We start from the raw sequence: 72,089 nt of genomic DNA, 5'->3' as shown, positions 1-72,089 counted from the left end.
ATATGGGACTGGCAGAGATGACCGGCAGAATTCGTGACCAGGGGAAAGAGACAGTGGAAGAAGATTGGAAGAAATTCAAGATATATCTTAAAAAGTATTGCAAAATTGAGGGGTGCTAGATGTCAGGGAATAAGAAATAGAGAATTGCAGCTGTAACTAATAAGTTAAAGAAAAAGGAATGTAATGAAAGTGAATTAAATAATTAATTATTGGATAATTGCTAAAAAAAAATGTTAAGAATTAAGAATGCAGTAAAAGGGAGGTATGGGGAAGTCGGAAACAAGGGGTATGAAAACAGGATTATGAAATTATACATGTTGTATATGTTTTTTGTTTGTGTATGTGAATGTGTTGTTTGTTTTTATTTCTGTTGGAAAACCAATAAAAATTATTTTTTTAAAAAATGCTCATATTGGTTTCTTAGATGCTTGGATGTACTACAGCCACATCCTGAATTGTGACATTTGCTTCTTGTTCAACAAAGCTAAATATTTGTTCCTTCCTCATGACTAAAAGTCTATGATATATACCTGCTTCTTCTCTACATCAATTTCCACAGGGAAAACCAGTGCTCTTCATCATTCCTCTTCTTATGAAAAGCCATTGTGCGTAAAATGCCACTATGTACCCTTCATAAGGACCCCACCTGGAAGTTAAGCTCATGTAAGAGATGTTTGCCATGGGATCAGAGTGTTTTCCTCACGGATTGCAGTGGTACAGGGGAAAGTATCCTGTTTTTTATTGCAAATTGTTGTATATGAACAAATTTGTGGGAATAGGTGCCAAAAGAAGCCATGAAAATGCCCTCAATGCAGCAACAATTTCATGCACATTGGTCCTTATTTGGACTAGTTGCACACTCTTGGACAGTTCTTTTATATTAGTTTCAATTTGTTGAAAACCATTTGCTAGCTGCTTTTGCAATACTTAAAAGTTACAAACTGGTCCTATGTTATGTTGCTGCCAGGAGCTGTGTGCAGCTTCTTCATGTGCCAAAGCAACAAACTACATAGGCTGGGCAAAAAGTCATATAAAGAACTTCCTGGATATGATGTGCATTCTTGCTTATTCTTTGCCAGTCTTTTCCTTCAATTCTGATTTCCTCTTTGGTCCTGACTTCGGGTGTCTCCCATGGTCCCAGGCTTCTCCTGGTTCAGTTCAGACTGCTACCCACAGCCAAGCCCTGACAATTGCAGTCCTATGTGTTTAGTAGCTCTGTGTAGTGGACTACTTGTACATACATTATAAATTATGAGATTCAAGTGTCTTCTTCCATGAAAGGACAAACACAAAAAATAGAAATAACTCACTGTGCTTGGCCCTTGGCCTCTTTATCCATTGTACATAAGTATGAAGAGTTTGGAGGGGTGGGAGGAGAAAACCTTCAGGATGCTGATTGGTAGACTGAGAATCAGTTCCTGGCCTGGGAGGACAAGGTGGTCACTAGAAGCTGACCAGATGCACAAAAAGTGATGTATTAGCTACTGATCGTAGATTGTAAAAACAAACAAACAAATCTCTAGTACATTTCTGGAGTCACTAATGATCCAATGGTATACTTCCTTACCTGAGAGTAAGTCCCATTGAATTCAGTGAGGTTTAGTTCCAAGCAGGCATGTATAGGTTGCACTATCAATCTTTCCCAATAAGCACCATTAGCATAGACTTGTGGAGCTTTCTCATTCCTTAGACTTTGATGCATCATATTATCTTGAGTTCCACATAGAGGTAAATTCCCTTCCCCTTTGCAGAATACCTGCATTGGTCTACCTGTGTTGTGCCACCTGGAAACAATGATCAGATTAATATGTATGCATAAATATTTGATTAATATACATGTGGATAAATGCTTTCAAAGCTGTTGTAAGAGGATGCACCATATGGAAACCAGAGATGTGAATAAGACTCTGCCATCACACTCCCAACCCACCCATGGTCAAATGGCAGAAAAATGCACAGAAGTACCGCATATTACTTTGTCCCCACAACACATCCCAGACCTCTGTTATGAAGATACACTTGAGTGAGTCGTTGGATGCTAGGCAAGCTATAGGGGTTGGTTTGTGCATCTCTGTTAGCAGTAATTCTGCCTATTATTTGTCAAGTTAACATCTACAGGCAAGATGGATTTCTCCTGTAAGTCAGACCTGCCCGCAAGGAGAGTAGTGCACAGCCATTTACATGAGTGTGGTAATTTGTGTGCCACACACCCTAGTAAACCTTGGAGAATGTCAATTTCCTTCACCAGTGCCAGCACATATAACCACATATAACTCTGGAGTATTTGAATGATACATCCCCCTCTAACATCTTCCTGTAAGTAATATTTTTCTTCTTCTTTCCTGTTTGAAGAAAGCAAGAAAACCTCTGTTTGGATGGATGATGAAAATGATACAATACGGTGATAAATATTGCTAGTTGTATCATTACTGTCATATTAATGTTACATGTAAGAAGGATTAAGTCAATAGAAGCAATTACTAGTACAACTTCAAACTTCATTTTACATGTTTTGTGTTTTTGGAGAGTGCTGCATGCATATCATTGATTCCTATCAGCTTTCTACTAAGCCATGGTAGCTGATGCGATCTAGTGATGCATGGATTTCCCCTGTGTCAGGAGCTGCTGACCACTGCCCCATCACTGCAGCTTCTCAATGAAATGTCAGCAGCGGCTGTCAGCTGTAGGGGGGGATATACCACAGGTTAATTCATAGCTGCCAACTTACAGATTTGAAAATAAGGGACCAGCAGCCTTGAAAATAAGGGACCAGCAGCCAAAATAAGGGACCTGCAGCCTCATCTGTTCCAGGCACTCCAGCCTGTCTTCCTGCAGTCTGGTCAAACTCATGCTGGTGGCTTCGAGAACACTGTCCAACCAACTTTGTAACCAGAAGTTCAACTGAATAGAATCTGAATCACATGCACCACAAGGCCTATGCAGCCTCAACTTAAGATGGCTCCCTGGCCTGGCTTTGCACTGCAAAGTTTGCAGCAGCACATGCAACAAAATGGCATCCAGCATTCAAAAACCTCAGCTTGCATTAACTAGCCACACACAAGGCATGCAAGCTCCACCCCCCAGTCGTTCTTAGACTTCTTATTGGGTGAGCAACACAGCCAAGCAACACAGTTGGAGCCTCCCTCCTCCCTGGCCGGCAGGGAGGGAGGGAGGGAGAGGAGCTGCTTCCTTTGAAATTTAAGGGACATTATTTAAGGGACATTTAAGGGACATCCATCAATAAGGGACAGCAGCGGGACATGGCGCTGGAATAAGGGGCTGTCCCTTCAAATAAGAGGACACTTGACAGCTATGTTAATTGCATCCTGAGCTCTATGGGGTGGAAGAGTGGGATATCAAATTCAAATAAATAATAATATAAATAATTCCTTCAGGTGTGGCTGCGAAAGAAAAAAACCACATTTCTTCACAATGCTACATAGGAAGAGAGGAGGAAGGGACTGAGAGGCCCTGAGAACTTCTCCCTCCCTGCTGATGTCAATGCAGCAATCATTGCAGTAGCATGCAATGAAACCAATTTTTCAGTGGGATGTCCCCTTCAAACCTTCATGCTCAAAGGAACTGGTGTACTAGGGGACAATGCAGGTGTGGTTTGTGTGTGTCCCTGCCTCTTTACAGAGGGCTTCAGATACTGCCATTACCAGTCCGTTCATTCCAGCATATTCTCTACTGTCCTATAAGAAGTCTTCTTCTTTTCCAACCTGGTGTGTGGCAATGGTTGAATATTAAAAAACAATGATCACACTAGGCTGGAGCATAGCTGTTGTGTTTTCATTCACGGCTTCTTCTTTGCAGCTTTTGCACTTGTTGTGGCTTCCTTCTTCAGCGTGTCCGAAGCTACCCAGGAGCATCCACTGCATTAAACATGGGGCAGAATTGATCCAAACATTAGCATGACCAGGCGGCAACAGCCCCAGCCCCCGGGGATCACAAGGAAGGAATAAAGACTCTGACAACGTTATATGGAAGTAAAATTAGGCCACAATTTTATTAAACTTCCAAATGTAGGAAGACCTTGGCTTAGGCCTTGGGTGTGTATCCCTCCCAGCCGGGGGGAACTGGGGCTCATCAGGGTAAATGGGATATGGGGGTGCTCTGCAGCCCAGCCCATATACCTGCACACAGGGTAGTTCACTGACGACCTTTCAGTGCATGGCCAGTGACACCCATATATATAACCCCTTTAAGTGGGGGACCCTGGAATTGTAACCACAGGGGGGTGAGTCACCACTTCACGTTCCCCCTCCCCATATAGGGAAGAAAAGACTAAATGATTCCACCCATAGCTGTTGTATTTTCATTCATAGTTTCTTTGCAGCTTTTGCACTTGTGGCTTCCTTCTTCAGTGTGTCCGAAGCTACCCAGGAGCATCCACTGCATTAAACACGAGGCAGAAACAATCCAGACATTTATAATAAGTTTTCTTCTCCTGCAGTGCCAGGCCTCCTGGGTGCCACTTTGCCATGCTTGCAGGGAAGGACTCACTGTGAGGGGTGGGAACCAACCTTTTCTTCTGAGTTCTTCCAGAAAGCACAGAAAGACAGAGGCTTGTAACGAATGCATCCCTAAGTAAGCTTCCTATCAGTGCAAGGATTCCCACTTGCCCAATCGGACTTCCTCCCTCCTGCCTTCACCCTCCCCAAATCTGCTCCAGAGGGTTGGGGGAACCCCCAGAACAGATTTGGGGGGGGGGAGAGAAGCAGGACGTCCTATTGAGCAAGTGAGCACTGATGAGATGCTTACTGAGCATTACACTGGATACAAAACAGGCCCAATTACAATGCCAGCCAAGGGTAATTCACTCATCACTAAGCTTCTACCACCATATAATCTTAAAGAAGCTACCATCTACTTTTGCATGTGCTCCGTTTTACACTGGAATAAATGGACAGTGAAGCAAACCTCTGAAGCCAGAAAGGGTCACAAATATATTTCCAATCCATCTGAGCTCCTAATAGCAGGCTAGGCTGGTTATCTCCTCCAAGGTCTGTAACTGGTATATTCACTTACACTGCTGTCAGACGAAGGCCTTACATGCATTCTGTCTGTGTTATGGGAGCCATGCCTCTCAAATCCAAGGCTAATGTCGGCTCTGACAACAGCTATGGATTTGTAATTGGCAGGGCACATCATCAACAGCAGCTTCCTGGGTGACCGTCTGCAGCAGACAAGTGGAGCAGGAAAACTAAATTGGCTATCAGACTCCATTGGGTACAGCTAAGCAGAACACCTGTGAGACTACCCCCTCCTCCCACCCGCTTACTGTTTCACCAACTCACACACAGTCTCCTGTTGTTCTAAGAGCCATCAGAGCATATAATAAGAGTTTCAACCAGTTGGAACCTCCTGCCTGCAGCTGGCAAACTGTTTCCCTCCTGATATTCTTTTATAGAGTCTCTGGCCTTGAGATATAGAGGGGGACTTAGAAATGGAATCTGTGGATTTGCATACAAAGCATATCTTGATATTTTATGAACATCTAAGAATAAGCAACATTTTTTGAAATAGCACACAAGTGGCATGTGTAATTACATGGACATTTTGATGGCGTGTCCATCACAATAATGGCCAAGGACACATGCTTGTTCAAGGACGATTTATAGAAACTGCACGGTGCTACCACAACAGAGATTCTGGGTCCAAAGGGTAGGTAATAACTTTTGGGCAGTTCCCAATCCCCCTTTGGGGAGGAAGTGGGGGCTGGAGACGGTGGTGGGACAACTGCAAGTGTTCTTGAATGGCATTGATTATCTGGATCCACTTCAATCTGGGTTTAAGCCTGGTTTCAGAACCGAATAAGCCTTTATCATCCAGATGGATGACCTGTACTGGGCGAGGAACAGGAGTGTGATCCTGCTACTTTTATTTGTTTTCCCTGCAGCTTTTGATATTCATATATCCTGTCCAGGCATAACGCGTAAACGCTACAATGGACAAAGACTGAGATCAGAATTCTTAGTACTTTCTGGGATACTAAATATACCCATATTTTTTACCTCCTTTCTTCCTGATTATTACATCTATCGCCACCACTAAATGTATTGCTTTGGTATTGCTCCAGTGAGGCCAGAGATGCAAAACAAACATCTCCTCTGATTTTTACACTCCCCAGATCTCTGTGAATTAGGTTAGACTGTGAGGTAGTCTGCTTGACCAAGACTCCCACAGTGGGCTCCCTTTCTGAGCAGGGATCTGGACCAAGGTCTCCACTGCTCATGTCTAGCCCTCTGCTACTCACAGTAACACAGTGGCTCTTCTCAAGGGTCTCCTTTTCTAGAAAACCTACATTGGAATTTTCCCTAATCTCTTCCTTCCCTCCCCTTTTGTTTTCCATGCCCCCTCTCTGTTAAGGAGATTGACAGTTGCTTTCTGAGCATTTTAAATTTGAGGAATTCACAACCGGAGCCTCAATATTTAATGAATTGCTTTGACCTTTCAGTGCCAGCAAAATGTCTCCAGATGTTGCTGCGTTCATTACCATCGCTGCTTTCTTGGGATATAAGCACGGAAGTCAGCAATATGTGACATATTAAATACATAATCTGTTGTGACGTGCATCTAGATAGGTTCGGTGGATGGGAGGATCTTAGGAGCATTGTGCACTTTATTCTTATTTAATTATTGAAATGCATTTTATCTATCTATCTATCTATCCATCCATCTATCTATCTACTGGTGGAAAGTGCCAAGTATTTGTCACACAAGGAAGAGGTCCCCCTGGTTAACCATAGGACTGCTTCAATGGCATTTTGCCATCCTTTCCCAGCAATCGTTTGTAACAAGACTTGGCATGGCTTCTTCTTCCATCTGCTGCTCCTTGCAGTTCATCAGAGACTGCTCCAGGATGATCTCTGATTTGAGTTGGAGGGAGAGGACTCAGGAAGGCCACAGTGAACTATAGCTCAGAAGTTAGGGCACATAAGGAGAAGAAATGCATATGGAATTGGATTCTAGAATGCTATAGCTCATGTGAAATTTTGGGAAAGGATCCACTGAATCTATGTCTTTTACCCACACAGCTCTATCATAGCATGGCAAGCAGCCTTTGCTATAAGAAGTTAGGCAAAACATTTCATACCATAATTTTGCACTCTCTATTTGTGTGATGATGTAGAAAATCCAAGCTGCACTCTGAAGTCTTGTTAGTGAAAGCTCGTTATTTTTACTCAACACCATGATTGTGTACAAAGAAGCATATATTCTGTAAACTGCAAGCAGCCATTATTGGGGGTTTCTGGTGTGCTGGATTGCTCAGAAGCTGCATGTATAATTCTCTCTCTCTCTCTCCAGTGTAGCATTCTCATTTGACAAAATGTGTGCATCTTCATTACACAAGTACAGGCCTGTGTGGTTGATAATAGGAAATGGCTGCATGGTGGCCACTGTCAGAGGCATGTCGGCGGGTTAGATGAAGCATCGTGTCTGTTCATTGTTCTTTGTTCCTGTGCATAAGTAAACTGCAGCCTCCAGAGCTGTCAATCCGGTAAATTTCATCAGCAAAATATGACACTTTCCCCCCTCCTTTAAGAATAAAGAAACCAATTATTTCTCGCTGTGTGGATCCCCTTTGCTGGAGCCAAATGAATGCTGTGTGAGCCTATGCTTGATTACAGAATTGCTTTTGTATTCCATTTAAGATTGCTTCATCTCTTATCAGGGAGGTAGGAAGGCTCTGAATTGTGTCACCTTCTCATCTTTGCCAATAATGTCATAATTTGATATGGAAACTATGCATAACATTATATCCTTATTTGATTTTTAAAACATGCTTCAGCAGTCAGCTGAACTCCCACTAATACATTTATCTGATTTCCTTCACTCCCGTTTTTTCTCTTCTGAAAGGGGAATATTTTGGAAAGAATATGCAGTCTTTGCACACACATGCACACAGACAGAAAGAGAGTTATGAGATATTCTATTTTCTCCATTTTAAAAGAGACTAAAGTTGTTGAATATTTTTGGAGATCTGGGGAAAAAAACCCAAAATAGGCTGTTAATATAACCTGGAATAGCACAAAGACAACGTTACACTATACTTTTCCTTTATTTTTTTCTATTCTAGAGCATGAAATATTCTACAGTGGTGCTCTGCATCTCATATCTCCTCCTAAGCTTCTTTCTCCCTGTTCCCATCAATGTGCTTCTGTACTCTTTCACATCTGTTCTCTCAAACCATTTGTTTATTATATTTATATCCTGCTTTTTCTCCAAGGAGTTCAAGGGGGTGCACATGGTTTCACCCCCCATTATTTAATCTCCACAATAGCCCTGTGAGGTAGATTAGGCTGAGATACTGTTGTTAGGATATAGTTCCGTTCCACCTTAAAAAAAGGGGAACAGGCTGTTGTGTGTCACATGCCTGTTTACTTCCTGCTTACTGGGAGTTTCCATTTTGTATATCGCTTTTGTTCCAGCTGTTTTCCTGGACACGGATGCAAGCAGTCATGTTTTTCCTTTGTTCTGATCAACGTTGAATAAAGCTGTAAATATGCTCTCCTGGCTGAATCTTCTGTTGTGGAAACTCTGCATAAAGGGTGTGCATGAGTCTTGGAATGTGTCTGAGGCTCATGTCACTAATTGACTGATGCTGTTCTACGGGAGACCGGGAGATCGTCTGGAGACGACGTGGAGGCTGCCTGATGCCTTCGTCTCCCTGGCAGTATCCCAACAACTGTGACTGGCCAAGGTCACCCAGTGAGCCTCACGGCTGAGTGGGAATTTTAACCCTGGTCTCCCAGGTCCTAGCCCATCCCTCTGACCACTATACCACACAGGCCTTTCTTTGCTGTTGTAACTTCAGGCATGTTCACAGGGCCTGAGCTGAGGGACAAGATGACGTCCTCCCCCTACACCACAAGCTGAAGCCGACTTCAACATTGGCGAAGGCGAGCCATTCCCCACTGCACTGGTTTAGAAGACTCAGGGGTAGGCATTGGGCAAAATAGAGAAATGGCTGCAACATATGCCCATGGAATCAGATGCTTTGTGCTGTAGGTGCACCTAGTGGTAGACTGTGTAATCCGCCTCCTGCTGCATCTCTGCTGCATACTGGGATGGACTGAGGAGGTGGCAGTGAGGCTGGGGTGCTTTAAAAGTGATGCCAAGTGTGCTGGATTGGCTCTGCTGACATGTTTGCATCATACCAGCCTTATCACCCCTCCTAGTCTCCATTCTAATATGTAACACAGATACAGCTGGAGGAAGAGCAGGGGCAGCCCCATCATGCTCTCTGCTAATGTATGTACTAAAGCTCAGCTTTCTCGTCATTTGTTCATTGTGACAAGCAGTTAAGCTAAAGAGAGAGAGAGAGAGAGAGAGAGTTGTGTGTAGTAGTTAGAAAGTGTTGGACTTGGGAGACCAGGATTTGAATCCTCACTCAGCCATGAAGCTCCTGGGTGACCTTGAGCCAGGCACTGTCTCTCAGTCTAACCTAAGCCAGCATGATCATGAGGATGAAATAGGCCATCCCATGTCCAGCACCTTGAACTCCTTGGAGGAAAGGTGAGATATAAGTGTAACAAGTAATATACTATACTGTATCCGTAAAGAAATCAACGCATAAAGTGTGAAAATGCAGTATTAAAATGTATTTAAACACCCTCAAACTTCCAAGCATGATAGGGCAAGTCAGGTCAACGTGGTCAGCTGCTCCATATATAGAACGCAGCCAGTGCAATAAGCTTTGGGTTATGACAAAGTGAAATAAATGCAGGAGGGTAGTTCAGACAAGATCAATACTCATCAGAAGAAATGAAGTAAACCCTGAAGGAGGGACCAAGTGGCTGCTGGGATAAGATCCTCTTGAAAGCCAAAGTGACACAAAATGACAAGAGAGGTGAAGCAAGCAGGTGACATAAGGAAGATTACAGAATAAACAAATGGCAATCGAACGGAGGGAGAGAGGAAAGAAAGCTGCTTTGGGGAGAAAAAGTCAGCAAGGAGAGCAGTGAATGAATGCATTAAAATCAATGTTAAAAATCAAAGTTATGAAGGTTAACTCTCAAACTACATATTCCGTTTCCTCTCCGAATGCCTGGCATAAATACCTCCATCTTAAAAGATTTTAGTCAATTCTAATTGTCCCCCTGTGTATTTTCCTTGCCTAGGTCCAGCTTTGCATTTATAATATACTGAAAGGATTTTTTTTCTCCCTCCTCCAAATAAATCCACAAGCATCCCTGAGGACTCTTTGAAAGACTTCGAAGAGGAGCTGCAGAAGTCAGAGAAAAGAATCTTGGGCTGTATTAGGAATGTGGCTTTTTAAGTCTTCCTTCCTTTGGACATTTGGATTTGTTCTGAAATCTCAGTGCATTCATCCTTGCATGTTGTAGAAATTTCCGAGCTATGTTTGGAGGGTGTGCTCAGTTCACAGCGAGAGCTGGTCACAGGTCATTTGGTCCTCACCACAGCACCTGCCAGACATCTGAGGGCTCCTGGGCTCATCTAATGAATATATATATAGCAGGGAGGTGGCATTCTGGCAGCAGAAACTCTCCCCTACCAAACACACCCCTTTCACTGCATGTCTGGAAAACACAGTGCTGTGCTGAAAATGTCTCCTATGTTTTCCCCAAACCTTCCAGCAATTAATGAGAAAAGAAACTACACCCTAAAATTATGAAAAAAACAGAAAAAAGAAAATTTCAATGCAATTCTCATGGGTGGGGTGTGAGGCTTTTGTTGTGCTTCTCTTAGGCTTATTTTAGGCTTAAAACACAGCTACTTTGTTCTTTTCTCTCAGTTCAGATTGAAACTGATTTGAGGGGAAACACATCAAAACACAGTGGCTCCTTAAGAAATGACAGTATAGCTGTGGTATAGATGTGGATTGTGGCAAGCGTTGTGCACACACTGCTTCCCAAATCAGCAGTTGGAGTATACAGAATACAAAGTAAACAGGAGTGGGTACACAGGGTTACTGTCAAGGGGGCCAAGGGGGTGTATATTATTTCATGCCACAAAAAAATATGTCAAGTGCTCTGTACTTTGCAGCTTTCCTGGGTGCCTTCATTTCCTGAAAGCCTCATAACTTCCTCTCCTGGGCTTGAAGTTGCTCACCTTCACTATATTGGATCCTCTGTTGTATCTGCTACTTTCCCACATAACAATCCTGTTGTGATCAGCCTAACACATCTATTTGTTAGACACTCCTCCCCGCCCCGGCAAACCCTGACGTTGATTGCTAAGCTCCACCAGAGGTGAACAGTGTAGGGTAGATGGTTACAAAAGCAGAATGGACTGTACTATTATGAATGCAATTATTGGATTCCACTAGCTGCAAACCACGTTGCAAATTCAGTTTTCAATCAGGTTGCCATATTATCTTTTAAATGCCATAATTGCCCTTTGTGTACTGAGAAAATAAATTGCCAGGTTTTATTACTCCACCGCTGCCTAAGCAGAAAGTTCAGGGATGAAGTTTGTTGGCTGCAGAGTCCGCAGCAGGCAAAGCTGATGACATCATCACAAATCAGAATGTCTACATGCGAAGAACAGGAAGTTTTGATAAAAACGGAGCAAAAACAAAACAACAGGAGGGAGGATGGCTACAATCCTAAACACATTTACCTGGGAGTAAGCCCCACTGAACATGTTGTTGTTGTTATTATTATTAGTATTATTATTTCTGAGCAAGTGCATATGATTCAGCTCTATGGAGAGCAGTGGGGGCATAGCGAACTATATTCCATAAGCCCTGGTTGTTCATCTTGGCCAGAGTGGAAAGTGAGGAGCAACCATGTTTTGTTTCCTTATTGCTTCTTCTCTCTCGCCGCCCCATAGGAAGGCATGAAGTACATGTAACAGTGAACCACATATCAGAACTGGCATATCAGTCTGGCGCTGTCTCTAGTGCATTTTTGGCACCTATTGAAAACCTTCCCTTTTTTTAACAAGACCATTAAGTGGAGATTTGGCTTTTATCCCAGTCTGGATTTAGATTGAATTTGAAATTGGTTTCAGCTATGAAATGGTTTTATTTATTTATTTTATATGAAGTTGTTTTAGTTTTTCTATACGATATGGTTTTACATGTGTCTTCATTGTTAAATTGGTTTGAGGGTTGTTGTTTTTTTTGGGGGGAAGTGATTCACAAATAGAAAGAAATATATGAATGACACAAAGCTCTTGAGTTGGCTGCATTTCAGACTCCCAGACCACACCATTTCCAGCCTCACCACTGACAACGGACTGCTGGTGGAAAGGAAAATCTGTGGAAAGCTCTGATGCCATCCAGGAAGACCCTCTAGCAGAGACCTCCCTCTCTGTGGGCTAACCTCCTTCTCCGCCAGCTGACTATGGCGTCCCCAGTGTCTTATGGTCTCTGGTCTCTGGTCTGCCTTCCCAGGGACCATAGGATTGCACCCTTGTTTTATTTCATTTCATAATGATTAGTAACCATTACAGAGGAGAGTATAAATCTATAGACTTAGAGTAAGAAAGGGGGGGAAAGGACTTATTTTCTTAATCCTATTTTGTGCTGCAAAATCAATTATTGATTAGCTGTAACATATTTTTTAAATAATGTTTTAAAACATATTTGCCCTATATTTAGCCATAGATGATAGGAGCAAGGAAGGCCACTCAAGAAACAGATGCATAATTACATTCCATGAATACAGGAAAACGGCAAGGAGCGCTTTGAGATTTAATTGACATTTAACAAGATAACTACAGCAAGTTAATTAGAAATTATCAGCTAAAAATAAGAATTAACTCCAAATAATCTTCTCTCTTGCTGCAATATTACTGTATGTCTTGTTATATGCCAGTGAAATGCCTAAATGATTTTTTCCATATCCTTTTTTTTTAAGAATTCATTTCCTTCAAACTAATTCCAGCATTATCAGTTCCTTATTTTGTTATAAAGTCACTGAGCTGATCTGCTTAGCAACAGATTAAGCCTTGTCTTCTTTCGTAAAATAAGATTTTCTTGCTTGTCCGTTGACATGCGAAGAATAAGAATCCTTGTAGAGCACATGTTGCATTCAGCATGGGGAGTCTTTCACCCTATTTCCTGAACTGCGATCGGGGGTGAGGTCAGGAGGGGATTTGAGGGCAGAAGCCCAGGGCCCCACTCAGCAGAATAAGCAGAAGGCTTTCTGACTTTTAAAGCATTGGTTCAGAACCTTTTCTGGCCAATGGGCCAGATCTTCATCAGGTGCCCACGTGTCAATCACCTGATGTCATAACAATGTCAGATGACAATGCACTTTAAAGCCCTTTAAACCTCTGGCTTATGGAGATTTAAGGAACAACAAAGGCCTGCTTTCAGATCACCCATACTGCTCTTTGAACCTCTGGTTTTCAGCTCTGGTTTTCAGTTGATGAGAGAGGAACTGGCATGCACAGCGAACACAGAATCAACCCCCAGTTGATGTCACACACATACCACTCTGGAGTGATGCCAGCTGACTGGCAGGTGGGTGTAGTTTCCACACAAAAATGGCATTGTGGGCCAGATAGGACTCCCTGGATTGTTCACCATCATTGTCACACTCAGTTTGCACAGACAGCCATAAAACAGATCAAGGGAGGTGTGGAATGGTTCTCAGGGTCCATGCCCCATCGATTCTAAATTAAGAGGGTGAGGGAAGCTCAAGGGCTCCTCAAATCCTAGAATATTGCCTAGTTCTCCTGTGCAACTTTGTTCCTGATGCCAGTTCTGTGACATTCTCAGCAAGCTTTATGACTTCGCAGAGCTGTAACCTGTGCCACTTTGTAAGTCTCGCAAATGACTTCTTGTAAAAGACAGCTCTCCCACTGCTCTGGAGTTCAATCCCACAGCCTGGATCGAAGCTTTGGGATGCTTTGATCATATTTCCTGTGGAAACCCTTTAAAAAGAAAATCAAGAAGGCATTTATTCAGGTTCCTATTTTTGCTTTTCGCTTTTTCTTGGTCAGTGGATTAGTCAAGATTGATTTTTCTACATGACTGAGGGAGGCGTAAGGTTAAAAGATAAAGGGATGGATTCCTTTTAAAATGTAATTTAGCATTTTCTGGTATTAGCCCTAATATCAACACAAAATCACTTCAATTTTCCCAAAGCACCTGGGACCCAGTTTGCAGCTGCTGAGATGTGGGAAACACTTTCCTCTGGAAAATCAAACAGATCTGTGGGTTGTGTGTTAATGTCTGTATGGAATAGTCACATTTCTGTTCTGTGGATTTGCAGCCTCCTAACTGGCTGAAGCAACAAATAAAAACATTTCTTCTTCATTGGCTTAAAAACCAATGGGGTCTTAGAATTCCTTCTTTGGAAATATGGAAAAACATCGTTGGGGCGGTGGTGTCACGTGAAACATCCAGTCCCCGCCCTGTCACTGCCTACCTCCCAGGGCATATCAGAAGAAACTTTGCATGCTTATCAATGTACATGTATATTATACAGTGCCTCCATTGCAAGGGAGCATGCTGGAGCACTTGGGTTCTGACATCATGTGGAGATGCTCTAAGCATTTATGTTGGAACACACAGCACCTTCTGATAAGCAACAAAAGTGCAGATAGTGACATGACCATCAGACAGATGCCTGGGAAGGACCCCCACATGCCCCCCCCATTCATGCATTCTTTGAATGAATGGGAAAGGAATCATGTGAATCCCCAATGAGCGGTCCTATTTGTGCTTTCTAGCCAAGCTGAATCTGCTTTGATAGGATCATTTCTGAAAAAGCTAGGGATGCAGGTGGCGCAGTGGTCTAAACCACTGAGCCTCTTGGGCTTGTCATTCAGAAGGTCGGTGGTTTGAATCCACGTGATGGGGTGAGCTCCCGTTGCTTGGTCCCAGCTCCTGCCAACCTAGCAGTTCAACAGCACATCAAAGTGCAATTAGATAAATAGGTACCGCTCCAGCGGGAAGGTAAACAGCGTTTCCGTGTGCTGCTCTGGTTCACCAGCAGCGGCTTAGTCATGCTGGCCACATGACCAGGAAGCTGTACGCCGGCTCCCTCAGCCAATAAAGCGAGATGAGCACCGCAACCCCAGAGTCGTCTGCGATTGGACTTAACAGTCAGGGGTCCTTTACCTTTACCCAAGCTGAATATGCTTTGATCGGATCATTTCTGAAACAGCAGTCAAAAGTGTCAAATGGGAAGAAAAAAGAGTTTGATTTGGCTCTCAGGAGCAATATTTCACATGACTGCTGGGAAGAGTAGCTTCACGAGCTTGCTTCTGGCCTCTACTTCTCATACAAACTGCAGAAAGTTAGACATTAGGATTGTTAACAACAGGAAATGTGATGCATTGACTAAAAGAATGCCCAGCCATACCACTGGCTGCAGTGAAACACCTTTGCTGAATTCAAGATTTCTTAGATTTGAAGTGATTTTTGTTGAATGACTTGCTCTATGTATTTACAGCAATACCATGTGCAAGGCAAGTTGCACCAGCCCATCTGGCTGTACTGCTTGCCAATTGCAATCCTAAAAGATGTGCCATAAGGCTGACTCATACGCATGGATGGGCTGTTTTAAATATGGTATATGCCACCAAGAGTTCAAAGGCTTATATACTATAAGAACAGAAGAACACAAGACAAGCATTCTGGATCAAGCCAATGGCTCATCGAGTCCAGCATCCAGGTCAACCAGATTCCTGTGAAAAACCTGCAAACTGGGCATGAGCACAACAGCACTCTGCCCACCTGCAATTCCCAGCAGCTGGTATTCAGAGGCATTATGTCTTTAAACAGCGGAAGGAGAACAACTAGCTGTCTAGAGCCAGCCGTGAGATTCTCAGTTTATTTTGAGCCTAATCAGCGTGGAATTTCTGGCAGGCCATTTAGGTTTGCAGCCCTCCAATCCGAACTACACTCAAGTGACCTCTAGTCAGGCAAACGTTGAAGCTTATCTTCTTGGGGGTATGGCAGCAAGTTCCACGCCGTGTCAGGTATCCCTCATTTCTCTCCAAGAGCACCAGTCAGCAGAACCCCTCTACCCTTTCCTACATAATGCATTCAAATAAAGTCAGCACAGTCAAGCTCGTTTGCATCTTGGCCCAAAGAGAATAGAAGCTTGTTAGAACTAAATGAAGGCTGTTCTCGTGCCAGTTTGTAGGAATAATGGAGGAGACCCACTGGGGACTTTGCTACTGTTCTGCCATCCTCCTAACGAAGAGGCTTTTTTTTGTCAGGTGGCACAGAAAAGTCACCCTCTTTAGAGCCAGCCATTTTGACTTAAACAGAATAGATTAATGGTCTTGTCCATATTCCGGCACATGAAAGGCAGAGAGAGAGCACAAATTATTAGAGTGTCATGATCTTGGCATTAATATCAATCCTAGAGTCTGGTTCCAATGTTTTAGTTATAACAGAAACCCCTAGCTGCATGCCTCATCATATTGCTGGTAAGAATAACAGGTATTTTTATGCAAACAGAACAAATCTGACACTATGTAATTGTATGAGGGGGGACAATGGAACAATAACATTAAGACAACTAATTGACTCAATATTACGCCGGTTTATCCTCACAATGAGGCTTTTCTTCTCCCCAGCATAATTGTGTAATGACATTTATGTGTAATAGACTTGTGACATTATAAATGACACTTATGTCAGGATTGTCAGGCTGTGACAGCTCTGCAGACAGCTCTGGCAAGAAATTAATCACTTCTGAAGCTTGAAAGTTGCTCATTTGTTGCTGCCAAATAAGATCTCACTAGTAAAATGGAAATGTCCCTGCTGCTCCTACCATTCTCCTCTCCCTCAGGAAAATGATTGGCCGTTCCCCTTGGGCAACGGGAGGTCCAGCCGCTGATGGGATTTCTTCATAATGGATGGCAGCATTCGGCATGGTCAGTGAGTCCGAAAGCCAAGGCTGCCCTCACTTGAAGTCCCCCCGCCTGAATGGAGTTGCCATTTCAATAGCTCATTTGCTTCCCCGGGAATGGAGTTAGGAAGTACAGTACACTGAGGTCCCTCATTGTCATAGAGTTAGCAAAGGGAAAGACTCGCTTTATGTTTCTACAAGAGCAAAAAATGGAGAGTGGTTTGCAAGCAACATTTACTGTGGCCAATGAAATCAAGAAAAGAACAGGGTGATTCTGAGGCTTTGAGGAGTAATTTGGAGAATTAAGAGATGTTTTTAAAGCTTTGATTCTTCAGTTTCTGAAAGTGCTTGTAGCAAACAATTCCCCATAACTCTCTGCCTCCCAAAAAATATTCTACGCATAAATAATGTAAATGATACAGTCAAAAATTTAATTGATGTTTGTGCAGATGTAAAATGTTACAAATTTAAGCCAGTTATCATAAAATGGAGACTGATGAGTAACAACCCAACACCATGCACTGTAACAGCAGAGCCAGAACTAACAATGTGCAGCTAACAAGTTTGGAAGGAGGCAAATAAACATGCAAAGTAACAATTCAGAAAGTCCCGACCTCACAAATCTGCCTGTATGCAGATGGCAGAGAAATGCTCTGAATATTTTGTACCAATGCAGAAATATCTATGGAAAGATGATTTTGGATATCCCTAGTTAGGACGCAGGTGGCGCTGTGGGTTAAAACACAGAGCCTAGGACTTGCCGATCAGAAGGTTGGCGGTTCGAATCCCAACGACGGGGTGAGCTCCCATTGCTCGGTCCCTGCTCCTGCCAACCTAGCAGTTCGAAAGCATGTCAAAGTGCAAGTAGATAAATAGGTACCACTCTGGTAGGAAGGTAAACGGCGTTTTTGTGGGCTGCTCTGGTTCGCCAGAAGCTGCTTAGTCATGCTGGCCACATGACCCGGAAGCTGTACACCGGCTCCCTCAGCCAATAAAGCGAGATGAGCGCCGTAACCCCAGAGTCGGTCAAGACTGGACCTAATGGACAGGGGTCCCTTTACCTTTACTTTAGTTAGCAGTGAAAGTCAAAACAATATGCTAAGGTAGCCAATATGGCTTGAATTTGCTAACTTCATCATGAGGTGTGCATAAAGACATCACATAAACATAGGAAAGGGCACAATTGAGGCTGTGGATGACTTACCTATGTAGTATTTATCTAAAAGGAACAACAGCTGCCCAGGAGGTGGAAAGCAACTGCACTGGCAAACCTATGAGCAGTATCATAGGTTTACACAATAAAGAAGTATATTAAATAAAACTTGCTGAGTTTTGTATTCTGAAACAAGGAATTACAAATGTTGGCATTGTCAATGAATGTCTTTGTGTTAGAAAATGAAAGCCTGCCTTAAAAAAATCCAACATTGTCTCCCTCTCCCTAGTATCCTGCAGGATCATTTACAAAAAATGTTCCCCGCATCACTTATTTATTAATGTAAGCATATATCCCACTCTATTCAAGAGGGTTAAGGTGGATAATATGTTTTTTAAACAACCTCTTTACTTGCTTATCCAATACCATTAAGCATCTGCCCACACTAAAAATTATTATGCCACTTCTGATTTATGTTCTCAGATGAAACCTCTGCCAAACCTTCATTAAAGAGGATTCCAGGAATGTAGAGCATAAGATTCCAAGAAAGATTTTCATAAGTGTCCTTGAAGTTCAAACTGTGGGAAATTACAGTCAAATATAACTATGCATGGGTGCTAGTTTTTTAGTGCATGAAGGGTTAAGACCAGAAATGTCTGTTCCTAGACTCAGCTAAGTCACTCGCCCATTACTTTCATGAGAGAAGAAGTGAAGCTGCTTCTCTTCCTGTCCCTTGCTCTCTTTTCCAGCCATGCAACTGACCAGGATGAACCTGTCTGAACTTGCTTCAAGTTCAAACCAAATGTTTGAAACTAGGGTTGCCATATTTCAAACAATGAAAATCCAGTTACAGATAGGTAGCCGTGTTGGTCTGCCATAGTCAAAACAAAACAAAATAAAAAAAATTTTTCTTTCCAGTAGCTCCTTAAAGACCAACTAAGTTAGTTCTTGGTATGAGCTTTCGTGTGCATGCACACTTCTTCAGATAATCCAGACAGAAAAGTTGTTGAGCTTTTTCGGATTTATGCAGGGAATTCCAGATGTATGGCAACCCTATTATTCCTGGAGAAATTAAAAAAAAAGAGGAGTTCCTAGTGTATCCCTCTCAGAAAATTGTGCAGGCTCCAAGTGAAAAGTTAGGCCTTTATTGAGATCCAAATGTGCATGGAGGCAGCCTCAAAAATGAGCCAAAGAAATGCTGTTTGCCTTCCCACTGCAGCGGTACCTATTTATCTACGTGCACTGTCATGCTTTCAAACAGCTAGGTTGGCAGAAGCTGGGACAGAGCAATGGGAGCTCACCCTGTTTTGGGGATTTGAACTGCTGACCTTCTGATTAGCAAGCCCAAGAGGCTCAGTGCTTTAGACCACAGCACCACCCACTCCCTACATAAACCATATACAGTGGCATCTCAGGTTAAGAACTTAATTCGTTCTGGAGGTCTGTACTTAACCTGAAACTGTTCTTAACCTGAAACACCACTTTAGCTAATGGGGCCTCCTGCTGCTGCTGCACCGCCACTGCATGATTTCTGTTCTCATCCTGAAGCAAAGTTCTTAACCCGAGGTACTATTTCTGGGTTAGCAGAGTCTGTAATCTGAAGCATATGTAACCCAAGGTACCACTGTATCCTAAAGACACCAGAGTCTCCGCTGTGCCTCATTTCCAAAAGGAAACACGGACCCTGGAACCCTGTGCATTGGGAGCCCACTCAGAGATGTGTAACAATATCAATGGGTTGATGCCACTTAATACTGTATTGGATGGTAGTTAACGTGTTCATTGTAGGAGTACAAAGTTGGAAAAGGCAAAGAGATTTTTCATGGAAACCTGTTGCTGAGGGATAGGAAAGGGGGATTGGAAATGAAATCCGACCTGCATCTATTTCCAACAGTGCTCCAAGAGCTGCTATGATGCACTCTTGGTGGACAAAATCCCCTGCTATTTTCAGGCTATAGGTTTCAGGAAGGCATTTACTCCTAATAGGAGTGAATAACAGGGGAGAAATAAGCAAGCTCTTGTTCCAGAATTTAGGTACATTCCCATAACCAAGGCATAAAACTCTAACTTGCTGCGTAATCCTGTCAAAGAAAAAGAAGGTGATTTCTATGCTTGTAGGTAGCCTGCTCTCCATGTCAACTTGTCATACCAGCTGCCTCTAGGCTTCTGCAGGACTCTGTGATACTGATGACAGCTGAGGAGACCCTGTCTCACACATTAGCATCATCTGTATCTCCTTTAAGTCACACTATGTCAATCCAGAGTGTCCTGCCACATTTCTCTGCACATGGAAGGAAGATCACGAATGAGAGGAAAGAACTCCGCAGACATATTCCAGGAAGAAGTAGCTTCCAGTAAAATAAATGAGAATGCCTTGCATTGAATCTATCTGTTTTATTGTATTGCGATTTATGCAGCACCTTTTCTGGAAAACAGGATTAATCCCAATATGTTCCCTGTGAGACGAGACAAATAGCCCAGGGGAAGGGATATACAGATCAGTCTTTTTCCATTACAATTTCATATGTGTTCATTCACAAGTCCATTGCACCCTCATTCTGCATTAATCTGTTTTTTTATTTTTTAAAAATGAACAAAATTCATGTTTAAATATCCATCTCATCACAAAATATGCATTGATATACTTTTTATGCCTGTGCGTTTTAATGTGTTTTGTGCATTTTTAATTTACTATATCCTGAAAAAAAAATCATTTTAATGAAGTTTTGTTTTGCCATGTTTGTTTTGAGCTGAGAACCGTATCACTAAATTTGGAGAAGTGAGAAATCCAGAGGATAATTAGTATGTTCCAATCCATATATTATTAATCCAAGAGGTGCAAATACACTCAACTTAAAAATATGCACCAAATGAAATCCTCCCCCATTTCTAGCCTGGGGTTTGCAGAAGCTGGCCATGTACTGTTGGTACTGATGCGTGGCCTATCTGACATCTGATGTATCAGGATACTGGCACAGCCAGAAACATTTTATCTGCTCTGTTGCTCTCCTGTTTTTATATTGATATCTTTACTGTGTGGTGCAATTCTGGAGTCCACAAAGTGATGCCCTGTAGGCAGGCAGCATGGCATCCTCTCTCACACACAAACCCATTAGAGTCCAACAAAGCTTCTTGGCCCTGACCATTAAAAAAAAAAAGTTGGGGAGCAGCTTTTCCTTTTTTGTTATTTGTATGCAAGGTGGGTGTTGCCTGCTCTTTGCCTGTGATTTGTTTCTGTGTGTAGATGTTTTGTCAGGGGTTTTTTTGGGAGGGTGGGGGTTTGCATACAATCCATACAATCTGACTAGTGCCAACCCCCCCCCCACTTTCTTTTTGTGTATGTGGTGTTCATGACAGTCTCTTTGTTCTCCATATGTGCTCCTGTGTCCAAGAAGATTGGGCCCCCCTGGTGTAATTAATGGTTTTGATTTTTGGAAGTCTCACCAGCTGCGAAGTGGCTCTTGGAATCATGTTGAACAAAGAAATTAAATTGTTTAAATGTAAAGAAGGCAAGGAGAGCTGGATATTTCACTGTCTAGCCAGCCTAAACCTGGCCTACTGAGACACCAAGGAAAATGACAAGAAAACAGAAGGAAAGGTCATGGGCAACCATTGAGTTCAGTGGGGCTTGCTCCCAGGTAAGTGGGTATAGGACCGCAGTGTAGCCTTAAAGTGTAACAGGTACACAGTTTATAAATAGGCTAACATTTTGGGAGGACAAACAGCCTAACTGCTAGCCCATGAACTCTTAGCCTCCTTGAAGTGAATGGATTTCACTTTTTTTTTTATTCTGCATCTACTGAAGCTGGTTCACTTTTAAAACATTTCTTTTTCTTAGAGTGAAGGTCAAGCAATGAAACATAGCGTAAAGGAGCCAATGAGGGACTTAGACCATGCTGCCATCTTCAATATTTGAAGTGATTGGGAGGCCTAACAAGATTCACCCTTCCAGAACTCCAACCTGTTGCAAATCACTGCAGTGAGAAAGGTGTGCACCATATGTTCATTCATATTCGGCATGTTTTAATTGCTTCTGCCACCTGGTGGATTAAAGCTGGCACTACAGTGTACAAAATTACACTAGGAAGAATACATACACACACACTAAAGGGGAACAGTGTCTTAAAAGGCCCCTTTTTTATTTAGTTCAGATTGATGATGATGATCGGTTGCCTTTCGGGTTTGTCCTTCTCAAATCAGCTTCTAACAAGTTTAAACACAATCTATAACAACATTACAAACAATAAAACGGCAAAAATATAATCTAAAATATAAAGCAACTAAAAATATCATTACAGTAGGAGATTAAAAACAATATCAGCAGTCTAAAGTGTAGACGCAGACAGCAAAAATGACAATAGAAAGCTAGCAGAAGAAAAGCATAATATAAATGACAAGCTTTTTGGAATTTTTAAAACAAGTATTTGAGGCATGTTTAAAAGTCATCTCTGTAGAGGCTGACATGCACTAGACATGGACACTCCTGGCAAGGTTGCACCTATTTGATGTATGTCATAGGACCCCCTTGCTTCAGATTTGACCCCATGGTAAAACATCCAGCAAGCAGATTGGTTGATACAGGATATCCCCAGTGCCTAGGCCAAAGTCCCTTACATCTGTAATCAAGAAAGTTGTGGCCTAATTTGAATCAAAGAACGTTGTCTTGTGTGATCTTTCAGTCTCATGTCAGAGTGGTGAATTCACAGCACCTGGGCAATGCAAATGATAAGCTGCTTCGAATTTAAAAAACACAAGTATTTGAGGAATGTTTAAAAATAATGTCTGTAAAGGTCGTACAGTTTCATAGTTAGAGGGCTGTCTTGCGAAGTAGACGTGGACAATTAACCTCTGCAGGTCAACTTCTTCAACCTTGTCTTCTTGGCGGACCGCTGATTCTCCCCTGTCCCACACTTTTGATTTAACATCTCTCCCTCCCCTTTCCTTTGGTCAGAATCACTAGTGGAGAACCTTTGGCCCTCCAGATGATGCTGAACTACAACTCCCATCATCCCCAGCAAGCATGACTGGTGACCAGCTCCTACATCTGAACAGTACAAACCTAGGTTTTCCAGATCATCAGTGAGCAGTGCAGAAGTGGGTTCCTCCTGCTTTTCACACATGCCCCAAATCTTCTCTCAAAGCTGTATTTTTGGAAATTGCATTTCCCCAGAAATTTGCGGACAGTTCAGTTGCTATTGTTTTGGAGATTAGGTTGCTCACAGTCTACCTACCCTTCTTTGAAGGGAGCCTAACTTCTGGAACCCAACAGCAAGTTATTAATACATTTTGTTGTATTTTTTCGTTCTATCACCCAAACTTGAATCCTGCTGTGCTTACTTGTTTTGCTGGTTCCCATTCCCAGAAGTATTCCCTCTAGGGAAGGGATGGTTGTTTTACAGGGCTGTAACATGAACACGCATGGCAGAATAAATTTTCTAGCTCATCAGTGTCTATTTTGTAGTGGCCTAAATGTGCAGTGGCTGCCATTGTGGAAGCTGCAGCACCAAGCCGAGCTGGAAAGTCTATGAAGTTTCCCTCCTGTCCTGACTCTACTTCCAGACTTGGCCATATATCCACTTTAGCTCATTATGTCCTAAGTGTCTCTGATATAGTGCACCCAGGATGGTTGTTAGGGCTATATCTACTGCATAGATCAAGTGAGCACGTTGAACAAACAGATGGCGGTTGGATAAATCAAGGTGTTTTCTTTTTATACTTGATAGGTGAGCTGACAGTGCCATGATAGAAGGCCCGAAAATAGCAACCACTGTTTGTTCTCAAAACTGCTCAGTGTAATTTCTCTTCTGCCACACTGATAAAAGGCAAAACCCTTTCTTCATTCACTTGAGGTAAATCTATTAAAGTAGTTTTCCCATTTGCTATCAGTATCAGTCAGTCAAAGGCACCTCTTGTATTGCTCAGAATAAAGCTTTGGGTTCTTTTACAATCAAGACTCAGATTACCTCAGATTTGTCAAAAGCCAGATACTTTGATCCGAGGCATATTCAAACCAAGTTTCTATTTTTGGGGGGTGAATATTTGATGAAGTGCTGCCTTTTCATTTTAAAAAATGCTGTATTGGGGGTGTATGCAAATTCTCTTTTTTTAACAGTTCTTTGGAAACTCTTTATGGAAGACTGGTTAACTTGTGCCACATGATGAAGTGGCTGAGGTAATGGAGAGCTGAAAAGGAAATGTCATGAATTCGCGCATGCAAATTTCACAAAGGTTACATGGATTCCATGAAGAGAACCATAGCTAAAAAGCCCTCACTGTGTTGTTGTTTTTGGGCCCCATGGGAATAAAAATCCTATTCTTGATCAGACTCAGTTAATGACTGAAAGGGAGAAGGATGGGTGAGGAAAGTCCCTGCAAGGGCATTCTGAAGTAAAAGAGTGATAATTCAAAAGCCTGGAGGGAGTGATTATGTGCCATTGACTGAAAGCAAAGCTTTGGACTGCAGTACCCGATCAGACTATACAATGAACAGAATTTTGTTTCTAAAGCACAAATACGATTCCATGTGGTGGAGGGATGTCACCCCACGGCACATACATTGTAATAGGATGATAAGGAAACTGCCTTACCCTGAGTCAGACCATTGGTCCATCTAACTCAGGACTGTTAGTGGTGTCCAAACTTGATGAAGTGAAGGACCATGAGGGCTGACCAAAGTTGTTAACCTTTTTTTAGGATTGAAGTTATTGAGGTTTTTAAGGATTTTACCTCAGGAAATAAACTGCCACAGGGGCCGGATTAAAAACCGACCGGCGGCCTGGATTAGGCCCCTGAAACAGACTTTGGACGTGCCTGGAACAGTTCTCCAGGGATTCAGACAGGAGTCTCCCCCAAGTCTACCTGGAGATTACAAGAACTGAACCTGTGACCTTCTGCAAGCAAAGCAGATGTTCTGCTACTGAGACATGGGCCTTCCCCACTACAGTTTTTGGCATAGGGAAGTGTAATTAGTAGCACAGATGCCCATGCACAGTCCATTGGTATGAAGATGGCTTATCCACTTTTGTTGTACCATTCTCGTGGTAGGGGCAGCTGCCTTGCCCTTCTCAGCCAGGTGAGTGTGTGAACTGACCCCTATGCACGCATATTTCTAGATCTAAGCCATGACTAACAAGCATCTTTTCGAGTTGCCACTGTGGACAGCCCACGGAACCATCTGAACTTGCAGCAATGTAAGCTTAAAGGAGCTGGTACAGTATTAAATCTTTTGCTTTATGATATCATTTTGCCCCAAGCAACTACTGCTAACTTTTATGTAAGGGTCAGATGGAAAGCAGACAGATGCCATCTGCTTGGGAAAAATTGTGTGCCATGTGATGTTTCTTCCATCTGCAAAACAAAGAAATAAGCTTTCCCCTAGAATGTATTCCCTATATAAAATGGAATTCTTCCTGTATGGGATAATATAGATTGCAAGCTTAAATTTAAACACTTTCCCTTTCAACATAATAAACAAAAAGCAAAGAACAGGAAGAAGCAGGCATGTAACTTTATAGCTTGCAAAAGTGATTTCCTCCTAAAGGTTTTTTTTAGGTGGACAATATGACATTTTGTCATCCTCCAGGAAAAAGAGCAATAAAACTATTCATAACAGGTTATATTTGGCTATGTGATGAAATGGGTTCAAACGTCATTAAATCAGGCAATCCTCTATTTGCGAAATTTGGTTTCTTAATAGAGCTCCACATCAGGAAGGAAGCTACTAGATATGAATGTCACACCTGGGACTCAGCAAAGAAAAAGCACTTTGTATGTGTTGTATATGCATTATAACACTGCGACACCAGATGGCGCCGTGGAGTTCCGTTTTTGCCAACCCGATTTCTCATACAAAGTTTACAATGTGTTTAACTGAAAAACTTCTTTGATGTATCTAGATCCAGTCCTGGATTTAGAAATGCAAATATAAGTATCTCATCTATAATGCTTTAAGGCAACCCTTGATTTAGAAAGATGATGGGGCAGCAACACCTTCAGTTTTTGGGAGGGAGGCTTGGACAACCTCTTTCAAGTGTCTTTAAAGTTTTATGACTGCAGTGGAAGAGGTGGCAACATTAGAAGACTGATTCCACCCCCCGCCCCCCGAACAGAAAGCTTGTGAATGCCAGCCAGAGACTGAAAGAGAAGGTACAGTCATTGATCAGCACTTTGACAGTATTAATAATGCTGACAGGCTAGCATGTATACATTTGCTTAACTGAAAGCCTACTTTATCAAGGATAGAAATCCAAGTGTTACTATTTATATTAAAGCATGTAAGTTTATTCCAGAAGACCAGAAATCTTTAAAAAGCAACAAATAAATTGCCATGCCAGGAAACTGGGCAACCATTCCGGTCAAAGACATTAAGCAGAAACTTCAGGATGAAGGTGAAATAAAAGGCAACGCTAAGCCCCAGTTTCAGAATTACGGAAAGAACTTCAAAGCCGAGCAATTAAAAAGAGCAGAATACAGGGAAAATTAAAACTCAAGCTTGGATTTCAGGCGATGGGGCTTTGGATTCCGCCTCAGCTGCCACTGAAGTGTCATTAAGCAAGGACAAATATGCCTGCTATTGTCTGGGCAGGCTTCCTCTGATCAAGGTCAGGTGTCATAGCACGGGTTGGCCAACACAAATGAAAGTTAACTGCTGCCAAGGCAACCATAGCCTTTTCCCGTTGAAACCTGGCACCACCTATGTAGTTCTGGTGTTTTGATCTGAAGTAGGAGGAGACTGAGGGAACCTTAATGTAGCTCCATTGTCTTGGACAGATCACTTCTGCAAGGATGAAAGATCCACCCGCAGAGACTGAGGAATCTAGATGGATGGCTTCTCTACTTGGTGTTCCTGTTGAAGTTCGGACCAAGCCTTTGGAATGGGACGATAGCATGTATTCTCCTACTTAGAAGAGCTCAGGAAGCTTCATGGTTAACCAAGGAACTGGGAACAAATGAAGAGAGATGGCTAGAGCAATAGCAGCAGAAAACGCACCATAAATTCAACTGAATGCAGTTAACTTTTAGGCTCTGCCCGAGGCACGCTTGACAAACTTAGTCTTTGTGAATTCTAGAACAAACAAATTGATCCACACCAGGAAGACCAGTTACCCTTTGGATTTTGCAGTGTGTTTGTCAGCTCAAAAAAAATATGAAAATGTGTGCAATAAAAAATGCACATTTTAGGATAAAATAAGTTTAGAAATCCATATTGCAAGAGAAGATATTTCCAAAAATGCATGCACAAATATGAACGTTCATGTAGATTTTTTAAAAATCAAAAAATCAAATTAATGCAGAAACAGGACAGGGCAAATTTATGAATGTGCATATGGAAAACAGCCGCAAGCCATGGCAGTGGGTGGTACTCAGTTTGTTAATAAATTCCTTTCAGCACATATTGTACATTTTCCTTTGATCTTAAATAACTGGGCAAAAAAGGGGTGGGGTTGAAGAAGCAGGGGAAGAGATGAACAACAATTTTTAAAAATCACAGTTATAAAAAAAATCCAGGATCAGATAACAATGCTGTAAATGCAGAATGATTTAAAATAAAACAGTTAATCATTAGAAATAGCAAATGCACATAAATGATGGGCTAATTGCATTGATGAAAGACAATAATTGTACAAAATGGTTGTAAAGTCACATTATTAATAGTATCATTAGAGCATAATGAGTATTATATGGTGGTTGATTAATAGCCAGCAAAAAGAAGAAAAAAGCATGTATTTTAATTTAAATCTTTATCCTATCAGTTATTCCGTAGTTCTTATTTGTATTGGTGAATTGCAAAGTATCATTCAGAATTAAATCGATGCTATTTGGGAATTTTTGTTATCACTATGAATTTTAAATTGCTATTGCCTCTTCTTTCTTTCGGCTTGGCTCAAACACTAAGACTAGTCTAGTCTTGGAACCATTGAGAATCCTTCCAATGCCTTCATCCTAGGACTGATGGGAACTTGTCAGAAACAGGGCAGAAATATAAACATGGTTCCCTTTTTTTGGTGTGTGAGTTTGCAGTCTGTGGTCCATACAGCAGCATTTTTAATGGCAATGCACCTCAAATATAGAGGTGTTTCCCCATCCATAGTAGTGGGCAGTGCTTGGTGGGACTCCGATGTCACTAGTCTGTCCAATCAGCTCCACCCATTGAAACCAGTCCCATTTGTTCCCAGCCAAGAAGGAAGAGGTGGAGATGGAAACATCACAGCAGCAAAAGAGGGGAATTCCTCAATGTGTGGTGGGAACACACAGGAAGGGAAGAACAGGTTGCACAAAATAATTGGGAGCTGGGGGAGGAATCCAGAGACCCTTAGGACAAGACAAAAAGCCCTGCACTCTCCTGTCCCCACTCACCTTCCAAATGGGATAATGTTCTTAAAGCCTCCGGTGTTTCTCACTGAGGTGACATAGCTGCAAATTTGAGAAGCAGCAAGGAAAAAGATGTACACCCAGATACATACATAAACCTCATTTGGTTAACATTTACTGAAAAGCAGGGTGTGTGATGCTCACACCAGCCAGACCTGTTCACATGCTTCTCTCTCCAGACCAACCTCAGCCTCACTGCCTGTTGCCCCCACCCCATGCAGCTCATCAAAGAAGAGAGCCCACCAGGGGCAAAGTTACAGCTTACCAAGAGGGTGAGAGAAGAGGCAGGACTGCTGCTCAGTCAAATACATCAGCCTGGTTAAAACAAAGCAGAGCCAGCCTGCAAGGTAATTCTTTTTATTACAGCTATTTTGAATTAGTTCAGATCAGTAGCAGGGTGGTGGTGGTTAAAATAAAAGAGGCAAACCTACATCCTTCCTCTGGTCAGAAACAAAGCAGGCATAGGGTGTGGTACTATCACACAAATGTTACCAGAACCCCCTACACACACACACACAGAGAGAGAGAGAGAGAGAGAGAGAGAGAGAGAGAGAGAGAGACACGGTGTTCAAGCAGTTTCACCACCAAGAAACATGAGGTTTTGCCTGGATATACTTCTCCTATCTGGACTTCCTCAGATTAGGAAAATCGTATTTTACTGCTCAAAAACTGTGGGCTGCCCCTTGGATAGGGATGTGTGTGTGTCATATGAACCATGGCAATGAAAGGGGAATACAAACAAGTACAGATTAAACTCCAGTGGGGACAAGCCAAGAGGAAGAACAGGGATCTCTGTGCACTTATTATGCTTATTATTATCTGAATCACAGCAGCACGTCTGATCTCGCCATGGGGGAGGAAACATAGCAAAAAGACAACTCTGCCCAAACAAGTTTGCCATCCAAATATAAAGCAAGAGACAATTGGTGGTAGGAATCCACAGTGATAGGAATGGGCAGGAAGAGGCAAGGAATTGGCACAACACCGTCAGCTCCAGCTCCTTACTTGTTGCTTAGCAGAGGTAAGCTGGCACCAAGAGCCTCATCATGCAATGCTTTTCATAAGGCAACAGCAAATTACTGCCTGCCCTGAAGGACCATGGAGATGAAAAGGAATTGTGACTAACAGTGTGAGTCTCACTTAAAGGCCCATGGAATTATTCCTCAGGGAAAGAAGTTCCAATGTGCTGACTACAATGTGCTTTCAATTAAAAGGAGGGAGGGTGAGGGTTGGGTTGGGTTGGGTTGGAAGTGTCCTTCCAGATCTGAAAAGAACTAGGATCCTCAGTTTTTCTGTCCTATAATAATATTATGAAGACTGAGCCTGCCCAAAGAATCCTCAATTATTAGGCAGAAATCAGGAAGGCGCTGAAGCTTGTGTTCTCCCTAAAACTATAGTAAGCAGCTACAGAACTACGGTCTAAACCCCATCCACCTTTTGTCTCTTCAATCTGTGGATGGGATGAAAGAAACAAGAAAGGGCATCTCTCCTAGTCACAGAAAGGAAACCAACCGTAGGAGCTACAACAAAGGTTACTACCAACTACTGCAGATGATCAGAAAGAAGTAGCGCTAAAATGGTAATCCTTGTTTCCACACTTACTTCCATAAAATATGGTGGTTATCACAATTTCAGGTATCAAGATTTCCTTTAGTTGTGAATTTTCATCTGGCAAGCCTATCTGGCAATACTTTGATGTATCACAGTATTTTAATATTCTTTTGGAAGCCGCCCAGAGTGGCTGGGGAAGCCCAGCCAGATGGGCAGGCAGGGTATAAATAATAAATTATTATTATTATCGGTTCCAGATGCTGCAGAAAGCAGTTCTCCAGAGTTGGGTCTCTAATGCAGCTGGGTAGGAGACCCTTCTCATACTGTTGCAAGAATTATTGAAGAAGCATGTCAGGAGTCAGCTACCGGCTGACTTTTCACTCAGCCCCCGAGTATCTCAAATGCAAAAAGAGAAGTAAGCAACTTATGTGGCAAAGTATCAGGAGCTAACAGGGCTAGAACTGATATGCTTCTGTTTTCTGCATTGCTGCTCAGTGTGATATATTTTACTGGAAATCTTATTGGAAATTAAGTATTCTCACCTCTGAACAGACCCCACCCACCCAAGTTAGCCATTGAGCCCTTCTGGGCATAAAGCGTATGTATAACTCCCTATTCAGAGTGAGGCCTTATTTTAACAACAAATACCTCCTGGCTCTTATGTATTCTTGCCTCAGGTTCCTAGCTTTGTCCTCCAACCAGATTTCCTGGCTCAATTCCTGATTCTTCCTGGCTCCTGGCTCACCTCTGACAGGTAACATCTGCCTTCAGCTCATCTCTCACCAGTGGGACTTGGCAGCTGATTACTGGAGTTTCAACCTGTTGTCCCAACCTTGTGAGTGTCCTGCTAGTGGTTGGTTGGTCATTAATATCCTGCCCTTATTTTGATGAAAACAGTTATCATAATTCAACAGCAAACTGAAAGATGCCCTTTCCTTCTAATTGTTGACATTATTCAGTGACTGCACCAGGAGATGCCAGATGGAAGGGTTCTGTTGGTCCCTCCCTCTGATGCTTCAACTGATGCTCTCTGTGCAAGCAGTAGGGATGACATATGGCCATCTGCCCTGGACTCCTCGCTCTGCAAATGGCACTTGATATTTTGCAGTGGCCATAGTTGGGACAGGATGATAAATGGAGGATGGCCCTGGTTTCCCCCCTGCTGCTTCCAGTTGATAGATGGGGCAGGTGTTGATGACATAGAGATGAAGTGAGTAAATATCCCCGGGGTGCTTAGTGACCATCCTAAACTAGCTCATAGGATTCAATATGCCCTAATAGTATATGAAGCTTATGAGATGGAAGGGCAAGTTGTTAGGAAATATTTGAAAGTCCTGATGTTGAAGGAATATGCACGAGAGCCATTCAATATGAATGTGGAACTCTCTGAGCCTTTACAGGCGACCCTGGGTAATAACCACTAAAGGGTAACTAAACAAGAGGTGTGTGCGGGTGTTGTTCTCTCCCTTTTACAATTTCATGCTATAAAAAGGGAAGTTATAATTGTGCTCATCTGGCAGATGCATAAACTGAGATAGAATTCAAAAAATTATCTTGCAGAGAAGAAGTTTTAAGCCTGCTTGTGCTCTATTTATTTTCCCAGCAGTTAAATATTTACTGCTACTGGACAATGCAAAATGTTTTCAAAAGTAAGGAATATTTTGAGACTTGAAATATCAGTGTCACTGCAGTGTGTGTGTGTGTGTGTGTGTGTGTGTGTGTGTGCAAGAGAGAGGGCAAGGGAGAGAGAGAGAGAGAGGACTTAGACTTAAATGTACTGGCAATTCAACAACAAAATCATTTGCATTTCCCTGAAAAGCCCGACTATTATCATCATCGTTTTTATTTCATTACTCTGCCCCTTGTTACTTGTGATCAATTCAAATAACTTTAAGTCTGGAGAAATGAGCGTGAAACCAAAAGAGGGGATGAGCTGTCCTGTTTTGTCTTTTGGCAGTGCAAGATAAAAGATAACCAGCTGTCCTATCACTGGGGAGTTGTTACTAATTTATCATTGGATGTGGTTGAAATGCTTAGAAATATTTGGCTATGTTTTTAATCAGCTTGCATTTTAGACCTTTAAAGTACAAATATGGATTTCAAACATGTCAAGGGAACAAATTAACTCCGAAAAATGGCCATTCTTTCCAAGGTTGCACCTGCCATGAAATTGCTCCAAGTTTGCATTTCCCCCTCCGGTCTCCAGCGTGTCATTATGGCAGATTGATCTCCGTCCTCTCCCTAGCAGCTCCCCATTAGATGGTTTTTATATGGAAATTAATAGAAGGCTGAAAACATTGCTTTTTCAGCTGCAATAGCAGAAGTCACTTTTGATTAAGCATTTCAAATCCAGCAGGCTGGAGTGATCTCTTAGCTTTATTTTGCTATTGTATTATCACTAGTGTCAAGTTTTGTTTCTGGAGCCATTTCTTTGGCATGGCTGCTCTATCTGTCCCTAATGGGAATTTCACTCATACCTGCCTGTGTTTGTTTTTCTATAGGACTTGCTCTCATTTTGACAGAGGCCAGCCACCTGGTTTTCTGTAGAAAAGTCAAGAGAAAACTGATGTATTCAGTGCTTCCTAATGGCGATTTTGACCTATGCTTTATTTTGTGAAGTGCTGCTGGTTATTCCATGTTTTCCTTAGTTTATATGAAGGTACAAAATTGAGGTTGCAAGTATAGGACTATAAAAAGGTGATTCTGTTAAAGGCATCAGGCCTCAGACCTAAACACCAACACACACACACACACACAAACAAACAAACAAACAAACAAACACCAACATACCATATTGGCCTGAATATAAGTCTCACTTTCCCCCCCAAATTCCGACTGTGAAAAGTTAAAGTGCGGCTTATATTCCTGACGTTATGGTATGCAGCCAGGAGTGTGGCAAAGCAGCGCCCGCTCCACGCATAGTGCCCCGTCCTCTCCCCCAAGGCTGGGAAGGGAGAGAGCGAAGAAGGGGAAAGGCCGCTGGCAACACAGCGCAGCTCCCCTCCCCCCCCCCCTATGCAGCCAGGAGCAGCGAGAAAGGGAGTGGCTTATATTCAGGTATTCTCCCCCCCCCCAAATTTTAAATGTGTGGTTTATATTCAGGTGCGGCTTATATTGAATTAATGGTATTTCTTGCAGAATCTGGGAGAGTGCAATGGTATATATAAAGATAGGGCTGAGCACCTGACTGTCAGCCTCTAAATCTCGGTTGCAGCAATGGCAGTATGTACCAGTACTATATATTACATATGCATGTGGTCTGGATCATACACATATGCTGATCTGCCCAATTGCATTTCCAGTCACAATCATCTTTGGATTCACATGTGCCCATGGTCATCTAAAAATGCTCCCAAGTGAAGTAAAAGCACATGCTTATACATCTACATGGGATTGTTGCTGTTGTTATAATCTCAGTAGATTTCAGCCCCCAGCATACTCCCAACGATTTCATAGGAGCACACTGCCTTTCAGAAGTCTTTGCCCTTGAGATGACAATCTGTGCCATTCCCACACTTCATAATACTTACCAGAGATGGTGTTTGTGTGTGGTACAGGTAGCCTTCAACATTTCTCTCTCTGTGTAGTGTGTCCAAGACATCTGGAAATCATGAGATGCACAATGGAGCATTGGTGATTGGCTTTACAGTGAAACATATTTGAGCTCCCCATAGTTGTGCGTGTTAGAATATTCCGTTCCACCTTAAGAACAGATGTGTGGAATTGTTGTATGTCACATGTCTGTTTACACTCCAGCAGAGCTTGCTGGGAACTTCCGTTTGTGTATAGCTTTTGCTTATGCTGTCTCGCTTTGGACACAAAGGAGATCAGACATGTTTCCTTTTGTCCTGATGTGTGCCGAATAAACTGCTTGTCAATATGCTCACACAACTTCTCCTGCCACTTCTGTTGTGTAGCGTTTACTCTGCTGAGTAGCGTGCCCCAGCTTCTGAAGCTCGGGTCGCAGATGCTGTACCAAGGACTGGAGATCGCCTGGCACACCGGCCGGTGGGCTGGAGCCAGCTGGGGGTCTGCCAATTGCCCCCGTTTCCTTGGTTGCATGCCAACAGTGCCCACGTTGTGTCCCTCTCCCCTGCAGTTTGTATATTATACTGTAATTCTTCACACCCATTTGGAAGGGCTGTGGCTCAGTGGTAGGGCCTTAAGAACATCATAATATAAGAAGAGCCTCCTGGATCAGGGAAATTGAAGGTGGAGGCAGATAGCCTTCTCCTTCAACCATTTTTCTAATCATATTTTAAAGCCATGTAGGTTGGTAGCCATCACTGCCCCTGAGGAGAGCAAGTGCCATAGTTTAACTATGCACCTTGCATGCAAAGCTCCCAGATTCAGTTCCCACTGAAATGGGGTGGAAATGTCCCTGGTCAAAAACCCTGGAGAACCAATCAGTCTAGGACTGATCAATAGTCTGACTCATTGAAAAGGAAATTGCTTTGTACTTAGCATTCCTTATTGTGCTTCATGATTCCAGGATCACCCTGGATTGAAGTTCCCCCAAACATGCTGGGGGACATGTTTAGTTTTAGTCTTAGTTACTTCGTATTCTCTCTTTCTCTGTGCAGAAACAAACTGCACTCCACAAGTCAACTGCGCATGGTGCTCCCACTGCCAACAAAGGAGTGGAAATGCCCACCGGGAATTATATCTTGCCGCAGTAGGCAATAGTAGAGAACCATACATTTTCAAATTAAACAAGAAGATTATTTTAAAATATTGAGCTTTTAAATATAATAATGTATTCTAATACAAAGATAAATCACAACCATTCAGTTTCCCCATTAGCATTAATATTTGATGTCACATCGAATACTTATCCTCTCTCTCACTGCAATCATCTTGCTTCCTACCTGCCTAATTTCATTGAATTTCTGCATGTCAGCTGAAAAGCAGCAGAAGTACAAAGTAGCTTTTCTGCATGGAGTCCATATTAAAGAAGAGACTCAATATTAATCAAAGCTGTGATAGAACTGAGAGGGTAAGATAACTATAAAATGCATGGCCAGTCACAGGACTGAAGGATTATATTCTGGCTACTTTATCAATGAGCTAGTTTTTCTTAGAGATGATGAACAGGGCAGTTTGGAAAACAGGAGAAGTTTCTTTTTAGCTGATTCCACAGTTAATCAAGTTGTAATTGAGAACAATGAACTTTTCTACCATCTTGGCTGGAATGAGGAAGGTGCTGTGGCAAATGTAAATGGCATCATTTAAACTACTTTTTCTGGAGAAAGCAGGACAAAGGTTGGCCGAAGCTAGGATCTATGAAACAAGAATCCCACAGCGCCCCCAGACACCACAAGGAAGATGCAAGATACAATGGGTGACAGGGTTTATGGGCCACAGTTTGTTTTCACTGGCATTGTGCTTAACTGTTTAACTGCCAGCTTCACTGTCACTCAGTGTAAATATACTTGCTTCCCCAAGTGATAGCTAGTAGATATCATCATACACATTTTTGTTAGGGTGATCCCATCCCGTCTCCAAGCATCAGATCAAGAACAGAACTTGTCATTGCTCTTCATCGCAACACACCAATTTTCACAATGAACCAAAGTTCTGAATAATTTGGAATTCACCTAGTTTGCCCTAAATCTAATCGGCTATGTAAATTGTAACGTCATCCAAATCACCACGTGATACGTGATTGGCTGATTGAGAACCAGTGAGATGTAGTGGCTAGAATGTTGGGCCATCTCCCAAGATGCCAACATTCAGATCCTTATTCAGCTATGAAGCTCACTGAGTGCTCTTGGGCCCATCACGATTTCTCAGCTTAATCTAACACACAGGATTGTTAAGAAGATGAAATGGGGAGCAGGGAATAGACATCACTTTGAGCTCCTTAGAGGAAAGAGGGGATATAAATGGCAATTGCAATAATGATGATAAGCAGCTGGAAAAATCAATGGCACTGAATATAATCATAAAAGAAGATGGGGTCAAAAAAAAATTCTGATCTCTTTCCACCTCTCTCCCTCTTTCTCTTTCTTTCATTCACACAACAACAACAACAACAGTACTATTTTGTGCCTGAAAATGGGATATGTGGAATAGTTGGCACATCCTTAGTGAGAAGATTAGTGACATTTTCTTTTAGTGACAGAATTGGATCAAGAAGATGTGATATTCTAGTGCAGTGGTAGCCAACTTGGTCGCCTCCCAATGTGGTGGACTACAACACCTAACATCCATCATAACTCACCCCAGTGATCAAGGCTAATGGGCTCTTTGGTCTAAAACAGGCTTCCTCAACCTCGGCCCTCCAGATGTTTTGAGACTACAATTCCCAGCATCCCTGACCACTGGTCCTGCTAGCTAGGGATCATGGGAGTTGTAGGCCAAAAACATCTGGAGGGCCAAGGTTCAGGAAGCCTGGTCTAAAATATCTGGAGGCCACCACATTGGCTAAACCTGCTGTAGTGACACAAAGCAGTATGAAGACACGCCATACTGATATGTGATGTAAAGGGTATATTAAGCCAGAAACATTCAGTTCAGTTCAGTGCCAAGATGCTTGCCAGATAGAGCTGAATAATTTGACATGCATTCTGGAAAGTGTAGTAGCAACCATTGTTGAGAAGGCATGCCTGACTGATGTAGTTACACACACACACACACACACACACACACACACAAATGATGTTAAGCCATTATTTGCAGAAGTCATAAAATTACTATTTGAATATCCATCCATCAACCAGGCAGCTGCAAAAGCCAACCTATACATCATGGAGAGGTTGCAATTACGGTGACTGGATGTGCAGATATCTGAATTTCATAATATCTTTATAGGGATTGGCTCCAGAGGGTGAAAGGGCAATTTGGGAATGGCTTTTTGAACATTTTGGCAAGACATTAGCCTGGCTAAATATCTGGTTGGTGTTTTTCTCTGCCTGACAAAGAGAGGAAAATGTCAACAGTGATGTTTAATGATTTGGGAAGGAACAATACAAGAAACAGACAGGAAAGGAACCTGGCAAATCTGGTCTGAAGGCAGTCAACTGCCACCTGCTATTATGCTGTAAATGAAAACAGGAAGACAATAATAACAAAGCACTGGATGGATGCAGAGAAAATAGAGCATAATTGTCAGGGGAGCACATGGCTGGGAAAATGAACAGACAATGAGAAGAGAAGAGATTCCCAGATTGTCACATAGCTCAAAAGCAGAAGCAAACAGCCTCATGATGGTCACTGATTTTATTACTGTGGTCTTTTTCACAGATCCACAAAAGTAGCATTCTCCATTCACGGGTGTAGCTAAGAATATAATCCCAATACTCTGAAATATGTTGAATTCATTGTAGAATTTTCTGCAGGTGCAATCCTTCCTACCTACCCCTAAGCAGAAAAACTGTGAAAATAATATGGCAGTAATGATTTAAGGGAGAGGAAACATAAGATTATTATTTTTAAAAAAAAACCTCTTACAGCAACAATCTGAGGCATGTTTTCTCAAAGGTACAGTAAATCCTACTGCTCAGTGGGACTTACTTTCAGCTATGTGCGTAAATAGGGACACGGGTGGCGCTGTAGTCTAAATCACTGAACCTCTTGGGCCTGCTGATCAGAAGGTCGGCGGTTCAAATCCCCACAGCAGGGTGAGCTCCCGTTGCTCAGTCCCAGCTCCTGCCAACGTAGCAGTTCGAAAGCGTGCCAAAAAGTGCATGTAGATGAATAGGTACCGCTCCAGCGGGAAGGTAAACACTGTTTCCGTGCGTTGCTCTGGTTTCATTGTTCCATTGCATCAGAAGCGGCTTAGTCTTGCTGGCCACATGACCCGAAAACACTGTCTGAGGACAAACGCCGGTTCCCTCAGCTGGTAAAGCAAGATGAGCGCCGCAACCCCAGAGTCGTCTGCGACTGGACTTAACAGTCAGGAATCCTTTACCTTTACCTTTTTATGTGTGTAATAGCCTTGCAATTTCAAAGGCTGAACTCTAAGTATGTGGTAATAGCATAGCCTCTTTGAGACTGGTATGGACTTTCATATCATTAAGATTTGTTGGAACCCTTTAGAAGAAATTCATCATAATGAACCAGAGAAAGACTGTTTTGGAGACCTAATGACGACAATAACTGAAGAGCTATTTTTGAGTGGGAAAAAGGAGAATATGAGATGTCTGGGAGGGAAGATTGAGGAAAATACCATCTAGCAAAATAAGAAAATTCTGGACATTAATACAGCTAGAAGTTATTCTGGAGTGCACACTTTGCATATTTTGAACAACTGTTAAATACAATATTGGCAGAAAAAAAGTTGGAAGACCCTCTTTTTTATTTTATTTCACCTCTCTTTTTATCTTGTGACTTTTAATTATTGCTAGTTTTCTGTAAATTCTATCTATATGTATGTTTTATATTTTTGAAGCCTACTATATTTGATTAATACACGCAGATACCTGCAGGAAGGTGATGGATGGAAGACAAAGGTTCCTGAATGAGAAACAGGATAGAAAGGATCCCTCAGGGTGGGAGTCTGGGGAAAGAGGAGGAACTTCCCAAGTGAGATGAAGGGGGTTCACGCGTCTGTGTGTAGAATAAGGCTTAAGATATAATTGTGATAAACAGCTTCATGTCTCTTCTCTTCTTTCTGGTCTCTTTCTTATCTCTCTTTAGATTACTTTGACATGTATTGCATTTTGTTTTGAAAACTTTCTTCTTCTTTTTTTGAAAATAATATTTATTACTTTTCCAACAATTTAAACACTACAGAAAAGAAGAACAATACAATACAATACAAAAACACTACATAACACTAACACATTAAACTAACAAAACAAAAACAATTTAAAACACATCAAACAATTTCAGTATCTTAGCTTTCATTCACTTATTTCAGCGACCTCCTCACACCTCCCTTTTTGTATTCCACTTCTGTTAATTGTTTCAGCAATTCCTTTCCATCCTCCTCTGTTTTCTATCCTATAATTATCTTAACACATTCTAACCTTATTTTTTCCTTTAATACTCTATTAATCTATTTATACTTAATTCCTTATAACATTTCTACTAAAGCCATATAACTTCATTCCAACCTTTTTCTAACATTCATTAATTTTACAGTATTTTCGTAAATAATCTTTAAACTTTTTCCAGTCTTCTTCCACCGACTCTTCTCCCTGGTCTCGGATTCTGCCGGTCATTTCCACCAGTTCCATATTGTCCATCAACTTCATCCTGGTGATCTTCTATCCGATGCTCTTGGCTCTTTTCCAAGTCCCCTCCGCAGATCTTCTTCGCATTTACACAGAAACTTTATCTTCTACTGATCTTATTTTTATTTTCCTTCCTTTGAAACTGAAAGATAGACCTTGGGGAAACTCCCACCTAAATATGATTTTATTCCTTCTCAGCAGGGCAACAATATCTCCGTAATTAGGCCCTTCTTTAGTTCGAAGAGTGATCAAGCAGTCTCTTATTCTATTCTTCTCTTTTCCCCCTCCTCTTCCAAATCTGAAGGCCCTCACAATCCTAAACTCTTCTTGGCCCAAGTCCAAGTCCCAAAAGTCAGCAAATTCCTGTGTGAGAAAATCTGTCAAGCTTTCCTTCTCCAATTCAGGTCCTCTGATCCTCAAATTTGTCTGTTTTTCTTTAAGTTCAATCAGAGCAAGCGTCAACTTATGTTCATCAAGTTGCCTCTGTAGGGCTGGGACTCTCTCTCTCTCTCTCTCTCTCTCGAGTTCCTCCGCAGTCTGCCGCATCAAAGTAGATTCCTGAATCACTTTCTGGATGGTTTCTGTATTGGTATTCACCTTTTGTCCCAGATTATTTATACTAATAGTTGCAGCATCCACTGTCACATTTATCACATCTGTTTTCTTGTTAAGCTGTTCCAGTGAATCATTTATCTTATTTAATGCAACCGCTAAGGCCTCTTCTGTCGACATTCCTCTTGGTTTTGAGTGTACTGGTGCAGAAGCAGCCACAGAAGAAGCAGGGAGGCCTGATGTTGAGCCTCTCCTGGGTTGCTGCAAAGTCCTCCCAGACCTTAATGTTTTTTCTGCAGTTGACTGGTCTGTTTTTTCCTTTCCATTTCCCATAGCACTTAAAAGATTCAAGGTCAGTCCCAGAGTCTCACAGTTTTTTATCTTGCAGCTGAAAATTCCCCTAGCCCAGCTCTTGTAAAGCAACCAGTTTCAAAGGCTTCCACTAGGGGGAAACAGTTTCTATTTATATTAATCAATAATGTCCTCTTTTAAACACAGTTCAAAGAATCCAAAGTTAGTTTCAATTTTCAGTTACTTTTACTCCTTTTTAAAAGCAGCCGGAGACAGTAGAAACAATGTATTTCTCTTATTAGCTAGCTGTCAATGAACGTTCTAAGCGCTGTCAATGAACATTCCAAAAGACGTCAGTCCTGCTAGCAGCCCGTTTCCAGGGTCAGAGCAGTGGTATTTTAACTCTCTTTGCTCTCTCCTGCAGGCATATTCAGTCCACAACTCCCCCTCCCCTCTTCTCCTGCCTCCAAGGGGGGGGTTAATGTTCTTTACCGATGGAAATTTAGTCTTTTACAATAGGCTTTCCAAGACTTCAGCTTGCAGCCTCATTGCTTCAGTCTATTTACAAAAGGGGAAGGCGGACTTCCTGTATTGAACCTCCCCGTTACGATACCAAATTAAACATTTAAAAATCCAATTTTCCCGCTTCAGCTCTACTCACGGGTAGTTACTTTAGAATCAAATTGCCCACAGGAAAAAGTCAGCGCTCTCCGGCAACAGCTATGCAGCTTCGCTCCGTTGAAAAAGCAGACGATTTGAAGCACCACGCCGCACACCCCACGTCGCTCCGGAGTAAGGGAGGCGCAAAAGGTGCCCGCTGAATCCCACGCTCACAGGCTTCTCCCGCCTGTGATTTTTTGTGGGTCTCTGCCTTCGCCGTGGCCAGACCCAAATTCCCACGGGGCAAATTCCTCCCGATCAGAGGAATTCCGCCATTACCGGAGGCACCAACCCGGAAGTCACTTGTGTTGAAAACTTTCAATAAAAATTATTATTTAAAAAGAGACTGGTAAGATTTTTAGCAAAATGATTCGAAAGTGGATGTACAATGCTGATTCGATGATCAGAAACCAAGTTAAGGTTGGACATATTTGGGGTTCAGAACTGATAAAATTAGCTTATTAAATAGAATCATAGAATTGTAGAGTTGGAAGGGATCCTGAGGGTCATCTAGTCGTACCCCTTGCAATGCAGGAATCCAACTAAAGCATCCATGACAGGACCACCCCACCTCTGCTTAAAAACCTCCAATGAAGGAGAGACCACAACCTCCCGAGGGAGTCCATTCCACTATCAAACAGCTCTTAATATAAGAAAGTCCTTCCTGATGTTTAGTCGGTTTGAATACTATCCTCCGAAGCAGGAGAAAACATTTAAAAGGCTGTCATCTTCCATGTGACAGCCTTTTAAATGTTTGAAGATGGCTATCATATTTCCTCTCAGTCTTCTCTTTCCCAGGCTAAACATTACCCAGCTCCCTCAACCATTCCTCATAAACATAGTTTCCAGACCATCTTGGTTGCCCGTCTCTGCACATGTTCCAGCTTGTCAATAGCCTTCTTAAATCATAGTACCCGGAATAGTAGTGGTAGTAGATGATTAATTAAATTTCCAGGACTCACGGCCAAGACATGGCTTCACCTTTCTCTTTTGGCTAATTCTTTAAACCACGTCTTTAAAACGCGTCTTGCAAATCCACTCTTCATTTGTACATATAAATGGTCCCAGACTAGCACCAAGGAAAGTGCTGTAGGTGAAAACATCTATTAACTAATAACCACATTATTCAGCATTCAATACTCAAATCAATGAAATAATTTCATTCATATATATATATATATATATATATATATATATATATAGTATTGATATGTTCCTGCATTTCCCAACCCCTTTAGTTCATTTGTCGAAACTAAATGGGCATAGAACTGCTATTTATTTAGAGCAGTTCAGTTAAAATTATTTTAAAATGATCTTATCCTATAAACATATCTCATAAAATTAATGCTGCCTAGGCACTTTATGACCTTCATCTCTTCACAAGTCATTGATTAGCCAGATGCCAGGAATAGTATATTCTCTTTATTGCATTTTGGGTTTATTGTAGAGGCACCATTATCAATTCAGTTGCAAGCGCCTGGCTATGCCTGTTTCTTCTTCGCTGTTGTTCCTTACGTGTGTCTTGTTAATTCTGCAATTGATCCCCCTATAGATGTTTCATGGGGCCTCATAGTAATAACCTTAAAATATATGCTCATGTTCTCTGGGAATACATTTTTCTTTAGCTAATTTCATTAAGCCGTTTTCATGTTTCCTTTACTATGTACCAAGCAACATTAAACAACAGTACAGGAGCACGGGGATGGAAATTCTATCTGCAAGAAAATCAATAGAAACACTCACATTGGCTTTTGAGAAAGTTGAATTACATCTGGAATATTTCCACAGTGGAAGGTTGTCTGTGGTATAGACTTGTCCCTTGTGCACTCATAACAGCACCACAATAGAAAAAAAAACCCCCCACAAATGTTAACATTGGTAATGATGACCAAATTCTCTGTTAATTGGGTGGATTGGTTCCATAAGAGCATTTTGCTGCACAAATTGAAACCTTCCTAAATGGTCAGACCTATTTAGCAGGAAAGACACAGAGCACATTCATTCAGACAAAGCATGACTTAAAATAAGAATTTCAGATAGGAAGGGGTTTGAAAATCACATGGGTGGGTTGAGGTGTGGGCAGAGTAGTGATCAGGCCCTGTTGTATCCCAGATTGGTGGTCTATTAGTGTCTGAGTTGGTTCTGACAGACTCAGTATGGTGTGAATTTCTCTCTCTCACTTTCTCATGCAAAAGAGACTTAATTTTCTGCCCATTTCTTAGGGTACATGAGAATTTCTTTACAATTATAATTTCCATGGGTGCAAAATTTAGCTAACCTTATAGCTGTGAAGTGGTTGTGTGTGGAGGGTACATTTTTTGCCTTTCCTTTAAACCAGGCATGTCCAAAATCCGTTTCGGGGGCCTAATCCGGCCTGCTGGTCAGTTTAATCTGGCCCCTGCAGCAGTCTATATCCTGGGGTAAAATCCAAAAAACAACTTCAATAGCTCAACAACTTCAATCCTAACAAAAGGTCAACAACTTTGGTGGCCCTCACGCATGTTCACTTCATCAAATTCGGCCCTCTCTGAAAAAAGTTTGGGCCCCCCTGCTTTAAATAGTTCTCCAGTGCTCTGCAGCCTCCTTGGCTGCATATGCATCCATATCTGAAAAAGCCCCATGGGGGGTAGGGTCAGAGTTAACTCCTGACCTCTTCCCCTGAGTTTTGAATAAAACACAGGAAGCCAGGGAGGCTGCCTACCAAGCACCTGATATCAGTGCACTTGCTGGTTGGTTGGTTGTTTGGTTGTTTGGTTGTTTGGTTTGTTAAAGGCAAGTTGTGTCTTTTAATGCTTTTTTTAAAAAAACAAAACAACTTTTCACATGGATTTCTTTAAAGTTAAAAATACTTATTCATTAAAAAGAACGTAAACAGTTGTTAGGCACACAGTAGACAGCTTCCTCACTTTCCTGTACTTGCTGGAAATCCCAACTGAGGACATCATAGGACATCAGGAAATGAGGGCAGCCAGGGAGGCTGCAGAATGCAGACCAATGGAGAGATGATTTGTAGAATGAAAGAGGGATACTCACAAACACCCTGTGGCCACCTTGAAAGCAAATTAAGTGCAAAAAACCCCACCCATGAGAATATCACAAATTTTGTAACTTCCATTTGATGTTTTCTAAGTGCCATTCTCTTTCACAAAGGGGGGCAGTAATAGCTTAATCCAAGTCAATCCAATATTAACCTAGGAGAGCTCACTCATCACTCGTGTCATATGTTTAAATAACTAAATAACACCATGGATTTTTTGTGTGTCTTCTTTCCTTCTTTCTAACTAACAATGGTATTAGGAAATTAGCGTGGCCCAAGCTCTTTAGGCAAGCATCATAACTGGGGAAGTATGCAATTTATCAGAACTTGTTGTACATTGATAAAAGTCGTAACAGGGGCACAAACTCCATTAAAATGTAAGAGAGCTAATTAAAAATATTTATTCAATGCAGCCAATGCTACTGGAAAGGAAGATTATCAGCTATTTCAGACATTACTCACTGTGGGTTTATAAAACAAGCATTAAATTTGAGAAGATAGCCACATTCTATTTTAATTATGGCATTCTTTTGAGAACCAGTCAACTAGTTAGCCTGTTTCCCACCTTTGGTTTTGGACTGGAAAAATAGTGTTAATTGCAAATGACCTGTTGACTGAAGTGAATTATTTATGATGCAAGAGCAATAAGATTGTCTGGCTGGGTAGAAATGATACACTCGGCACTGGGTTGTCTCTCTTCAAGGACTACACCTTGCCAACCTTTTTCCAACAAAGCCTCTGCTGGTGGAAAGCAAGCTTATCAGCCTTTTCTTGTTTCAGCCACCCTTTTGTTCACATGAGCAAGGTAATTAAGGAGAGGTCATGGGTTAGGCATTTTTATTTATAATCTGAATGAACATACCCTCCAATATTATTTGGCAAATCAGCACACAGCCAGTGGAAGGAAATGAAGGCTACAGTCCAGTCAAGCACAACCCAGATATTGTTGCTCCAAAGACCAGCACAAAGGCAAGTGTAGCATTGTGGTAACCCCAAGCTACTGCTGCAGCAGTCCTCCATGGTTTCTGTCCTCCATTCCATTCTGCCCAAATCTATGACAAAATTAAGAACACCTAACAAAACTATATACTGGGAAAAGGTTCTCTAGTCCGAGGCATTCATGAAACACATTTGAATATATGTTCTGAAAAGGAGAGCAAGTTGGAAATGTCAGGGTACATGACTGGTGTGAGTACCTGAAATTCAAAACCACAAATATATATATATATATATATATATATATATATATATATATTTACTGATATGCCAGTAGTCTTGTTCCCAGCATTGCTTGGGAGTTCCAAGTTTCTGAAATCAATGCAGTCTTCAGTCTACCATCTTGATTCAAAATGTCTAGTCCTTGACCTCAGGAACCATCATGCAAAATTTGGTTATGGCATCATAAGAGGTATATGCACAGAGAGCAAACTAACAACTTTCCAAAATATGTAGTCGTTTCAATCATTTGCTTAGAATTTGCCTTTCAGAGCAAGTATTATAAAACTTGAATTGTTTAGCTGATCAGTGTCTAATCCCTGAGGGGTAGAGGTGGTTTATAAACATATTTGCTTTCCCAGTTCCTTGTGTATCTGCAACCAGAAAACAAGATACTTCCACAGTGGCAACTCAGGTAGGGAAGCCACACCCTATGTGGGACTAACATTGGGCTGATGCAGCAACAATTTCCTTTGAGATCTGCCATGGTCCAGAGACTGACAAACACCATAGCAAATGGATCATCTGAGGGGGAAATAACTTTGTCCATCTATACTAATTGTCCTGCCCTAGCTTGACTCAAAGTTCCCGGGGAAGGCTGGGTTGAAGCACTGGCACTTATTGGAAGAGCAGGGTCATGTCCAATAGAGCCATGTCTATTTGGCCAATTGAGCCATGTCCTTTCAGGACCCTGGACAGGTCACTGTGGCAGGTTCTGGCTCACATTCATGCAAAGGATAGCTGTGTCTGTAGCCTTCTGAAGGCAAGCTAATCTGGACCTGGGGTAAACCCTGTTCCTTTTGAGAATATGCCTGTTTCTTAAAAGGCCTATGCTTGATTTTGCAGCTGCTGGCTCCTGTGGTGTGGAAGTGGTGACAACTGCATTGGTAGGGTGCCCTCAGACTTGGAGTGAGGTAAGGCCCCACTCCCTGGAAGTAATTTAACTTTAAAATATTGAAATGCATCGATACCTACATCTCTGGATAAAGGTAAAGGTAAAGGGACCGCTGACTGTTAGGTGCAGTCGTGGATGACTCTGGGGTTGCAGCGCTCATCTCACTTTACTGGCTGAGGGAGCCGGCGTACAGCTTCCGGGTCCTGTGGCCAGCATGACTAAGCCGCTTCTGGTGAACCAAAGCAGCGCACGGAAATGCCGTTTACCTTCCCGCCGGAGCAGTACCTATTTATCTACTTGCATTTTGACGTGCTTTTGAACTGCTAGATGGGCAGGAGCTGGGACTGAGTAATGGGAGCTCACCCCGTTGCGGAGATTTGAACCGCTGACCTTCTGATCGGCAAGCCCTAGGCTCTGTGGTTTAACCCACAGCGCCACCCGCATCCCAGCACCACCCGCTGGATAGGCTTGCCTAAACAAAAATGTTTGAAGCAAGCACCAAAAAGAGTACAGTGCTATCTCGGGTTAAGAACTTAATTCATTCTGAAGATCCATTCTTAACCTGAAACTGTTCTTAACCTGAGGTACCACTTTAGCTAATGGGGCCTCCTGCTGCTGTCGCTCCGCCGCCGCACAATTTCTGTTCTCATCCTGAAGCAAAGTTCTTAACCCGAGGTACTATTTCTGGATTAGTGGAGTCTGTAACCTGAAGTGCCTGTAACCTGAAGTGTCTGTAACCTGAGGTACCACTGTACAGCAAATGTGCCAACAAACAGGGAGTTTGAAAGTGTAGGTGCTGCCATACCAAAAGATCAAGTATAAAAAACCTCTGTACATGCTCATTGGTTCCCTTTATTTTTATTGCAATGAATGATAGTCCTGACACTATTTTTCTAGAAAAAGAGGTACTGTACCAGAATTGACTATGAATGCCTCCCTTGTTCTCTTATAATAGCAATGGTACCCACCTGAGAGGTGCAGGAACTGAGTTCCAGCCAGTTCCTGCTGAAGAAAAGCCCTGCTGACCCTGGAAAATGGTATCAAGAAACTTGTCTACTGCTACTTTCTCACTAGATGTTCTCACCTGGCCAGAAGAATACCTGGTAAAAAATGAACTCAGCAGGAAGAATCACACAGCAGGAGAAAATTGTTTTAAAATCCAATTGTCACACACCACTAGCTGAGGTATTTTTTCCAGCTCTAGGATAATGTCATCCCTTTCTTCAAATGAGCTGAAACTAATTAATGACCTTGATTAAATTATCTTCTGCCTCAGAGCCACTGGAGTTTTTCTGAGATACAAAACACACATTCTAACTGACCCGGGTGAACAGGTAGACCTTTCTGGTTGAGGTTTCTCCCAATTGCTCCTCTCTTCATCCCCCACTTCCTAGAAATTCCATAACTGAAGCATTTGAAATGATTTATACAGCTTATGATGGTAATAGTGTTTATATAATGCTCTGGCAGTGTTCAAAGTATTCCATATTCATTGTCTCATTACTACATTCCTGTAAAGTAGATCACTATTTTCCCCCAAAATTCAAACAAGGAGCTTAGGCCAGGCTTCCTCAACCTTGACCCTCCAGATGTTTTTGGCCTACAACTCCCATGATCCCTAGCTAGCAGGACCAGTGGTCAGGGATGCTAGGAACTGTAGTCTCAAACATCTGGAGGGCCAAGGTTGAGGAAGCCTGGCTTAGGCAGAGGGTATAGTTGCTTACTTGAGATCACCTTATGAATTCAAGGCTGCTGTGGAATTTGCAAATCACATTTCACATTCTTAGCTGCTACATTATAATAGCCTTCAACAAACACAGCAAAATTGTTATGGTTATGTGGCGATGAAGTGATGTGGTAATTATGTATTAGCCCATCAGTTAGGATGGATAATTTATGGGCTAAAAGATGATCAAATGGCCAACTTCCTTATACCCTAGATCAGGGTGAAGAACTGAATCCGGTCAGCAGGATTCAGAACTGATCCACCCTCCACAGGACATTCTTTTTTTACAGGTGGGCAAACCTGTTCACCAGTCAATCACCTGACATCATAAAAATATAAATAGAGCTTAAGGCTGAGTCATGACCATCAGCCAAGACTGGTTAATCGGTTGGTCCATCAGTAAGAGCTGGCTTCTACTTATCTCACAGTGGAACAAGATGCTTTAATAAATATGCTTAGAGGGAATCTACAACTAAAATGAGGAAGGAAGGATAAAGTTATACCATATATATATATATATATATATATATATATATATATATCACATAATTTGTTCTAATAGTTGGTTTGAAAATTAGCTTTAGGGGCACCCTTCTTTGCTTCCTTAATGATGTGCAACATAATAGCCTCAACTGTAATAAAGACGAATTACTTTTTCATAAAATAATGAAACTCCAGTAAACATTCAAGGTTTATCGCTTAATTTATCCCCCAACACTTCCAGTGAGGGATTTTTTTAAAAAAATTCTCCTTTTTTAATATTCCTAGTCATTAGATTTCAATAACTAACTCGGTAGCTACGTGCGTCTCATTTCCCTGGACAAGGAAAATAGGCTGTAACTTCTTCTCAGTTTGAGTACTAATGCTGTAATTTAGAACTTCTGTCAAGATGAAAGATCTTCCAGGGGATTTACCGAAGACCCATAGCAACACTTGAGCACAGGGCTGGATAATGAAGTTTTCATTATTAAATAAAGATATTTTAGGAATGTCATAACCCATAAATCCATTCTCCTAGAATATATCACTACATTAGTTTGTTTATTTCAAACTCTGAGATGCCTGCCCCCACCCCTTAATATTTAGCTACTCCTTTGCACTCTCTGAAGTTGCCATGGAGATGATTTCAAGTGTCTCTTTTGGCAGCCCTGATGCTGAAATCTGATTGGATGGAAAACCCTAAATGCCTGTCAAGGAAGGCAGGGCAACCAACTCCTTTGTTGGCAGACATTCTAAGGCCCTGCAATTTAATGTTACCTTAAGGAAATGCTAATGTGAATCATAGAGGTTGGAAAGCTGAAGAATTATGAAGAGAGGTTTCCCCCCTCCCCTTCAAAGTGAATTTAGTGCTGCTGAATGGTACCAGATTGGGTGCCCTGGGGCTCAACTCTTCCATTAATTTACAAGGCACGTAGGCTGTCAGAAGCCACGAGAAAAATCCCCCATCTACCACCACGCACTGAAAGCTGCTACCTATGATGTGTTCCTGTGTTATGATTGTGTCCTTGGATAGCATGATACAGAAGCAGCTGCATACAGGCAGACTGGAGGAAACAAATGTTAAAACAGAGTCATTCTGGAACCGAATTTCCTAAATAATCAGTGGCTTTGTTATTATGGAGTTTGTACAGGGTTCTTTAGCAGCTGGGACCATAAGAAATGGTCTATAGCAGTCTATCCAGATAGGCAGGAAGAAATGAGACTGATCTGCTGCATTCCCAAAAAGAAGAAGAAAAGGCATTGACTGCTGAATTTGGAGTACCTGCGTACATCAAGGGTATGTGTACATCCAAATCCCACAGGCACTCCAAATGGCAAAAGTGGACACGGACTTGCATTGCACTAAAATGCTAATTTAGAAATAATTACTATTAGAAATGCAATACATAATGGGAAATCCTGTGACCAGCTGATCACCCTACCAGGCTGAGACCCTACCTGCCCACAGACTGTCTCACCAGAGTGATGCATGCTCTAGTTTTCTCCTGCTTGGACTACTGCAATGTGCTCTATGTGGGGCTACCTTTGAAGATGACCCAGAAACTACAATTAATCCAGAATGCGGCAGCTAGACCAGTGACTGGGAGTGGCCATCAAGACCATATAACACCGGTCCTGAAAAACCTGCATTGGCTCCCAGTATAATTCAAAGTATTGGTGCTGACCTTTAAAGCCCTAGATGGCCTCGGCCCTGTATACCTGAAGAAGCGTCTCCACCCCCACCATTCAGCCAGCTCTGAGGGCCTCCTGGTGGTTCCCTCGCTGCAAGTAGTGAGGTTACAGGGAACCAGGCAGAGGGCCTTCGCGGTAGCGGCACCCGCACTGTGGAATGCCCTCCCATCAGATGTCAAGGAAATAAAGGAAATAAACAACTATCTGACATTTAGGAGACATTTTAATGAGAAGGAGACATTTTAGGAGACATTTTAGGAGAAGTTTTTATTGTTTTGTGTTTTATCGTGTTTTTAATATTCTGTTGGGAGCTGCCCAGAGTGACTGGGGAAACCTTTTTATTATTATTATTATTATTAGTAGTAGTAGTAGTAGTAGTAGTATTAGTATTAGTATTAGTATTAGTATTAGTATTAGTATTAGTATTTGTTTGCCTGCTCAGTCTGCTATGCAGAGTGTTGATGGACATCCTCAAGAGCCCTGCTCTCCCTTCTGATGGTTTTATTGTTCAGCTGAACTTAAACAGGACTTCCCTCCAAATAGAAGGCTCATTCAAATAGAAGACCAACAGCCCTTCAAACAGAAGACAGTCCCCTGCATATCAGGGCATGTGACCACCCTACCACTAGCCTTGCTTCCAATGTCTCATGTGCCACTGGCCGCACCCCCCCAATGAACATTCAGTGTGACACCTGCAAGGGGGCAGCTGGATTGATTCTGGCACCACTTCTGTCCTCATTGACTTAAAAATGTTTCTTAATTAATTTTAACATGGGGACAGCATTCAGTGGAATGCCTACAAGATGAAACAGGAACCCTGCAGTCCATTACAACTGGTGGTAGTGCTGATCAGAATCAGCTAAGGCTGCTATCGTTCTTTGCATAATTCTAAACCCCATCCCAAAGACTGAAATCCACATGTAGGACAGTGCTTTGCACAATGATCAGGTATAAATGATCCCCTGGATGACTACGTCCAGTCAAAGGCAACTATGGGGTGTGGCACTCATCTAACTTTAGGCTGAGGGAGCCAGCATTTGTCCACAGTCAGCCTTCCGATTCATGTGGACAGCATGACTAAACTGATTCTGGCTCAACGAGTGCCAGAGCGCATGGAAACAATGTTTACCTTTCTGCCACAGCAGCACCTAGGTATACTGGGTGCTAGACTGCACATGCCTATATGAGACTAAATCCCATGGAAGGCAATGGAGCTTGCTTGCATAAGTAATAATAATAATAATAATAATAATAATAATAATTTATTTATACCCCGCCCTCCCCAGGCAAAGGCCGGGCTCAGAGCGGCTTACAAACAATAATAAAAACAATATGAATGATTACAACTTAAAAACAAAAATAAAATACATTAAAATAATGGAACATTAAAATATTAAAATGTAGCCTCATCGCAGGAGGAGAAGGAAAAGAAAAAGAGAGAGAGAGAGAGAGAGAGAGAGGGAATCAAATTGGCTCCAAGCCAAAGGCCAGGCTGAACAACTCTGTCTTACAGGCCCTGCGGAAAGAAATCAGATCCTGCAGGGCCCTGGTCTCATGAGGCAGAGCGTTCCACCAGGCCGGAGCCAGAGTTGAAAAGGCCCTGGCTCTGGTTGAAGCCAATCTAACTTCCTTAGGGCCTGGGACCACTAGGGTGTTGCTATTTATGGACCTTGAGGCTCTCCGTGGGGCATACCGGGAGAGGCGGTCCCGTAGGTACGAGGGTCCTAGGCCATGAAGGGCTTTAAAGGTCAAAAGCAGCACCTTAAATCTGACCCTGTACTCCACCGGGAGCCAGTGCAGCTTGAAAAGCACTGGGTGAATATGCTCCCATGGCAGAGACCCCGTGAGGAGCCTCGTTGCAGCATTCTGTACCCGTTGGAGTTTCTGGGACAGCTTCAAGGGCAGCCCCGCATAGAGCGAATTACAGTAGTCAAGCCTTGAGATGACTGTCGCATGGATCACTGTGGCCAAGTTGGGGCAGGAAAGGTAAGGGACCAACTGCTTGATGCGGCAAAGGTGGAAAAATGTCGCCTTGGCTGTTGCTGTAACCTGCGCCTCCATGGAAAGGGAGGCGTCAAGGATTACACCCAAACTCTTAACGGAAGGCAATGGCACTAACTGGGCCCCCACAAGAGAAGGGAGTTGGTCCCTCATCCCCATGCCATCCCGACCTAGCCATAGGACCTCTGTCTTCGAAGGATTTAGTTTCAATCGGCTCCCACGAAACCATCCAGCCACAGCTTCCAAGCATCTGGTGAGTGTGTAAGGGGCCGAGTCAGTGTGGCCATCCATCAGCAGATAGAGCTGAGTGTCATCAGCATATTGGTGACAGCCCAGCCCAAAGCTCCGGATAATCTGGGCAAGGGGGCGCATAAAGATGTTAAAAAGCATCGGGGAGAGAATTGCGCCCTGCGGCACTCCACACACCAAGGAGTGGCGCGATGACATTTCCCTTCCTAGTGCCACCCTCTGTCCCCAACCAGAGATAAAAGAGCACAACCAGTTATGGGCTATGCCCTGTATCCCCACGTCTGCGAGGCGGTGGTCCAGAAGATCATGATCGACCATGTCAAAGGCTGCTGACAAATCTAAAAGGATCAGCAGTCCTGACCCGCCTCGATCCAGTTGTCTACGGAGATCATCTGTTAGGGCAACCAGAGCCGTCTCCGTCCCAAAACCAGGACGGAAACTGGACTGAAATGGATCTAATGCCGATGTTTCCTCCAGAAACCTACCAAGCTGTTCAGCAACCGCTCTCTCAATTACCTTACCCAGGTATGGAAGATTTGAAACTGGGCGGTAATTGGATAGATCTAAGGGATCTGGTGGCGCTGTGGGTTAAAGCCTCAGCGCCTAGGGCTTGCCGATCGAAAGGTCAGCGGTTCGAATCCCTGCAGCGGGGTGCGCTCCCGCTGCTCGGTCCCAGCGCCTGCCAACCTAGCAGTTCGAAAGCACCTCCGGGTGCAAGTAGATAAATAGGGACCGCTTACCAGCGGGAAGGTAAACGGCGTTTCCGTGTGCGGCTCTGGCTCTGGCTCTGGCTCTGGCCAGAGCAGCGATGTCACGCTGGCCACGTGACCCGGAAGTGTCTCCGGACAGCGCTGGCCCCTGGCCTCTTAAGTGAGATGGGCGCACAACCCCAGAGTCTGTCAAGACTGGCCCGTACGGGCAGGGGTACCTTTACCTTTACCTTTAAGGGATCTAATGAAGTTTTTTTTAAGAGTGGACACACCACTGCTTCCTTCAGTTCCCCTGGGAATGTCCCCGTGTCAAGGGACAAATTGATAATTTCAACCAGGGGGGTCCGCACAACATCTGGACACTCCCTAATCAGCCAAGATGGGCACGGATCGAGGAGGCAGGTGGTGGGCCTACCAACTTGGAGGAATCTATCCACATCAGTAGGGAGTATCCGATTGAAATGGTCCAACACTGGACCTGAAGTCAGTCGAGGGGCCTCCAGTTCAGTCAATGTATCTAAATTGGCAGGGAGGTCACGGCGGAGCAACAGGACTTTCTCCACAAAAAAACTCGCGAATGCCTCACAGCTGTGGGTCGAATTTGTGCTTAAATTTGGTTGTCCTCCTAAGGACGTTATTGACCTAATTATTCTAAAAAGTTGTGCCGGGATGCTTAAATTTGGTTGTCCTCCTAAGGACGTTATTAACCTAATTATTCTAAAAAGTTGTGCTGGGATGCACAACAGCTTGTGCCAAGCTAGTGGATGCAATGGAAGCTGCAAAGTAAGATTTCTTAGCAGCTTTCATAGCCATCTCATAGGCTTTCATAAGCGTCCTATAAGATGTTCTTGAGGCTCCGTCACGAGTCCGTCGCCATACTCGCTCTAGCCGTCTGAGATCCCGCTTCATTTTCCGGAGCTCCTCAGTAAACCAAGGGGCCCAGTTTCGACAGGGTCGCAGAGGGCGCTTAGGCGCGATCTCATCAATGGCTGCCAAGTAGGCACAACTTTCGTAGATGGAGTAGTAGATTGAAGCTATGACAACCTTAGGAAAAGCCTTTCTCTGTGTTGATTAATTGAGAAGAGAAGGGCAATGTCAAAGGAATAATTCCAACTCTGGGGTGGGGCCTAGGGGTTTCAGCCTAAGGGTTGCATTCCCTTGTGAGGAATTTTCTGGGGGCTGTATTCCAGTGGTAGATAAGCCCAGAGCCAAAAGTGAGCACAGCAATAAATTTGACTCCAACCTTTGTACAGCAGGCTAAATTCTAGCCCTACAAAAGTCAGAGGGGTGTATGCACACATCTCCCCATCCATCATCCAGCCCAGCAAGAGGCATTATCACAGTGCAAGGATACAGTCTAGCTAGGCAAATGCACTTGAGGAAGGTAATGTTTGATGTTTTACTATGTTTTTATATATGTTGTAAGCTGCCCAGAGTGGCAGGGGAAACCCAGCCAGATGGGAGGGGTATAAATAATAAAATTATTCTTATTATTATAGAGCAGAGCCAGTGAGGTGTGGCTCAGATAAAGAAATCTGGAGGGGCACATTCAGCCCCTGGACCTGAGACTCCTCCTACCTGTTCTAGATCCTTCATTGTGTCCTGCATTGCAACTGATTGCTACTGGGAGGGGAAATGGAGACAGCGAGGGTTTCATATATCCCTTTGTCTTCTCCGCTCTGCCTGCCAATGCACGTAATACATGCAACTTTCTGTTGAACTAGCAAATCTCTGGGTTGGGTATCATTATTTTTTCATACCTTATGCAATATTTGAATAAATTGCTTGCAAGTATTATTTCCTTTTCTGAGCATTCTGGGATAGGGCAGGTTTAAAAAAAGTCAAATAAGTTAAATGCAAACTGAAATAAGGAAAAGTAGCAGGCTGGAGCCTGTGCTGGAGCTTATGCAACCACTCCTGGCTTCCACCCCCTCTCCAGCCAGGTGCTGTTGCTCCAACACTACACTGTCCTTCTTCCTGTATCTTTCATTCATGTATCTGCCATTCTCCTAATTTTTTTCAGGACTAGGAATGGGCTCTGATCTGGCAACAAGATTGGGTTCCAAATAAGTGGATCTCTTGCAGTGGCATCCTAGCCATTAAAGTAGGCAAAGGAGCTGAGGCAGTCTGCACATGCTAAGTTCAGTGAGTACTTGATTGCTTGTAATGTCAAAATTATATTCTACCACTATGCAAAGGTCCATACTGCATCCATACCCAGAAGGAGATATCAGACTGAGGAGGAGAATTCTGAAATGCATCGCTTTGGACGACCAGCTGGAGGGAAATTTTTTTGAATAGTCCCGTGCTGAAAATATATGTGCACAGTAAACTGGCATAGAAGTGGGAGGGAGGGAGGAGATGATCCCTAATAGATTGTCTACATTAGAATTGCTCACTGGAGCACCACAAAGTTTCATGCCTCAAATCTGGAGGACTACAGAGATGGTATTGGCAGTTGCCTCCTGTGCCATCCCACCCCTTCCAGTTACGGCCACCCTTTTATTTAGCAATTGTACCCCACCCACCAATTGCTCCAAGAGACCGCCTACATCTCAAACCCACACACTGGTTCTATGAAGAGATTGTTTGACAATCCTCCCCCCTGCCCCGCCCACACAAACAATCTGAAATGCCTCTCTTGTCCATATATATATGTCCATGGTTGGATTTATGCCTTGCTCTCCCAGCAGCAAAGGAAAAGCAACACAAACTACACAAATGGGAGTAACAGCAGAAGTATATTTGCAATGACAAGATAATGAGGCAATTGTGATCTGCATGGTCTTTCTTGGGTCTGAACAGATGTGCTATTTACCTCTCAGAAGGTGTGGGCTTTTGAAAACAGAAAGCTTCTGTCATTTATTTGCTTTCACAAGAAGGACAAAAGTGAGTTTTCTACAATAGATATCTCAGTTCTGGAATTAAATTAGATGCAGTGAGGTCCAACATAGGATGGTGCTTAAAATGCCAGATCGAGTCTGGGTGGCGACAAATCCCCACCTAGCCACTTTAAGTTTGCTGTGTGATCTTGGGAGTGCCGTTATCTCTTGACCTAGCCTACCTTATCAGGTTGTCGTGAGGGCAAAGTGGGGACACCATATGCATTGCATTGAGCTCACTGGAGGAAAGTCAGAATATAAATATAACAAAAAAAAAAAAATCAATGGATAATAGTGATATGCAAGCATCGTCTAATGCTTCTGTTATTGCAGTCATGCACAGCAGGAGGAGCTGGTGATCAATATCAGTTTCATGACCTGGATGCTACTAATGCTAAACTGACTGTGGAGGACTGGGAGAATGGATGAAATGCAAGAACTATGTGTACATTTGTTCCATTTGCAGGCAGAAGGAAGGACGTTCCCTTGAAAGATTACAGAGATTTTCGTGGAATAGAAATACATGGCAAGTGGGAGGGGGAGGGAGAGAGAGAAGAAGGAGAGGGATGTGCAGCTGACATCTGTGAAGTCATCCATTGCCTCCCCCAAAACATCTGGGGAAGAAAATTATGAATTGTGCTTCTAAAAAAAGAGACGAGGGTGTTCGCTCATCATTAGTACTGTATATTTATTTTTAGAGTGGAAAACAAACTGCAAACACTATCAGCCCTTCCATTAATTGAAAATAAATTTTCCTCACCCAGCACTAAACAAATGGAAAAGTTTGGCAAGATAGTGTTAATGCTGCCTGTAATAGTTTGCTAAGATTCAACTAATTAAAAAAAATCTCATTTGAAGATAGTTAATGGATTCTGCATTTCTACAAAGCATTAGGAAGACAATATTTATCTGAACTTCGGGGGCTTGTACTGATTACTACTCAATTAGTTGTGATTCAATTCACTGAAGAAAAATGGTCATTTCATTAGCACAAAGAAATAACCATTGGCCAAAAAATATATTTCCTGCAATTGCTATGGCAACTGGGATAACACTGTGCTGAGCTTGGAATTTTAATTCTGCCTGGATTTGTAATTGTGACCATGCTGGATCATCCTTGAATGACTGCCTGATGTTGGAAAATGACTGGGTGAGGGTGAACAAACTGAAAGTAAATCCAGAAAAGATGAAGCTGTTCATGGTAGGTGGTCAACTGTTCCAAGGCGAATCTACAGAGATATAAATGGGACTTCCATTTGGGACTCCCATGCTTGTCCTTCAGAGTAGTGGGGCTTATCCTACTGCAGTGGTGACAGTAGAACAGCTGGCTGGCAGTTGCCACCCCCACCTCCATTCCTCAGTGTCATCTGGGAAGATTGTGGAGGGAAAACCACAGTTTCCTCATCCCAATAAAAAGTAGCAGATGCTGGAGGAGGTTACGTTTTGTTGTGTCTGACATTTCTTCCTACTATTGTGCAGAGCATGGAATTGCTATGTCTGGGGTATGGTAGATAAATAATATGGTGGCTACCAGGTGGAAAGAGCTGAGGATCTCTACACCCTCCCTCACAGACAGCAGCAAAGGTAAGGCAAAAACAAAACAACAACAAAAAACCAACCACCCCTCATGAATGGGAGTGTAAAGATCTGCCAGGGCTTTCCTAGCCTGCTGTGAAGTCCAACACACCTGCCCTTTTGTGATCTACCCAGGGCTGGGAAGCAGGCTGGTAGGAAGTCTCACATACAAGGCCTTCTGCTTTGTTAGTCCAGTGGACAGGGCAGGGACCAGCTGCAACCATGGGGCCATAATGAAATGAATGAACCAACCAACCAACAAATGAATGAAAATGAAAATGAATGAGAACACAAGGGAGGGAGGGGGAGAAAGAAGAAGAGGAGGACTGCAGAAACCCCTTCCCCAGAAGCTGCCTGGGGGGAAGCCCTACATCTATGCTAAGGGTCAATCCTGCTTGACACAGCTTTATAAGCCAGGACTTTAGTAGTTCAGACTAACTGCTAAGTGCCCTTGTGCCTTTAACAACTAGAGCTGAATCCTAAGTCTTAAAGTAAGTTCTTTTCAGCTACTTCAGGCTCCCCCTTTTCTGTATGCCCCACATCACTTCAGTGGCAGCCTCCATAGGCCCAGGGCAGTTCAAGTATTATGCCAGGTGAAGGAGGGGCTGGAGAAGGTTAATAAGGGTCCACCACTTGATATTTTCTCCAGGCAGCCCTGGTTTGGCTCTGGGAACATTTAATTCTCTCACTGCTTAATTACATGGACATTTGTGAACTTTATTTACCCATATTCTATCTGGAGAAGATCCTAAAGTCTTGGTGTGGAGCAACATTGGGAATAGAGATATGTATACATTCTGAATGCTTTTGAGTGTCATAAATTTTCTTTGCGATTGAACTTAACACAATGAAAGCAATGGAACCTGGGGCTTTTTATGTCTCCCCCACATACCCACCCACCCACACACCCAATACCCTACCGGCGGCAACAAAACAAGTATGCCTGTAATGATGAAATAACAAAGCAATTGTTATTTGCATGAATGAATAATGGAATTCATGCACTCTTTTAAAAAGAAAGGAAATAGAATTCTAGAGAGGACATTGCTCGGGAATCTGTTTTCTCCATTCTGCCTCCCTGAATTCTAGGTCTCACCTTTCTTAGAAAGAAGATTAATTGTGGCAAAACTTTTGTATCTGCAGAAGGGCACAGGATGAATGGCTGCAGAAGGAGAAAATATCTCAGGCATGGTAAAGTTAGGTAGGGTTTGCCAACCATTTGGGTCCATGGGCACATTTCTAAACTAAAGAAAGTGTTGTGAATCTCTCACATACCACCAGCAGCAGCAGCATTAAAATACATTATATACTGCCTTTCATTTCGAGAACAAATGCCAAGGTGTTTCACAAACAAAAAAGCTCAAAGCAAAATGACAAGGATGAAACCAATTGTAAAAAGACAGCTACATAGTACAACAATTTCATCAAAACAATGTAACACCCGTAAACAAGGTAATTAAAACAGAATAAAAGTTAAAACAATTAAACAGGAGGTTCAAGTTAGAACACCATGGGAATGCTTGTCTAAACAGGTATGTTTTCAAGAGCAAAAGGAATGCCAATATTGATGGGACTCCTTGCATTTCAGCAGGGAGAGCATTCCACCGTACTTGTGTCACAAGTGAGAAAGCCTAGCTCCATGCTATTACATCTTGTTATTCACCAGGCTGTGGCAAAACTAGACCTCTTAATGTCCTTACCTGACAAAGGAGGGAAAGATGACTTTTTTGGTAACCAGAGTTGTTTAAAGCTTTGTAACAGGGACTTAAAGCCAGTTCAATGGTTAACAGACAGCCAGGACAGATCCCTTAGCTAGAGTGATATGCGCCCAATACTCACCACCTAGGCCACAGCATTTTGCATCTGCTGCAGCCTCTGGATCAGCTGTCAGGGAAGCCCAACTTAGAGCACATTGCAATGATCTTAAACATGAGGCTACCAACACATGTGTTATTGTAGCCAAACTACCCCTGTCCAAAACACAGCACAGTTCACCCACCAGCCAAAGCTGATGATAGGCACTCTTCACCACAGAAACCAACTGGGTCTCTATGGACAAAGATGGATCCAAGAACATTCCCAAACTATGTACAGTGGTACCTCTGATTACGAATTTAATTCATTCCAGAGGTCCGTTCTTAACCTGAAACCATTCTTAACCTGAGGTACCACTTTAGCTAATGGGGCCTCCCGCTGCCACCGCACCACCAGTGTGCGATTTCTGTTCTCATGCTGAGGTAAAGTTCTTAACCTGAGGTACTACTTCCGGTTTAGTGGAGTCTGTACCCAAAGTGTTTGTAACCTGAGGTGTTTGTAACCCAAGGTACCACTGTACCTGTTTCTTCAGGGTGAATGCAGCCCTGTGTAGAACAGGCAGATGCTCCAATTTTTGAACCTGGGAACCAGCTGCCCACATTGTAAATGTTTTAATACATCTAATTTTTCAAAAAAAATGTATGGTTTATTGTCATTAAAAATGTTTATGCCTCAATTAGAGTTGCCAAAGTCAGCTTCCAACAACTAATCGGGACAGCAATTTAAACACACTTCTTTGTAAGCCCATAACACTGCCTCCTTTCTGCTTTACCAATAGAGTCATGCTTGCTTTTGTTTCAAAAGAAAGAGAAACAAGAGGCATCCCATAACCTATCTTGCTGTACCCACTACCAGAGAGAAGGGTTTTCTCCTCCCTTAGGGTCAATGAAAGGAGAAGAGGTGTGGCTTAGCAGTCATTTGGTAAGGTGGAGGGGTCTCCTTTGCATACACAGGCTGTCCAAAACAAGTCTGAGGAGCTATTGGTGGGCAGGACTTCTGCCATATCCAGGGCTTATTTTCAGCTGGAACTCACTGGAACTCAGTTCTGGCACCTCTCAGGTGGGCACCATTGCCATTATAAGAGAACAAGGTGGGTGTTCAGGGTGAGTTCCAGCACCTCTTTTTCTACAAAAATAGCACCGGCCATATCTAAGTCTTTTTTTGTAGTAACAGAAGGAGCTAGTTTCTAGTTGTGGGTTTGGTTAGCATAACTTCAGAAGCAGAACTCCTTCAATATTTCTGCACACTGGTGGTAGCTAACACATTCAGTTATGAACATGTAACTAACGTGTTTCCTTTGATGTAAATGAGAACCAGCCACCAATATTATGGTTTGGGACCAACTCATTCTAGCAATAATTACTTCATTAATCTTCTCAGCATCCTGGGGAGGTAGATGTTGTTATCCAATTTTTCAAATGGCATAGAAGTCTTGTTACAGATTGAAAAAATGACTGTTCAAAGGATCTGCCACCACACAGACATTCTCTGCAAATTTTATAATGCAGTGTTTTTCACTGTCAACCCTTCAGAAGCTGGGGATCAAGATGTGAGAGCCTTGGCACAGGGCAAGATGTTATATAGTGAGGTCAGTAGCAGCTTCGTCTCTCTTCCCCATAAATTTAATCCATTTTTTTCTCAATTACTCACTCGCCAAATTGCCTCTCTTCTGGTCTCAAAGTGGGGAAAGATACCACACAGGTGGTTTGTTTATTTTTTTTAAAGCATTTTCTTTAATTCTTGTTACATATCAGATCTCAATGCCAGACTTAAAGAGGAGCCACCAGTCTTCTACTGTGTATTGCACTCATGCTAGATCCTTGATTCAAAAGGGTAACTCAGTAGCCTGTGATGTGGCACACCATAACCACATCAGGACCTCATTTCTACTTTATCTGTCAGTGAATGAAGAGACCTGGTGGCTTCCCATCTTTTAAATTTCACAATGATTATAGTAACTGGCTGCCTTGTCAGCACCTTAGCCCTGTTCAGTACTTGATGACTACAATATCAAGTGGTTGCTTGCATGTGTGAATGACCCATCACCAATAATGGAGGAGAAATTTGATCCATTGCACATTTAAAGCTGAACCTACCTAATTCACACTTTCTGAAACAATACACTGAACTGAAATACAGCCACTCTTTGAAATGCTCTTCTCTGAATTTTGTAGTGCAATAAATGTCTATATTAGGGGAAGATACACAAAAATGCATACAGTTGTGAAAATAACTGACACAATGCATTATCTTAGGGGACTTTATTTGCCAAAATAGCTATATTAGGTGAAATAAACACTAGAGGGGCAAACCTATGGCAAGATCCACTAGGATGAGTAGCTTAGGATGCAGCAGTTCAGCCAGTGTTAAGTCCCCAACCCCAGCTCAGCCAAAGATACACCAGTGTAACTTGCTCATCCTGGCTCAGCTGCCTCAGCTAAAGCTGGATGAGCCAAGGCTGGTCTAAGTCCCCAAAAGGGACATTCCGGAAGTGGGACCAAAGAGAGGGGACTTAGGCTGGATCCTAAACACATTCAGCTTGGTCACATGACTTGGCAACCCAGTTTAAGACACTATTTTAACAGCTTGTTTTCCCTCAACCATGTTTAGGCAGAGAAGCAGCAGCTCCACTGGCAAACAAGGTTTGGATCTGGTGTAACTTGATGTCGGCTTAATTGACTCTATATGAAGGTCCTCTGCTTCCCCCACAATTCAAGGTCATGTGTGTATTCCCCTGCTTTGTTTGATTGATGTATTTATGTTCTGTACCTGATGGTTTTATTGTACCCCTGTATATTTGTTGTATTTTATCTTAAACTTAAAGGTGTTGTTTAAGTACCTGTTAGTAAATAATAATACTGAACAATGATCAGTGATCCTTTCCAGCATGAGCTTAAATTAGGCCTGAACATGGAGGAACATAATTACAAGCTGCACCACAAGAGAAAAAAGGGGCTGGAATAATTTCACGGCAATGTGTTGTTATAAAATTGAAAACTCAACCTGAAGCTGCTTAAATTCACCTTTACTCACACATAGGGTATACCCTTTGGTAAATATGTTTAGGATTGAAGCATAAATCACTTCTCAATTAATTTTTGAAACTTACCATACAGTTATATCGAAACCTGCAATGGGTATATGGAGTGAAGAATTTTGCTACATTCCATTAGCTCTGCTGGGTTCAGTGGAATAAATGCAGCAAACAATTCACTAGCAGATAAGGGTAATGAGAGACCTTGCAGGGGATGGAAATCTTAGGAATGTACAGAATGGGCAGCAGTTTGCAGTTATTGGTTAAATGAGCCACTGATGCAATTCCAAGCGCTTACTGTTAACTAAGCATTTGTGTCTTTATCGTATTATATTTTTTAGCCAGCTTCCTTCTTCTGTGGAGTCCCCCCCCCCCCCGCCAGCAGTTCTAGCTTTGTGTCTGAAGTGTCAACAAAGCTGTTAGTTTGAGCAAATTGTTTTCGGTGACAACCTTTAGATTAAGATCATTTCAGACTTCCAGTAAGGAATACACACACACACACACACACACACACACACACATTTTGACCTTTGTCTGCCCAAGATAAAGCCAAAGAAAAGATAAAGAAAAAGTGGCAAATTAGAATGGAATGAAATGTACGATCTAGATAAATATCAGCATTAAGAGTTTGCTTTCCTGCATGATTTTATACACCACCTTACTTTATCTCTAAATGAAGCCCCTGCCCCAATGCTAACCTTACCTCACCTGGGAGTTCCTCCATTTTATTTATTTATTATTTATTAAATTTATATACCACCCTTGAACTGAAGATCAGAGGGCCATTTACAATATAAAAATACACAAAAATACATAACATAGTAACAAACAAAAACAATACCCCTCCGTCAGTTTAAAATGCCATAGAATGTTTAATTACCCAAAGGTCTAGGAGAAGAGGAATGTTTTTACCTGTCATCTAAATATATGTAATTAAGGCGACAGGTGAGCCTCCCTGCAAAAAGCATTCCACAGACAGGGAGCCACCACAGAAAAGGTCCGTTCTCGTGTTGCTGCCCTCCAGACCTCTCACAGAGGAGGCACACAAATGGCCTCAGATGATAATCACAGGGTCAGGGTCAGCTCATATGGGGAGAGGCAGTCTTTGAGGTATTGCAATTATCACTTCTACTATTTGGGTTCCCCTTTTTCTGAATTTTCCCCCAGCTCTACAATATCCTTTTTGAGGCAAGGTCATCAGAACGGTATATTAGTATTCCAAGCACGGTCTCACCGTAGAGTTGTAAGTAAGAATGTGCCATAGATCTGGTTCATTCACTTCTTTCCTCTGCAATGCTTGCACAGTAGTGTCTAGATATCAGTATAGGCAAATGACTAACACAGCTGTCATCCACCAGTACCTAGAGGCTTTGACCTTGAGCAGTATTAGCTCTTGCTACCAATGCTGCTGACTTATTACTTAGCAGAGGTGATGGTGAGGAGAGGCCACCTTGTGCCACAGAGATCACAGGCTGCATTGTGACTGCATGCTACCATATATTGATGTTTGATTCACAATTGTATTGCATTATTGGACCTGTATTTCTAGAGAACAGATGCTTGTTACACAGGTCTTTGCAAGCTAGTGAGGATCATCAGGCAGTGTCTAGCCATGAGGCCAGGATCCACCCCCTGCTTTGTAGGCCATAATATGCACAGTTTAAATGTGTCTCGACGAGTCTGGAATGTGTATGTGGGTGTGTTTGATACACACAGTCATACTGGCAATCACAGTTTGTCAACCAATGTTCCCAATTCCATTTGGCAAGGCTTGGAGATTCATTGCACAAGCGAAGCAAACTGAAGTTCATTAGATGAAACTACTTTTTCATATTCTTCCTTGGAAGCAAAGAAAAAGAAGTCTAACTAGACACTTCCAGTTCTGTTACAGTAGTATGGCTTTCTTTTACACTATATACTGTACTATGCAGGCAGAAACTTGCCTTGCTGGATGCTGTTTAATTCAAAATTGCTCAAGTGCTTTATATTGGGGGTTGTTGTCAAGGTGGCTTGCAAGTTGTTCTTGGAAGCTATTTTTTTTTATTTGATGTCTTTCATTACTTTTAATTAAAACACTGGAGGCATTTTGGGTTTTGTTTCCTAAAAAGATTGCAGTAGTATTAGTGCTTCAGAACTACCAAGGTTGGGAGCCAAAATTCAGTGTGCATCAATATGAGTTTCAACACACACAATAAGAGTAGGTATAATATTAGATTCAATTTTTTTTATTCCGATTCAGATATTGTAACCTTAGGTCTATATAATATGAAACAGATAATTAAGGCAGCAGCTCTAAACACACCTACATTAAAATGAATCACTTTGAAACTGAAGGTGAGGACTTAAGACAGGGGTGGAGAACCTGGACTACAACTCCATGACTACTGAGAATGCTGGCTGAAAATGGTGGAAGATGAGCTTCCCATACCTTCTGAAGGACCACAGGTTTCCCACCCCTGGTTGAAAGCATCTTGGATTCCAAAACTAAATATATAGCAACACAATGCTAAGCATATCTATTCAGAAGTCCCATTGTGTTTACTCTCAGTTACAGGATCGCTGCATAAGTTCCTGTTCTGCTACTGATATTCCATCATCAATCATCCAAGTGATGAAGACTATGAAGTGTTCTCTTAGAAAGGCTGGATCCACTTTGTAAGTTTGCATACTAGCAGGTATGTATGGGTCATCTCCAATTGTCTTCTTGCTCAAAAAATGATTGCGAAGACAGCATAACAGTGTCCACAACTACACTGATAAGGAGCAAGTGGAGAAAAGGCAACATGGATTCTTCTGTAAGAGTTGGAACACATGGTTCCCTTCTTGGAGCTGTTATTAGTGTAGGAACCAAGGAAAGACCATGTAGCAGGAGGAAATGCAGCATACTTTAGGGCATGGCTGACCAACCTCTGGGCTAAAGCTCCCATCTTCCTTGACTATTGGCCTTGCTGGCTAGGGCAGATGAGAGGCTGGAGTGAAACCACATCTGGAGGCGCACACGTCAGCCACCCCTACTTTAAGGTCATCACATACTTTGTGTGCAGGCGGCCCTAGTTCCCCAGTTCAGAAGACTTGAAATACCAGGGCCCAGAAGTACTTAGGCTCTAGAGAGCTCCTGCCAGCCCGAATACACCATATAGTAGGCTGGATGGACCAATGCCTTAATTCAGTATGTAGGGCAGTTTCATATAATCAGAATATATGAAGATAATATTGGCTATGGAAATATATCCACAATGAATGTGGATACAGCTGAGAAGAGGGCATGGACTTCCCTTGACAGACAGAGAAATCACAATTACATCTGTCATAGGGATCAGCATGGCACAAGATTTAGGGAGGGGAATGGCACATGAAGCAGGAATTGAGAAAGAGGAACAAAAGACACAAAAGCGGGAATAGAAGAAAGGAAGAAATCAGCATAGGGTGAGTCAATCGACAAACCGTCATTATAAAGCAACCCACTATTTACATCTCCTAGCCTTACCCCCACCCCAGCATTTGAAATATAAGGGTTGCCTATTTTTATCCCAGCCTTTAAAAAATAGACCCTCAAGGTGGCTCACAATAGTTTAAGTACAACAAAATCAAACCATTCAGAATAACCTTTAAAAGACAAAAAAAGAGAACTAAGCAGTAGCCAGTAGCAGCACAGCAGAGAGACCAAATTGCTCTTGTAGCAGTATCCATGTGAAGCTCCCTATGTACTCAAGAAATGCAAAATAAATGTTAAGTACCATTATTACTGAGGTAGCAATTATTGTTGAACTTTTTGTTTGCAGATGACAGTAAAACTCTTGATTTTAAAATGCCATAATGGTTTAAGAAGGCAGCTTGCCAGAGGCTTTCTCTATTATATTTCAGTGCATTAAGCAGCAAGAGGAAGCAAACACTCACATTTAGAAAGTGTTGCAGTGAAATGGTGGCAGAGCCCGTCTGCCGCTCTTCCGTAACTGCAGGAGGGGTCCACAGAAACCTCTCTCACCGCCACCAAATTTGAGTTTTGCCTCAAGTCAAATAAAGTTTCAACAGATATTTGGCAGCTGCTCCAGTCATGCAGCTACTAGCCACTCGTTCCATAACCTAGTCACTCCGTCAAATGCTTTTGACAAGCTGGATCTTGAGAAAATGTAAAATCAACAACATTCACATATGTATTCCCGTAAGCTTTCAGCAATGGATTCTGTACTGCCACCAACGCCAGCTTGGTGAATGTTAGAAATGATACTAAGTTTCTTTATGCATCAGTGGTGATCTGTTACAACAGGAGCAACAAAGACTAACTATCCTTATGCCATTAATAAATGTGCTAAAGTACCAGGAGACACTGCTGTATTTATTCTGCCACAGCTTGGGACTACTATTTGTGCTTTGATTCAAGACATCCTAGCTTCATTGTTGGGTTTCTAGTCTAAAACTCATGGCAGAGCCCATTGTGCAGTACAACTGCAATAGTAAGATTCACATGTGAGGCTGTCTGGAACTGATGGAAAACTGAACATGGAGTATAATGGTAAATCTGAGAGCTAGTAGTACTTGCAATCACACTGTGATGTAATTATACATGTGATGATGATGATGATGATGATATTAACTATTAGTAGCAGAAGTAGTAGCAGCATTAAAAACAGAAGCCACATCAGACACTAGCTCAAATGCATTTGGAAGAATAATAATGAAGAATAATAATAATGTAATGCTGAAGTGTCCATTTTTACCTTCAAGGAAGCTACACTTATATAGCAATAAATAATACAGAAGGGGGAACTGGGAAGATTTCTGAGCACAGTATACATTAGTTGGGAAGTGAAACATCTTTTCAATAGTTAGGAATAAATCTTAAATCTTTAATATCTCTTGCAGTCTCATTTTAATCACATCATAAAATATTACATGATATGAGCATTGGTGCAAGGGTGCAGGTGCCTAATTTCTGGTCCATTTTGAGAAGCTGTCTGTGGCTCAGCATTTGTGGATTGGGAGGCTGCTGGCTTTTGAATTAGATTTTCTGCAAAAATTCACATCTGAATTCTGATCAAATATTGTGGGCCCAGCATATTTCCAAAGCATGGACTGGAAATTCTGGTGACTATACCAAAATCTGCCACTTATTATATTGGTCATGTGCAGAAATCTGATTCAGTACACATTTAAAGGCAAATCTATTGAGCTTCCACTTTCCACAACAATGCGCAAACTGAAACACAGATATCCTTCAATATTTGCATTTATCTGAATTTTGCAATGCAATTATCTAACCCACAATGCTTACAGCAATGCATATTTCAGGGGGAAGTGTGCACAAAAATGAGTATGTTAATGAAAATAACTTACAAATATATATATTAGGGATGAAATGCAAAAATGTGTATATTAGTCAAAGCTGCATATCTGAGAATTTTCATGAGGGTTTCTCCCTTTTAAAAATCCACAAATCACTGTCGAAATTTATCACTGCTGAAATGTGGAGAACAGACTTTCAGATAGGAAAAAATGAGAAATGGAGAGAATCAAAATGGACAGATGATTCTATTCCTAGTCATGTGCGAAATCTGCATAGACTGAACCAAGCCCTAACTGTCCACCCCTGACCACTGTTGCCTCACTCAAGGTACAAAAGATACCTAAATTTAGGATGTCAAGTAACTCATTTTTAGTACTATTTGGACCTGTCCCTGCATTTCTGCCTCCACTCTGCCTTTAGCCATCCCAGTCCATAATAGTGTCCCCTTAGCTTCCCTAGCCTTGATTTTTCAGTTTTATTTTTCTCCCCTGACCCAACAGTAGCATAGACTCAGGGCTCTTCCTTGAAGGCTGATTCTCTATCGCCAAGTGGTGAGTGGAATTCTATTGCCATTTCTCTTAGCAGCCTCTCGCCCCAGGCTCTAACACATACATCCTCAACTTCCTTTCGCTCGACAGTTGTACTAGGGAAAAAAGTTGATAAAAGCAGTTCTAAGCCTTTGAAGATAATTCATACATTGGTTAACAGCTGTAATAAAAGGAGCAAAAATTACAGCACAGCTCCCGGCACCTAACATTAAAGACCATTGCATTTTATAAAGCCAATAAATCAAACATTCTTAGACTACAACTTCTGGTTAAAATCAAGATAATTGGTGCATCACCCGTTCTCATAGTGACAGCAAAAGATGGGCCCTTGAAAGAATTATGATTTTCTGAACCTGTACTTAAAAAATAAAAAACAACGACACCAAACTAAGCAAATATGTGTAACTTCCTCAGGCTCAATATATTAGGTACTGCTCCTGTCCAAGCAAGATTCACTGAAATTTGACATTGCTAGAGCTCTCCTGTCTTATGGATACTCGCAGCAGGTGATGTTTCAGGATGGGATAAGAGAAAAGCAAGCTGTGTTAGTTTAATGTAAACTTTAGTCTCATCCAGCCTAGCAATGCATCTGTAGAAATTATCAGGTCACTTAATCCCCTATGCAGGGCAGACTATGGGCAGATTCAGGAAACAGTGTGAGTTAGGTTTAGAGAAGGACAAGACCTTTGTCAGCTGGTCTACAAGAGTAGTTAGTCAGGTGACTGCCTGACTGCAAACGAGGTACCAACTGAAGCCTAGAAGTATACCAGATCTGCCTTTTCAGCAATAGAAAGGCTACAGCTCAATGAGGCTGTGAATTCTCTCTACTCCAGGTAGTCTCAATAGCAGACTGCCCAGTGTGCAGTTGTTCTCAAGTGCTTTTTCTCCACTCAAGTCACTGTGTTGTCTGAGCGAATTAATGAATGAATGATTAGGAGCTAAGTGCAAAGCTATCGTGAAACAGCATAACATTCACTTAAATAAACTATAGGTGCTCTCAGACATGCTAAGGCAGCCCAGAAAACTCATGTAGTTATCAGATGCAGAATGTTTGGACAGTTCTTTCCAAACCCAGCATATACAGTGGTACCTCAGGTTAAGTACTTAATTCGTTCCGGAGGTCCATTCTTAACATGAAACTGTTCTTAACCTGAAGCACCACTTTAGCTAATGGGGCCTCCTGCTGCCACTGCGCTGCCGGAGCACAATTTCTGTTCTCATCCTGAAGCAAAGTTCTTAACCCAAGGTACTATTTCTGGGTTAGCGGAGTCTGTAACCTGAAGCGTATGTAACCCGAGGTACCACTGTAAATGAAGTTACTTCTGCATTGACCAGAGGTCACATGATCACATGTCCAGTGGAACAGTCAGCTGCACCATTGTGAAACTTTTCTGTTGCCTGGATTTTATAGTCAGCTGCTGAGGCCCTGCTCTATGGTTTGTCAGTAAGAAGTTGATGGTTACCAGTGGTGGCCCCACACATGTCAAATTCTCTTCCCCATGACATATGCGTCACTTCATCTTTGGAAGCTTTTTTTAAAAAAAAAAACATTAATTTCTAGTGATATTAACTGGGACTATTCTATTAGTAAGGTGTAAAGCCCTTGAAGCAATCGTGGTTTATCCCAACGAATCCTGGAAACTGTAGTTTGTGAAGCACTGCAAGCTGTTAGGAAGTCACTTTTCCTCTCACAGAGCTAAAATTTTCATAGCACCTCAACAGTTAATCCCTCTGCCCACTGAACTCTGGGATTGTAGCTCTGTGATGAGAAGAATAGTTTAATTATTGATTATAATGCAATGAATACAATCATATAAGATTAGTGTGAGAGATTTGGGCAGACACGTTAAAATTGACTTCTGCTCCTGCTCTTCTCATCATTTTTGGGCCAAAGTAAAAGGTTTTGTGGTATTTTGGGCAGTAACATAGCTTTTGTTGAACCTCAAAAGGAAGGAAGTTTCACAACTGGTGCTTAATGTGAGCAACCAGGTTAATTCAGAATGTGCTCACGTCATCACTTCACCTCTCTACCAGTTCTGTTGCCTGTACCTTCTTACCACAGGAGCACTGGATGCTGGTATATGAGGGTGAGTGGGGCACTGTCCTGTCAACCTCAGTCTGCTCCCCAGCCAATCCCCACTTATTTGCCTTCAGGCTTACAACCAGTCTAGGGGATGGCACTGCCTGTCAACTTCCTCCTCCTTAATCTCATTGTTCAGAGGTGGATTTGGAAAGCACTATTTCGGTCACACTGGGCACTGAGCCTCCAGGGCACTGCAGGGGGTGCCACAACTATGATTGAGAATGGAGCCTGAGAGGTGGGAGGGCACTGAATTTTGCTGTTGTACAGGGCACCACTAAAATTTGAAAATCCAAGGTCCACCATGGCAGTGTAGGCCTTGTAAAACTCAGCAGGGAGAAGGATGGGAGTAGAAGATGGGAGCAGAATTAGTTGACTCTGCTGGTAATTGACTTTGGGTCTGTCTGCTGTTGGCCCTTCCACCCATTGGTAGGTGTGGATCAAAAGGAGTTTTCTTAATCTAGCCATGGATGCCAGAGTTCACTCCTCCTCTGTGATATGTTCAGGTGGCTGGTAAACTTAAGTTGCCTTTGAGGCTGTACAATGGCTGTGGCATCCTACTACTGAAGGCTTAAAAAACAGAAAAGAAGCTCTCTGAATTGGGATGTATTGCTGGCTTTCTGCAGAAGTTGCCTCTACCAATCAGCTCTTAAGGAGAGGACTGTGATTAGAGCAGTTCATCAAAGACATTATTTTAAAAAGTGTTATAATGGTGACATAACATTCAAAGTGGGGTGGGTCATTTCAATCATGTGGACTGGTTTTTCCCATCTTCCCATCATTGTTATTGTGGTTTAATAAGGTGCAGTAGATTCCCTTCAACCATAACCAAATTGCCCACATGATAAGTCAAAACTTTTCTTATCTTCTTTTTTCTGAAGATTTGTCCGCAGACCAAAAGAGAAAGATGGAAAATGATTTCCCAATACTGTGCAAACCACTTCATTTAAATTCCATATGTTGCTCCGAAAATCAATGATACGGCAAAAGAAAAAATCAGATTGTTAAAGCGAATCTTGTTTTATACCTGTTTTGTTTAATAATAAGGCTTTATTAATGCACTTGATTTAACCAAGTGATCCAACCACTAAACTGTGTTTATAGTGTGATACTAAATAACATCAAACACGCTTCATGGTGAGCTACCTTAATTGAGTTCATAAAATGTGCTCTGACTTCATTACGATTTGTAAATTGCTTAGATGCACATGATGCAACGATAACCAAATATTTTCCCTAATCATTTGAAATAAATATAGCCTATGTGGTTCATTTCAAAAGAGAGTTAGCTCGGCTGCATTTTCTAGGTCATTTAGTTCCTCGCCTTTTGGGTTACCAGGGTGTGAAGGAGATTTCAACATATTTTAAGGAGCTTCTTGCACATGACTCACAAACGGTATGCTTTTGGACTTGGGAATGGGGTGAAATAACTCATAGAAAGACTGAGGTACCCTGTAAGCCTTCTTGTAGTTTGTGGTCTGAAAAGAAAAAAGAAAAAAATATTTGTGGGGGAAGCAAAGCTTTCCCTTACCCTATCCAGGTAAGCTGCAGAAACACTGGTGCCAGTCTGTACCCCACATCAGCTGTTACTGGCAGGGTGGTTAAAGCATACCTATTCACAAGGGCATCCACCAGGCTTACCAGAAATGCATAACGCTGCTGCTGCTGTTTTTGTAATATTTATTTATACCCTGCCTTTTTCCATGACAGGACTCAAGGTGGCTTACAGGTAAAAATAAGAGCCACTGAAAACAAAGGGGGTATCATTAAAAAGCAATGAAACATTGATAGAATTAAAACTACAGACATATGAAATCTATTAAAACCATAACAATAATTATAATAAAAACAGCACAGCACCAGCCCATTTTATGCAACTGAAGTACTCGAAGCATCCTGAGTGAGGAAGAAGGGTGAAAAAACTTCTCACACCTTTGTGCAGCTGTGCGAGAAGGATGGGAAGCTTCTGTGTTTGATTTCACCATGACAGTGGTGGTGCGTTGCCACACACATTTACATCCTACACTCTGTATTCTGATAGGCAATTTTTGCCTCCACCCCTGGTCTGTGCCCCTAGCAGGGGCTGGTTTCACCAACCCCTAGGTATGTGTCTGGGCTTGAGCGCCAGGAAAAGAATCTCAAGGGGGAAAACATACAAGTATAGCCCCTCCTAAATGTGTCATGCAAAAAAACCACTGCCAAAAAGCCACCTCTGAAAACTCCTCGAGAGGCAAAATGGGGTTGGTGATTTACCAGAGACCTGTATCAAAAAATAGGGACTGCCTCTGGAATATCAGGGGACATTGGGGGCTTATTGGA

General features: G+C 42.3%; 2 long non-coding RNA genes across 6 annotated transcripts; one reads left to right on the top strand and one right to left on the bottom strand.

The window, feature by feature from the left end:
- Positions 1-21,289: 21,289 nt before the first annotated feature.
- Positions 21,290-66,469, bottom strand: LOC307218085. Its single transcript, XR_013839750.1, has 3 exons — positions 65,756-66,469; positions 43,454-43,524; positions 21,290-23,344 (listed from the first exon to the last, which is right to left on the bottom strand). It is a non-coding gene; the product is annotated as an uncharacterized lncRNA (long non-coding RNA).
- On the top strand, positions 27,579-57,019 carry LOC307218018. Of its 5 annotated transcripts, XR_013839660.1 has the most exons (5): positions 29,603-29,893; positions 30,543-30,619; positions 45,162-45,214; positions 45,646-45,713; positions 46,650-49,713. It is a non-coding gene; the product is annotated as an uncharacterized lncRNA (long non-coding RNA). The 5 variants fall into 5 exon arrangements; XR_013839659.1 differs by lacking the exons at positions 29,603-29,893; positions 30,543-30,619; positions 45,162-45,214; positions 46,650-49,713 and adding exons at positions 27,579-28,661; positions 54,576-54,697; positions 55,901-57,019; XR_013839662.1 differs by lacking the exons at positions 29,603-29,893; positions 45,162-45,214; positions 45,646-45,713; positions 46,650-49,713 and adding exons at positions 27,579-28,661; positions 29,145-29,335; positions 32,367-32,925.
- Positions 66,470-72,089: the final 5,620 nt, after the last annotated feature.

Source organism: Podarcis cretensis, assembly GCF_951804945.1.
Source record: "Podarcis cretensis genome assembly, chromosome: 6".
NCBI classification, from domain to species: domain Eukaryota; kingdom Metazoa; phylum Chordata; class Lepidosauria; order Squamata; family Lacertidae; genus Podarcis; species Podarcis cretensis.
This window is presented reverse-complemented; position numbering and strand designations above follow the sequence as displayed.